Source organism: Urocitellus parryii, chromosome 6, assembly GCF_045843805.1.
Source record: "Urocitellus parryii isolate mUroPar1 chromosome 6, mUroPar1.hap1, whole genome shotgun sequence".
Classification (NCBI taxonomy): domain Eukaryota; kingdom Metazoa; phylum Chordata; class Mammalia; order Rodentia; family Sciuridae; genus Urocitellus; species Urocitellus parryii.
In genome coordinates this window covers 149,032,400-149,093,347 of record NC_135536.1, presented here as the reverse complement: position 1 = coordinate 149,093,347, position 60,948 = coordinate 149,032,400, and the positions used below count along the sequence as shown (strand labels likewise).

General features: G+C 36.3%; 2 protein-coding genes across 2 annotated transcripts; one reads left to right on the top strand and one right to left on the bottom strand.

Annotated features, from left to right (window-relative positions):
* Window positions 1-1,035: 1,035 nt before the first annotated feature.
* Window positions 1,036-16,853, bottom strand: Mphosph10 (M-phase phosphoprotein 10). Its single transcript, XM_026406968.2, has 11 exons — window positions 16,369-16,853; window positions 15,293-15,974; window positions 14,260-14,411; window positions 13,439-13,607; window positions 10,928-11,069; window positions 9,283-9,350; window positions 8,105-8,242; window positions 5,234-5,344; window positions 3,353-3,460; window positions 1,645-1,875; window positions 1,036-1,224 (listed from the first exon to the last, which is right to left on the bottom strand). The coding sequence occupies exons 1-11, from the start codon at window positions 16,455-16,457 to the stop codon at window positions 1,075-1,077; spliced, it is 2,040 nt and encodes a 679-aa protein (XP_026262753.1). The 5' UTR covers window positions 16,458-16,853; the 3' UTR covers window positions 1,036-1,074.
* A 122-nt stretch (window positions 16,854-16,975) lies between these two features.
* Window positions 16,976-37,423, top strand: Mcee (methylmalonyl-CoA epimerase). The gene is made up of 3 exons (XM_026406970.1): window positions 16,976-17,067; window positions 25,795-26,132; window positions 37,038-37,423. The coding sequence occupies exons 1-3, from the start codon at window positions 17,022-17,024 to the stop codon at window positions 37,188-37,190; spliced, it is 537 nt and encodes a 178-aa protein (XP_026262755.1). The 5' UTR covers window positions 16,976-17,021; the 3' UTR covers window positions 37,191-37,423.
* Window positions 37,424-60,948: the final 23,525 nt, after the last annotated feature.

The window sequence follows — 60,948 nt, the reverse complement described above, 5'->3', positions numbered from 1 at the left end:
TCTGACCCCTTTTTTCCTTTTGCCATGTGAGGACACAGGAACAAAGCACCATTTTGAAGCACAGACCCATTACCAGACACTAAACTCGCTTGTCCTTTGACCTTTAACTTTCCAGCCTCCAGAGTTATAAGAAGCTAAATTCTATTGTCTATAAATTACCCAGTCTCAGGAATTGTTATAATAGCACAAAAGGACTGAGAGTTGGTGCTTAATTGAGCTTAGTATAGCCTAGTTCTTTCCAGCTGAAAACAGCTTCTGCATTAATAAACAAACCTCCACAGGATTTTTTATACTGGCCTCTGTAGACACTAAACCAGAGGGCTTTCCCTGTTGCTTTAGGTGAATCCTGTTCTCACTCTCTACTCACATGGGCTTAGGTTTTAATGCATTCCTATGAAATCATAATATGAGATCATACTAGACAAATACATTTTTCCTGAATGGGGAGGTTGAAACAATGAGCAGCTAGTGGTCAGAGCCAGCTCTCTGCAGACTTCTTAGTTCACCTTCCTGGCTGTACTGAACTTCCATCACTTTTAGATTACACCTGTCCTCTCTGTATCTGATTACAGACAGTAATCTGTAGTTTAGTCTAACTCTTTAGTCAGGTGACATGGGATTCTTTTCCAAAGAGAAAAGGTATAAATGAATCAAAATGTAACTGTTCTGTTAAATGATATGACAGTGGGAAAAGAAAGTCAAGACCACAGCATGGACTTCTACTGTGGATAGCTAGGGATGAAGGAGGTGGCTGGCTTTGTACCCTCCTCATCCTGAAGACCAGTTATGATTATTAGCTGGCATGCATGAGCTGGACTATCCAGAGGGACAGAGCTCAGTAGGATCAGCTCAGGCAGCATCAGTATAGGAAAGGCCAGGGAGTTAGGTCCTGCTTCACATCCAGAAAAACCCAGACAGACTTTCCAAACGTGTTAAGAGTTTGTTATTGCACATGGTGGAATTCTCAAATATCCTTCATTAATGCAAAGAAGGATCTCATTAATTTTATTATAAAAAAAAACAATGACTGAATATAAGCTTATACATTAATATATATATTACATTCACAGTATACTATAGCTTCAATTTATGAACAGAAATATCCTGTTTTTTCTTCTTTTTCTTTTCTGTTTTTTTGGCATCATTGATTTGCATTTTTACTTGATCTTGTAATTTAGAAAAGAATGCCTGAGATGACTTTAGGGCCTTGTCTTTTCCTTCATCCTGCAATTAAAAACAATACATGCTCATACTATAAGGTATATGATCACATGGAAAAACAACCCAAAATATAAAAGTATGTTATGATTAAAACAATGTATTAAAATATAAATAGGAAAATAGACTAGAATTACAATATAATACATCAATTAGCATAGAGGTATTCTATACTACTCTAACTTTCTTGCAACTTAAGAGAGAGGAAGAAAAACAGGTAGAAGACCCAGATTACTCTGAGGACTCTATAGGAATAACTCAATAACACTTAAGGCTAATGTTGCAGCTAAGTCAGCAGTGTTCCCCTTAGTACCACAGGTGGGTTGTGTTGCTGGCTCAGACACTCAAGTAAAGGGGACAGCCCAATGCATACCACTCACTTGCTCCCAAAGGTCTCTGCAGTAGTTTCCCTTCCCTTGCCCTTACCTTTAATAAGGAAACTCTGCCAGTTTTGGTCAGTTGTTTCAACTTCTCTGATGCTACTGCTTTCGTGTATTTCCCTGTTTGATCTGGGTTGCTCTTTTCAAGCAATTTTTTCCGTTTTTCCTTCTCCTTTATTTTCAAACGTTTTTGATATTTCTTTTTCCTCCGTTCTCGTTTCTTGTCTGTAGCTGTTTTCTCAGCAGCTGTTTTTAGATCTCCAGCTTTATTTTTCTCCTATTAAAATATAACCACCAATGTATCAATTAATCTAACCTAATATCAACTCAGGGACTCAAAAAGAAAAAGAGGAAACCGCAATAGTAGGTAGCCAAAGTGCTGTATGTCTATGGTACAGCACATGAGGCTAGAGAGCAATCCCTGCCTATGTTTCAGACAGCTCTACTAACTCTAAAACCTAGAGTGTTTTCTTTGACAGAACAAAGTCATAGACTGTTCAGCCTCCAAACTAATTACACAGGCAGCATGGAGAGTTACATACTCAAGTTTACAGACCAGCAAAGCAAATCCTCTGCAGCACTTAGACTTCAGCAAGGGCTTCAGGGAAATGCCTGAGGTTGTCCCAATAAAATGATAATGACAACCTCTGGGCTGAGGTCAAAGGTTCCCAGAGACTGAGGACAGAGAGGGAAGGGAAATCTCACTTTAGTGAGGATCAATTTCCTCTTTTTTCCTTAGGTGCCTTATGTTGTCACCTGCATACAGATGGAAAGAGATTAACATAAGGATGGCTGTAGCTACAGAAAAGAAAATGAGGAGGAAAACAGAAGGCCTGCTGCTAAAAGAGCCAGAAGATGAGGGCCAAAAAAAAAATCATCATTATTACATAAGGCAAGAGCTTCAATGTTCACAAGGCATAGATTTCTTCCAATATCCAAATGCTCTATTCTACTCCAGATTTCATTGCTGATGAGCATTACATGGATAGAACAAGTGGGGAGATGCTGATTAAACTAATGTTATTATATAAACAATCTGTTTGAAACTTAACATCACTGCTGATATTCGAATTTGATTATCACAAATAATTATTCTGATTGGATAATTAAAACTGCTTTTGTAATAATTCTCTTACCTGTCCCTCCTAATAATGAGTGAAGATGGAGACTAGGGTTTAAATATCATAACATAGCATCAGTTTGATGACATTCTCATTCTCCTGTATTTACAAGGGACTGGTTCAAGATCACTGCAGGTACCACAATCCACAGATGCTCAGATTCCTCATATATAAGGGTTAAGCATTTGTATGTAACTTATGTGCATCTTCTCTTAGACTTTGAACCATCTTTAGATGACTTATAATACCTAATACAACATAAATGCTATGCTAATAGCTGCTAAACAGCATTGTTTAGGAACAGTGACAAGGAAAGAGTATGTACACGTTTAGTATAGATTCTTTTATTTATTTTTAAATTTTTTTTGCAGTGTCTCACACATGCTAAACAAATGCTCTATCACCAAGCCAGATGCAATTTTTTTTTTTCCTTGAGTATTTTCAATCTATGGTTGGTTGACTCTATGGAAGCAGAATCCACAGGTATGGAGAACTGACTGTACCAAGAAAGAGCTAACATAAATTAGAACAAAAAATACAAATTCAAGGAAAATGACATTCAACAAAGGGAGATCTGGCAATAATCAATTAACTTCTAATCAGATATTGAATGTTTCAACACTGGCTTCTTACCTTGATTTCCTCTGGGGCCAGGAGGGCTGCATCACTGACTGACACTGGAGCTACTTCTTCCATGGTTATAGCTGGCAGATTTGACACAACCTTAATCTCTGGTACAGGCTTGAAGAGAGATAATACATTTAATGGGAAGTCAGAAATAGCCCTAACATATACACATACACATATATATAATATTTTATAGAAATTATTTAATATGTTAAATATGTTGACAGTCAAGGTCTGAAGTTAACTGGAATTGTAACAGTACTAGTGGGCAGCACAGGATGCCTCTGAAATCCTATGAGAATAAGGTAATTTAGGGTCTTTTGTCACAAAATCATTCCAATAGCATTTATTTCTACAGTTTCACATGACATTTCTGCCATATTCAAACACCAGTTCTTTCATCTGTCAATAAACTAGTCCCATCTGCCACCTATATGGACGTTCTCAAAAAATCCTATCTATGACTTTATAAAAAAGTTGATTTCTGTTAATATTATCTTGCCTTTGGTTATGGAAAAAATGCTGGCACATATACAGAGAAAGATGCAAAGAAAATGCTTGTGGGAACAAGAGTAAAAGTACAGACTATTTTTTCCCAACATTTTTTAATTGGTGCATTTTAGTTGCACATAATGGTGGGAGTACAGACTATTTGATAAATAATTTTTCTCATCTTCCAGCTTCTGAAAATAAATCTTCATAAATATAAATATGAAATGGCATTGGACCGCTGAAAACTAAAGCAGTATGAAAATAAATCAAACATAATAAATATGAAAAGGAGAAAAGAATACAACATTAACTCAAAAGCCATTTACTTTCTGTTTTTTGTCCCCCACCTCCCCTTCTTGTTTTGAAAGTACCAAAGAAACTCAAAAGTTAACATAGGATTTATACCAATCATGCTAATGAAAGATCACTCATGCTGGTGTATCTAATTCTTACTTGTCCCTGTGAGGAACACCAAAGAATGAAGAGCAAGAGAATGACTTCAGACACTTGTATTGCCTCAGTCAGGGAAAGACTGGGGTATGGGAAGGAACAAGACTGAAACTTAGGTGACCAGGCCGCTATTGCAAAGCAGGTTAACAACTCCTCTAACCTCTCATTTTCCTTTTCACAGTCCTGTGCATATTCTAGTTAATTAGGAAGGTATTTGCCCCAGGAAAATTCCCAAGAAAGAATAAGCTAGAAAAACAGCAGGATCCTGGATTCTAAGTAAGAGAGAAATGTCAGAATGTCAGAGAAATCATTTCTTCCACTGGACCATTTTTCAATTATTTACTAGGGATATTGTATTCTATTCTAAAGAAAAATATGAAGCAAAAAGAGACAGTATAAACACAACAAAAAATGATGGCTGATGATTGGTAAATCAAGTCTACAGAGACAGCATGTGAAAAACCAATCTAAATATGAAAAAAGGAATATCAAGGGGGAACCAATACTGGCAATATACATTTCTGGGGAGAAGGAAAAAAAATATATATATATATATATTTTTGTAGTCAAGTAGATACACATTCACTCCTCCTTCAAGTCCCAAGATTTCAAAAAATGCTTGAGGGTTTCCTTGTGTCAGGAACTGGGACAGGGTGAGGAATACAATAATGAAATATCACACACATTTTGTGTCAACCTGAACATAAATAGGGAACAACCAGCCCAATCTTTGCAAGTGTACTATGGAATGAAAAGAGAACTAACAAAGTAATAACAGATAAAGGGAGGAGGAATGGGGACAGAATACAGGTCCTGAATGTAATTTACAGGGAGAAATTTTCAGGTCTAAATTCTGAAACCAAATAAATAGTTTCACAAAAGCTCAGCAAGTTTTATTAAAGTCATGTCTGCTGTATCAACACATTGAACTGTTATCACACTTACTGGTTTAGGAATGAAGTGGAAGTTTGACAGGGCATCCAATTTTAAAAAGAGAGAATCCATCATCTTCTGAATTTCTACATGTTCTGGATTTTCTTCTTCTTCTGTTTTTTGCTTAGGAAATAAGGTCAACAACATCAGAGCAAAAAGATAAAATAAATCATATTTAAAACAATAAAGACCAATGAGGACATTCCCAATTTCTTAGCACCAATCTTTCAGCTATAAAGAAACAGTGCAAAGGTATAATTAAAGTTATCAGTAAGCACTTATCAACAAGGGATGTTTTCCCTTTGGGAGCCATAGAAACCACACTGCTGACATTTAGAACTTACAGTTTAATTTCCTTGGTATTTATTTCTTTCAAAAACTAAGTTACTTTCACTAGGATGGCTATAATTTAGAAAGAAGAGGGGAAAATACCAAGTGGTAACAAGGTGAGGATATGAAAAAATTAGACTTTGTGTATGACTTGTAGAAATGTAAAATGGTATGGCAATAAGTTTGGCACCTCCACTAAAGATTAAACAGAGAACTACCACATGGCCCAGCATTTCCACTCCTAGATATACCTTCAAGATAATTAAAAATATATACTTAAAACAAAAACACTTACACAGCACTATCTGCACTAGCTGCACTAGCTAAAAGGTGGAAACAGACCAAATGACCATTAATGGATGAGTAGACAAGTTGTGGCATACAGATGTGTGTATGTATGTGTGTGTATGCATGTATACACACACACACACACACACACACACACACACACACGAATGAAGACTATTCAGCCATAACAAAGAAGTACTGATACATGCCATGATCTTGAAAACCTGCTAAGTCAGTCACATATCATATGACTCCATTTATACAAAATGTCCAAAATAAAATACTAAATTCACAGGAATAGGATGCAGATTGGTGGTTGTCCGGAGCTAGGGCGAGGGAAGAATGAGGAGCAACTACTTAATAAAGTGAGCTTATGGGGCTGGGGATGTGGCTCAAGCGGTAGCACGCTCGCCTGGCATGCGTGCGGCCCGGGTTTGATCCTCAGCACCACATACCAACAAAGATGCTGTGTCCGCCGAGAACTTAAAAATAAATATTAAAAATTCTCTCTCTCTCTCCTCTCTCACTCTCTCTTTAAAAAAAAAAAAAGTGAGCTTATTCTGAGACAGTAAAATGTTTCTGAAGCACAGACAAGCAGAACTTGCACAACACTATACTAAATGCTCCTGAACTGTTCACTTAATTTTATTTATCATGTCAACAAGGGAAGTTTTAAAAAAAGAACTAAAGTATTAATAATAATTAGATTTTGTAGAATTATCCAAATACCCATTTGGACTATAGGGACTTCTTTCATTTTATTTATATGGAATTTGTTAAAGTTTATTTTGATTAACAACACTGAAAAAATTGACAGCAATTTTAATTCTACTGAGGAGAAAATGTAAATTTCATACATTCTCTTTTGACCCAAATGCTTATTCTAAAAGAATATTTTTTTGGTTTATTTGTTTTTATTAAAACAGGAAGGAAAATGAAAGAACTAGGAAGCATTGGTGCTCTGCCTCCATGACCCTGATGCCAAAGAAGCATCCAGATTATTTCTGAGGTCTGTCATCGGCGCCTGTCCAGGTACTATGCTATACTGCTTCTTTTTTTAAACTTAATTCACTTTTTAAAAATTCTTAAAGACAGGTATAGGTATGGTATGCACCTACAGTTCCAGCTCCTTGGGAGGCTGAGTGAAGAGAATCATTGTGAGCCCAGGAGTTTAAGATCAGCCTGGACCAGCCTGGACAACACAGTGAAACACTGTCTCAAGACAGAAAATTCTATACGTGTCTTTTCACCTCATCCTAGACAATAATATCTGTGAAATCATATATTTAATTTTTATGATCCACATTACATACACAACTATAAGGCTGATCCACATGCTGTCTACTATCACCTTGCTTATTACTTTTAGAATGGATACTGGTCATCATCCTAGACTTCTAATGGAATGGGTCTAGAATTAGCCTGGCTAATTTAATTAATATACAGGAACTCCAAAGTTCATTGTCAAAAAACATAATTGACCACCGACTTCCAAGAGAAAAATAAAACTATCATTTTTACAACTTGCATTAAGTTGTTGCAGCATTTCATTTTATCTTTCATGGTTACCAAATATTTCCTTTATTTATTGAGTCTCTTCAAAGTAGCCAGAAAACTTGATAGCAAGCATTGACTCAAGCTGTATATACACTGTCCTTCAACTACTGCCTTGGGTTGCAAGGCAGCCAGGAAGTGATTTTATTCAAATATTTCTAGTTCTTCCACTTTACAGTGTTTCAGGATACTGGTTTGCTGTTAATGCTTGAGTAGCATTAATTAATAGAATCTGACAGCAACTTTATAAGGCTCTTTGCAGGAAAAAAATACCATTTAAGCATGGTCACATATTGACCATATATTCAACAGACCCAAAGTGAAGACATAATTCAATTACTTAATCTTGGAATTATGATCTTGTCCTGCTGTCTAACCAGAGATTACTTTGGTGAATTCACAATCATATATCAATAACTTCAAAATATCAATAAGAAATCATTTTTTAAAGTAGAGCACTGTATAATAATTGCTAGAAAGTTAGTAACACGACGCAGAAGTATATGGTCATCAATGTCTAATTGTAAAGTAAACCTCCTGATCCTAAGCATTCAGTAGAAATATCATAACCTCAATATTCCAAGCTTGCTTTGTCTCACACGTATATGAGATGACAGAAGGGCCATTTCAAGATTTCAACAATCACAAAATGAACGGTTCTCTTCTTTCGTTCCTTTCATAATAATAGCATTGCCTTGGAGGCCTCCTTACCTGGTTAAGTTTGATGTATTCTTGTTCATATATTTCAGCAAGGCTCAATTTACTCTTCTCATGGTCTAATGTTAAACGCTTTTTATACTCATATGCATCTTCTTTAGGTTTTTCTTTACGTACAACATCATCCCAAGCCTAAAATATACAGGGTAAAGTGCAGCACAAGTTAACACAATAATTCCCAGGCTTACACAAAAATTAGAGCAAAAGAGAGAGTAATTTTCAACTTAAGCAATGTCAAGTCACAAAGGATTATGAAAAACAAAGAGGACATTAACTTAGATATCCTTTTCACCTTTATTTTAAATAAGTCTTCTGGTTACCAACTTTAATTCCACTTTTTCTCGTCACAGTTTGTCAAAGAATCAAGCCTTGTGTTCATTTTCTCATTTCCAATTTTAAGCTACTATGCATATAGTACCCTCTCCCTTCATATCCCTGTATTTTTAGACACAAGTTCAGGTAAACATTGTACGTACATTTTAAAGCCATCTCATACAGTGCATGTCATATACCTTTTATTCGAAGTTTACAAAGTTCAGGTAAACATTGTACATACATTTTGAAGACATCTCATATAGTGCATGTCATATTCCTTTTATTCGAAGTTTACAAAATCAGATCAACTCTTAAAAAATTCTTTCCTAGATTACTAACATTTGAAAAGACATTCTCTTTAATTGTTAGGCTAGATACTATGTCTAGACCAATGGTTCCAAGTGTGACCATGGCAAGTCAAGATACCAGTAACCACTCTCACCACTCAACAGGTCAGCAAAACTTAGAAGGGAAGATGGTGGCAATGACTTGTGATTACCTTCTCCCCTCAGGCACAATGCCTCTCTTTCCCGGGTACTAGTGAAGAGCAGAACCTCACACAACAGAAGCTGAAGACAACCTGAGACTATTCCCCTGCCACAACCCTGTGACCCTGCTTTCTATTGAGATAGGAGTCTGGCTACATTGCCCAAGTAACTCACTATCCTACCTCGGCCTCCCAAATAGCTGGGATTACAGGTACACACCACTGCACCTGGCTCCTAGTCATAAAGCTAAGTAAAGAACATTATTGAGTGGAAATGAAGAAAGCATTATTCCTCCTACTTAAATCCTCTCATATTATTTCTAAAAATTTTAGTGAAGTCTAAATTAAGTTCAATTTCATTCTTACTGACCTGATCTCGTATTCTCTGCTTAATGATATCTTCTAGTTGGAAGGTGGTTTCCTCTGTGATCACAGGTGCTAAATGAAACACAACATTAAAAAAAAAAAAAAATTATTTTTTTATTTAATTCATTTATTTTTATGTGGTACTGAGGATCGAACCCAGTGCCTCATGTATGCTGGGCAAGTGCTCTGTCACTGAGCTATGACTCCAGCCCATACCCACATTTTCTTTTTTTTCTTTTTTTTTTTTTTTAAAGAGAGAGTGAGAGAGGAGAGAGAAAGAGAGAGAGAGAGAATTTTTATTTATTTTTTAGTTCTCGGCGGACACAACATCTTCGTTGGTATGTGGTGCTGAGGATCGAACCCGGGTCGCACGCATGCCAGAGGGGCGCGCTACCGCTTGAGCCACATCCCCAGCCCCCATACCCACATTTTCATTAAGAAGATACATATTAGTGATTTTCAAATTGTGGTCCTTGGACTTACAACATCAGCAACACCTGGGAACTTGCTGGAAATGCAAATTCTTAGGCTGACCCCTTACTTCCTGAATCACAAAGTGAGAAGGAGAACAGCTGTCTATGTTTTAGTTCTGATGTTCCATCAAGCTTGCGAACCACATTAGAATATATGTGGTAATAAGTGCTAATACATCTATCCCATGAAACTGGGGGCTCTTCCCCTGTTTTCCATTCTCTCTTTTGCTGAAATAAAATGGAAAATCATTTGAACTCAATGGGCACAAAAAAGATGAGATGACTAGGGTTTTAGGCTGAAGTTTATAATTCAGTTGGCCATGACAGGTTGCAAGCCTCATAAACAGAGCACTTGAAGAAACCTAATATCTATCTAATGGTTTCATTAGCATAGCAATGTCAAATTTGAGCAGATTAATAGTACTACAGTTATACAGGAGAATGTCCTAGTTCCTGGAAGATACACATAAAAGTATTTAAGAGTGACTTAGGATACTACTTTCAAACAATTCAGCAGGAAAAAAAGCATACACACAATCACAAATACATGTAAGGAGAAAAAAGATAAAAATGGCAGGGCACAGTGGCGTACATCTGTAAGCTAGGGAGACTGAGGTAAGAGGATTGAGTTCAAAGTCAGCCTCAGTAACTTGGTGAGACCCTAAGCAACTCAATGAGAACCTGTCTCTAAGTAAAATATAAAAAAAAACACTGGGATAATCACAAGTCATTGCCACCATCTTCCCTTCTTAGTGGTACCAGGAAAAAAAAAAAAAGATAAAAATGGCAAAACATTAACAACTGGGGCTGGGGATGTGGCTCAAGTGGTAACACACTCGCCTGGCATGCACGGGGCACTGGGTTCGATCCTTAGCACCACATAAAAATAAAATAAAGATGTTGTGTCCACCAAAAGTGAAAAATAAATATTAAAAAAAATTCTCTTTCTCTCTCTCTTTAAAAGAAAAAAAACAAAAACATTAATAACTGGGGAATCCAACTGAATGGCATGGCATATAGATATTTACTAAACTATTTTTTCACCTTTTCTGTATGTTTGCATGTTTTATAAAAGGTTGGGGAAAAAGAAGTGTCTCCCCCAAATTTTCTATGGAAACAGAATAACACAAAAAGCACAGAAACGAAGAGTCTGCAGAAGCCCAGTGGGCACCATACCCATCCGGACAGCATGATCAAAGTGCAGGTTCTCCTCTAGGAGACTGTTCTCTGGTCGCTTTTGTGCTGTCACTTCCCCTTGAAGCTGCCAAGGCTTTTTTTCCAACAACTCTTTTTCTAAAGATGCAATTTTTTCATTCATCTAGGAAAAAGACAAAAGTTTTTACTTAAAAATTAAACTTATACTCATGTAAAAGGGTATAACATTTTAAAAGTGGGAAAGAAATGTATTATTCCTCAGTGTACTTGTTTTATTCTTAAACATTGGAAATTGTTTAGTAAACATTTGATGTATTTCTAGGCTCTATTCTATCCAAATGATCTATCTATTCACAGTCCAGTATCAGTTTTAATTATTAGAGCATTTTAATCTTTTTTTCTTTTTTTGCCAGTGCTGGGGATCAAACCCAGAGCCTTGAATATGCAAATATTCTACCACTGAGCTATATCCCGAGCTCTCTAGGTTTTTATTACTTATTTTATTACTTATAGCTAATGTAGCCTGACTCTTGGGACTATGCACGCCAATTCTCTTAACTTTTAAACGGCAACAATTATGAAGACTTTAGTGTATAAAAAAGCAGCTTGTACAGCTACCTTACAGAATGATCTTAAATTTTCCTAACTATTCTGTTGCTCAACTGCTGATTCTTCTAGTATCTTGTGCCTTCATTTTAATTTTTCCTACCTCTTATTTTCTTCTTTTGTGGCTACACTGGCTAACATTTCTAAAGAAATGGTAACTGTAACAGTGGATATCTTTTCTTATTCCTGATTTTAAAGAAATTTCTAGAATTTTACCATTATGCATGATGGAAGCTTTTGATTTTAAAGAGACATTTCTAGAACTTTACCATTATATATGATGGCTTTTGGACAGATGTATTTGTATCTCATGAGAAGTATAAAAATAACAATGGGTTCAGTTGATAGAGTGCTTGCCTTGCATATAAGGCCCTGGGTTGAATTCCCAGCACCACATACACACACACACACTATATATATCACAAACAATAAAACAGGACACGAATACTGAATTTTGGCAAGTCTTCCTGACACAGACTTTTTCCCTTAACCTCTTAAAACCAAGAATCACATCAGACTTCCTAAAATGATTCAAAAGAATGAGACCCACTTGCTTTTATGGCATTATTTTTTCATCTGGTTATTGGGATTTTTGCATCATTATTCTTAAATGACACTGAGTGTGTGTATATTTTATTTTCATCTTTGTCAGGGTTAACATTCCATTATAACAATTTCCCAAGAAAAAAAGATGTTTTGAAGTTTTACTTTACTCTTCACTTAATGTGGAAATTAATTAAACAGCATTAAATTACCTATTTCTTGAAGGTCTGATATAATTTCACAGTAAAACCAAAGCTTTCATTTTGTCAGAGGAGGGTGGGAGAAATGAGGTGAAGACATTTATTTTCTTTTTTTAATTTTTATTTTTTTAGTTGTAGTTGGACACAATACCTTTATTGTATTTATTTATTTTTATGTGGCACTGAGGGTTGAACCCAGTGCCTCACACATGCTAGGCGAGTACTCTACTGCTGAGCCACAACCCCAGACTAAAATTTGTTTTCTTTTATGGTGCTTTTTTCCTCAGACTTCTTTTGGAGACAATCTGGCAATCGTGAATTTAATTCAGATTCTCAAACTTTTTGTAATTATTTCAGTGTCTTGTTATCTTTGATCTGCCTATTCTCATTTCTAATATAATTTTTTTGCATTACAATTATTTATTTATTTACTTATTGCTTTACGATTCTTAATACACCATTATTCAATAATTTATCATATCTCTGATTATATATAAGGTATGTTGACACCAAATTCACATCTTCATACATGTATTTTGTATAATGATGAGGGTCTCCTTTCACCATCCATGCTTTTCCCCTTCTCCCTCCCTTTCCCTCCTACCCCCTATTCCCTATCTAGAGATCTAATTGTATAATTTTAAGGTGGACAAATAATAAAGCCAAATGACTGGAGCCACACTACCTCTATTAAAATTAAGTGACATGTCATCTACCTGAAATTATGTCATAAGCAAACAATTTCCATCAATTTGGAAGATGTGTTTGAGATGGTTTTAATTACAATACAGGCTATATGTAACACCCACAAAAATAATTTACACAGCACTTTAAAGAGACAGGCAGCATTCTCCAGAGGAGTTTAGTTACACCAAGAGGCTCAGGGGATGGCTAAGCTGGAGAGACATGACATGGGTATATAAAGACATCAGGCATAAAGAAAAGAAACAAACTAAAGAAAAAAAAAAAAGAAAAGGCCCCCAAGGCTAAGAAATGCAGGAACTGACTTTTGCAAATTAGAAGCTTTCAATGTGGCATCTACATACACTGTGTTTAGAGTGGCTGCAAGATTTTCATTCTTAAAGGACAGTCGGTATTTCCCACAGGAAAAATATGATAGATCAGACTGAGTTCCACAGTCATGTAAAGCGCATAAAACATTTCTTAAATTCCTTAAAATTACCTTCTCCTGTCTCTTTTCAAAAGAGGACTTAACTTCATCAGGATCTTTCTTTACATTTAACACATCTGTATCTTCAGTTTCTTTATCATCTGGCAAAGCAAAGGTCACTCTTTTTGAGCCTTTATGCTGTTCACTATCTTCACTTTCTTCAAGGTCATTATCCTCATCCCTGTAATACCAAAATGCTTATCAAAGGAAAAACAACTTTTCACTAGAAAACAAATACAATTTTCCTCTATTGAAGTTCTTTTGTATCTCTAATGTCCCAAATATATTCAGAACTTCCAAAGTCATTAAATTATTTAAAAACAACAGAAGGAATTATTTAGGTAAAATGCTATGTAAGAAATAGAACAAAAGGGCCCAATATGTGCAAATAAATTATTCATCAATCTATAATACAAAGTTCTTATTTCACAGAAAGAACCTGGAGGATTACTAGCACAAAACCCATATCAGGGCTGGGATTGTAGCTCAGTGGTAGAGCACTTGCTCAGCACATGTGAGGCACTGGGTTCAAGCCTCAGAACCACATAAAAAATAAGTAAATAAAATAAAGGTATAAAAACAGATTACCATCTTTAAAAACAAACCAAAACTCAAAAAAAAAAAAAGCTCCTTTCTTGTAACAAAGGTTTGACTGTTACTGCCAGAAATATTTTTCTTCATTAACTCTAATGTTCTTTCAAGCTATATGAGATAATCTGAAGTTAGAGAATCTACTATTTGATTTGAGAATTTAACTGCTTACGACAAACATAGCTGACAATTATGAGCATACATACATTTCTAGTTTATAAAGGATTATTTAAAATACTCACGTTTCAGAAATGCTTTCTTCTGCTTCTTCTTCAGCAATTTCTTCCTCTTCTTTGTTTGAATCCAGCCCATCATCACCACTTACCATGTCTTCATCACTTTCAACTGGATCAAAAAAATCTTTGTATTTCAGATTTCTTGAGCTTTTATCTGACTAAACAAGAAGATTTTAAAAACATTTAATGGAAGATAGAAAAATACATAAAAAATGCATGTGTATATATGTACCACACACACACACACACACAAACACACACACCTTTCCTACTTTAACACTAGTAGCCAAAAATAATTAGGGGAAACTCGTAACTAGTAACACTGTTATAAAACCACAAGAACTGGAATGTAACAAACTACATGGAAGTATAGATCCATTTGTAAATATGTACATAGGCATATATATATATATTGCTTGACTACTTCAACATTACTAGTCAAAAAATAATTACAGGAAACTAGTAACCAATAACACTACCGCAAAATCATTAAGAACTGAGATATTATAAACTGAATCTAAGTACAATATTTATTTATTTATTGGACACAATACTTTTATTTATCTTTATGTGGTTCTGAGGATAGAACCCATTGCCTCACAAGTGCTAGGCAAGCACTCTATCACTGAGCTACACACCCAGCCTGTATAGTCTTATTTATAATTGACAAAACAAGAGCCCACTATTCCTATCTCTAAATCTTTTAACTATAATTATTTCCAAAACACCCCTGCCTACATAAGTATTAAATATTTTCATTCCCAATTATTTTTTATGGTTCTTGAAAATATGTTTGAGGGAAACCTGTGAATACCTCTAATGTGTGATTATGGTTCTTAAGCTATCTATCAAGAGAATTATTTTGTGACAAGGAAATGATAGCTTCAGTTTAATTTCACCAATTTTTTTTCAATTGATCTAATACTTCATATGTGTCCTGATGAATTCTGAAGTGCTTAAAATCTCTCTTAGGAAACAGAACAAAATCTTAATTGAGGAGGAAGAAAGTACTCTCTCTTCTCCTCTTCCATAATTTTACCTTAAGTTTTTGATTTCTAAACAATTCTTCCTCATCTTCTTCGTCAGAATCAATATCTTCAAAAAAGTCAATATCTTCTTTCTCCTCCTCTTCATCTTTTTTTTGTTCTTCTTTTTCTATGTTCTCCAAAAAGGTCTCCATTTCAGATAGTTTAAAGAATTTGTCATCTACTATAGACTTTTCCCTTGACTTCTCTGGCAGTTTATTTTGCACCTTGCTCTGCTGTTCCAATTTGCTAATATCAAAGTCAAGATCAGAATCCTCATCACTGAAAACTGAGCTTTTCCTCTGATCAAATTTGCTTGAGTTTTTAGGTTTTTCACCAGCTTTAGGATCATTATCACCCACATCTGACACTTTCTCCTCCTCTTCCAAATCTTCTATGTTCTCCTGGTTATCAGCCTCCATCTCTGAGCCATTCTCTTCACAATCCTGCTCTTTATTCTTTGGAAGAAGAGTGATGTCTTCATTTTTAATTGTTTCACTAACTGCCTTCTGGAAGTATTGTAAAACTGGTTCATTTTGCAATTCCAGTTGTTGCCAAATTTGCTCATCATCAAAATTGTTTATCACAAGTTTTTGTAAAGGACTTCCAAGAATCCTACCATTCTCTAGTATCTTATTGAAGTCATAAAGAACTTTTGTTAAAGAAGTGAAGTTTGATGCTAATCCATCTTGAATCCTATTGGGGGAGGAGATCAAAAGACATAAAACTTATAGGTAGTAATTTCATAGACCTCTGAATTAAAAGAAAAATAAGATTCAACTCAAGTGCAAAAAAAAATCAAACACAAACTATGAATTTTAAGTATAGATTCTGAGCCAGGCACAGTAGCATATGCCTGTAATCACAGCAGCTCAAGAAGCTGAGGCAGGAGGATCACAAATTCAAAGCCAGTCTCAGCAACATACAGAGGCCCTAAGCAATCTAGGAGTTGTTAGGCCATGGAATCATAAACTGATATATGGGAAGAAATAATCTATACTCCCTTTTCTTCCCATACAGAATTTGCAGGCTGCCGGCAACCCACGCCCACGTGAGAACTGGTCTCCGAGCCCGGGACACGTGGACTTACGTGAGAAAGCGTTCGGGTTGGCTGGTGGCTTTACCGACCTCTCTCAGACACCGCTCCAGGGTCCGCCGACGCCAGACCCGAGGAGCCATCGCCGTCAGCTACTCCAGATACGGCACCTCATGCAAGGGAAGAGAGCCGACCCGGAAGAGAGCTAAAACGGAAATTCCGCGGCAAAAAGGTGCCTAGCGTAACCCGCAAATCATAGCCGAAGGTTCCGTCGAGCATAGGTTCCGGACCCACCTCAATCGGAGCCAATGATAGCGTGAGAACTTTCACTGGGCTTGCGTAGTGGGGCGGGGCAGGAGACAGAAAATAGCTACTGGTCAGTCCAGAAATCGTTGAATTTCCTCCAAACTTTATGTTTGGGTTTCCTAAGGGGCCCACAACTGGTGATGCGTGGTCTTTTACGTTTCTTCTTTGGATACAGTAGGTGGCGAGTTTTAGAGCCCGGTGAGAGTCAAATTATGCAAGGTAACAGGAACGCACTGTTACCAGAAGGGCGGGTCTCTTCCAAACACGCTCGCCACGTCCCCTGGCCGCCTTTCCCCGCCCCTTAGGTCTCCAGCCAGTCACCTCGCCACGTGGCCCCGCCCCTCGCCCTCTTTGCTCGTCGGCCCTGCAGCCAGTCGGGACCTAGCAGGTAGCTTCCCAAGATGGCGCGTGTGTTGACGGCCGTGGCGGGGGCTGCGTGGGCCGTAGGTGAATACCGGGCACCGTTGGGATCACCGTGGGGCGGGGCGGGGCGGTGTGCGCCGAACCGGAGGTCGGGGCGGAGGAGACCACCGGTGGCCAACCACCTGGGTCTAAAGCGTCCTGCCCTACGAAGCCGCCTTTCGCAGCTTCTGTCAGCACCTTAGCCAGCGGTCACTTAAAAGCAGGGGGAGCGGGACGGGGGCGGGGGCGGGTGTCTTAGTGTGCCACCCTGTGAGCTGTGTGTGGGACCTGCAAGGCAGGGACAGATGAAAAGGAAAGAAGTAAATGGAGGAGAATCTGAGTGTTCACCGCATACCATAAGACATTGGGGAAAATATAGAAAAGAGGCCAAGTCCTGTGGACTTAAGCTGAATTCAAGCATGGAACCCCTGCAGGAACAACTGAAAGTCAGTGGGGTAAAGAATACCAAAGAAATATCTTACCCACGTGCCCTAGTGTATTTATCATCTTCTATATAAACAGAGAAGTATTTTGAAACTCCTCAAGGTCGCTGCACCTCCACTTTTTTTTCTTTATGTCTACATGGAATCTGTGATGACTAATGGTCAAGTTTTCTGAGTTTCCCACTTTCTCCTCCCTCTTTTTCTTCTCTTCCTCTCTTTACAAACGCAAGCATTCCCCCCCCCCAATCTGAGATTTCCTATTTGATATAAGTACAACGTGATAATTACCAGACTTACTCCTGAACATAGTGTGGCAAATCCTTCAGCCAGCACCTTCAAAAGTGTTCAAGGAAATAGTGGTTTTGGTTTTGGTTTTTAATTTTTTTAGTTGTAAATGGACACAATCTATTTATTTTTGTGTAGTGCTGAGGATAGAACCCAGTGCCTCAGCTTACAGGCAAGCGCTCCACCACTGAGCTGCAGCCCTAGCCCAGGGAATAAAGTTTTATTAGGTTTCTCTCCTAAAAAGTGTCCTCTGTAGTCAGCCTATTGAAACCTGAAGTCCTAGCCATCCATTGAATTCCATCTCAAACTGGATCAGTTCTTTATTGATCACTCAAGCCTTTCTCATTAGTCACAGAATTTCTTAATTATCTAACATGTCCAAGGTTAAGTGATGATCCATATGCAAAGAAAAAGTGTACTTAGTAGGTTTAGCTGTCTCAACTTAACATCAGTTTTAAAAAGTGAAATATATGTATACACTTGAAAAAATACTGAGCACAGTTAAAATGAATATCTAGTTAACATAATATTCAGATTTTGTTAACAAATTAACACTATTGGCCTTTATATCCTTGGCAAAATACAGGTCAGCATTTTAGCTCACATACCATTGCACATAACTCTTTGTAAAAAACTCATAAAACGAGGGCTGGGGATGTGGCTCAGGCGGTAGCGCGCCCGTCTGGCATGCGTGCGGCCCGGGTTCGATCCTCAGCACCACATACCAACAAAGATGTTGTGTCCGCCGAGAACTAGAAAATAAATATTAAAAATTCTCTCTCTCTCTCTCTCCCCTCTCTCATTCTCTCTTTAAAAAAAAAAAAAACTCATAAAACGAAAAACTTTCTTGTTATTTCTTAGCAAGACATCTCTTAGGTAATTGCATAAGCCAAAGACATTGAAAACTGAGAATTGAAAGAATGGTAAAGAATTTTAGAGGAATGAGAGTTAAACATAATCATTTAATGACATCAACTTCAATGTTTGACAGACCAGGGCTAGTGGCCCCACTTTGCAATTTATTGTGATATTGAGGAAAATCACTTGTGATCCGTTTAGCCTATTTCCTTATTTCTAAAAAGATGAGGAAAATAATATTATCTAATCCATAGAATTTTTGTGAGGATTAAATAAAATAACATTCTCATTTCATTATTCTTTGTGACCATTATTTCAATGGCTACAAACACTAATAGGATGAGTCAGGCTACCACATGGTACACTCCCAAATCAGTATTTGTAATTTCAGTTTGGTTAGGCAGGATTACAGATTTAGACAATACTACATAGGAACATTGATGCATAAATCTTTAACAATGAAATAAGCCCACAGGTCTATACTGGAAAGGTCAGGTAAAATCAGCCAGATTTTACCCCAGGGGATTCTGTACTTCACTATTAATAAATCCCAGCTGTTAACAAAATATAGAAAATACCTAGAGATGATTTGGAACATACTAGCTTTGGGGATAATAGCCAGCTTATAGGTTCTTATAAAGGCATAATGTGTAGTTTCTATTTGTTTATGATATTAAAAGAAGTTTCCAAAAATTACCAGTCATGATCAGTGTATGTTGGAGAGTTATCATTAGCAACTAATTTTAACTCAGCAAAATGGTAAATCTGTATTTCTACACTAAAAATTAAACAGAATACTATGCTTCTAATACCCCCCCACAGCAAAACTACAACATGATATCAATCGCTAAATACTCAATTACTACCAACAATGTTCTCAAATTGTAGCCCACACAATTTTCTAGAGAGAAAGGAGGTGAGTGGTCTCCTTATCATGAAAAATAGTAAACTGCATTAATGAATGAAGCAGTGAATACAAAAGCACTGTGTATACAAGTTATTTTAGCTATTGAATGAGATTGTAGCAGAAGGGCAATACTGTGACTGAGGTGGTACAGAGTTAACTTTCATGGGATCCTGTAAAAGCATAAAGTACATTAGTAGTCAGAGATGCTTACATTTGTAAGCAAGTTGTTGATATAACCTTTCTAAGGGTGCCAGTAATGGTAACTCTTGGTATTTATTATTTACTTTGTGCTGGGCTCTTTTTTCAACTCTTTATATATATTTACCATTTAGTTTTATGACATTCCCTATGAGATAGATACTGTTTTCATTTTATATATGCAGAAATACTTGTATAAAGTGGTAGAGTAACTAGCTCAGTAACACAACTGAATGGTAAGGTCAAGGTTTGAATTAGAACATTCTAGCACTAGAGCCCATATTCCTAACCATAAGGCACACTACTGCCTCTTACATAATAATACTTGAACCTAAAATCTAAATGTGAAAATGAAAATTATGTGAAGGTTGCACAACTTTGCAAATTGCCGGGTTTCTTTTCTCGCGACTAAAAGGCTCAGGGGTCACTCTAGTTAAACTGGGCTAACTGGGCTGCACGAAATAACCACACAAGAGACACAAATACCTTTTTCTTTGGGGTCGCTGTGACGGCTCCTCTGACCTTAAGGGTCTGCAGAAAGAGAGCCAGAGCACAGAGCTGACCCCTTTTATTGAGGAGAAGCTATTCAAATTAGGCAAGGGGTCAGGTTTCAGGGGGCTGAGTCTTTCTTCATGATGTCCACTGTCAGCAGGTTGACTGACACCTGGGTAGGCCACACCCAAGGGCACAGTAAGAGAAGGGGACACACACAAGGCACTTCCATGGAAGATTCTATCCTAAACAGGGCAAGGGGTTATATTAAAAAGCAACAGGTGAGCATAGCTGCACCCATGGGGCTGTAGGAAGATACACCCATTTCTGTGACTGAGGGCCTCAGCACCCAGCTGGGGAGTGTAACTCAGTCACCCATAAGGTTGGCTTCCCACAGCAAATATTCTAAAAACTACTGAATTTACACCTCAAATTGGTGAACTTCATGATATGTAAATTATAAATCTGTTTTCTAAATATAACTGTTGAGATAAAGCTGTTGAAAAACTTATTACAAGGGGCTGGGGATGTGGCTCAAGTGGTAGCGCGCTCGCCTGGCATGTGTGCGGCCCGGGTTCGATCCTCAGAACCACATACAAAAACAAAGATGTTGTGTCCGCCAAGAACTAAAAAAAATAAATAAATAAATATTAAAAAAAGAGAAAAACTTATTACAAGTGATTAGTCACAATTTTATGACACTTTATATACAATGTTAACATCTAATTTGTTCAAATACTAAGTACCCATATGAATTTCAGTATAAACTCTTTTTTTTAAAAAGAGAGAGAGAGAGAGAGAGAGAATTTTTTTAATATTTATTTTTAGTTTTCGGTGGACACAACATCTTTGTTTGTATGTGGTGCTGAGAATCGAACCCGGGCCGCACGCATGCCAGGCGAGCGCGCTACCACTTGAGCCACATCCCCAGCCCCTCAGTATAAACTCTTGAAGGTAAACCTTTATTTATTTAGAAACTGTCTGGAAAACCTAATCTGAAATGCTAAATCTGAACTGAAACAAAGGCATGTTATTTTTAAGTCAAAACAGTAGAAGTTATTAGTAAGAACATGATTAATGAGAACTGATACACAGGAAGTTAAGAATTAAGAGTTAACATACTAGATTTTGTAGTTATATATATTTATATTTATATATATATATATATATATATACACATACACACACACACACACACATAACTCATATACCACATTTCTGATGTGTGTGAAAGTAAGTTGTTTTAAAATGATTATTCATCTTTACACTCTTGGTTTTTAATCCTCCTATTTTCAAGTATTTTACATGTTTATTCACACATAGTTACACTTTGTAGTTTATTTTTATAAAAAAACCCTTATTGCAATAATTACAAATGACCCACTGTGGAGTTCAAAGCAATACAATTGTACTGAACACTTCTGAGCTCAGAGACAGAAATCTAATTCTAGAGTGGAGAGTTCCTACCAGTTGGGTGAAAATATGAAATAATATGTTTTAAAAAAGTTAGTTTGATGGGTTGGGCTATGGCTCAGAGGTAAGTGCTCACCTAGCATGCATGAGGTACTGGGTTCGATCACCAGCACCACATAAAAATAAAATAAAGATATTTTGTCTACCTATAACTAAAAAATAGATATTTAAAAAAAAATGTTTGAGGGGCTGGGATTGTGGCTCACCGGTAGAGTCCTCGCCTAGGATGCGCAAGGCCCTGGGTTTGATCCTCAGCACACGTAAAAATAAAATAAAGATAGTGTCCAACTACAACTAAAAAATAAATATTTGAAAAAAAAATTAGTTTGTGAAAATCATTTCACATTATATACATATTTAAAAACTTTGAGTACATGCAATTTCAGTTTGTCCATCATATCTCAGTAACACTGGAAAAAAATATATATATGTGTGTGTGTGTGTATGTATTGTCACTAATTAATCAATAATCACTAATATATATAATACACACACATATATTATTTAAAAGCCTTTATTCCCTGTTCCTTACCCAGTTTGCTTGGTCTACAGAGTTTTACCACAGATTTTTACTGCTAGGATTGTTATCATTCCTCCTAATTTTCATCTTCCTCTTCCATATCAAGGTAAAGTTCACATAACATAAAATTAACCATTAAAAAATATACAGTTACTAACAAACACAAGACTCTGGGTTAGATCCTTGGCCCTGGGGAGAAATAAAAATGTACAATTTAACAGTATTTATTACACTTGCAATGTTGTGCAGCTGTTACCTTTGTCCAGTTCCAAAACATTTTTGTCACCCCAAAAGTAAACCCATTCATATTAAGCAGTTGTTTCTGTTCCCTCCTCCTTCCAGCCTCTGGCAACCATTGTTTTGCCTTCTGTCACTATAGATTTACCTATTCTAGATATTATATATAATTAGGATCATACAGCATGTGACCTTTTATGCCAGCTTTCTATCACTAATATTAGTTACATATTACATATATATTATACATTCATCCACATTGTAGCATGTATGAGTACTTTACATCCAGATGATACTTCCTTATGTAGATATGAATAATATTTCATTGTTTGTCTATTGGGAATGCTGCTACTGTGATTGTTAGTGTACAAGATTTTAAATTCCTGTTTGTAGCTATTTGGGGTACTTAGGTGTGGAATTCCTGGGTCATATGATAATTTGTTTAATTTTCTAAGGAACTGACAAACCATCCCTTTACAGCTGCACCATTTTACATTTTTATCAACAAAATACAAGGGTTCCAGTTTTTCTACATACTCATCAACACTTGCTTATTTTGTTTTTCTTGGTGGCTGTGAAGTAGTATCTCATCATGGATTTGATTGGCTTTTCTTTAATCACTAATATTATTGAATATCTGATATGTTTGTTGGCCATTTTTATATCCTATCCTTTTTTTTTTTCTTTTTTTGGTACCAGGGATTAAACTCATGGACACTCAACCACTGAGCCACATCCCCAACCCTATTTTGTATTTTATTTAGAGACAAGGTCTCACTGAGTTGCTTAGCACCTCACCCTTGCTGAGGCTGGCTTTGAATTCATGATCCTCCTGCCTCAGCCTCCCGAGCTGCTGGGAGGCATGCACCCCTGTACCTGGCTCTATCCTCTCCTTTTAAAGAAGCTAAATTATTGAATTTTCATTGGTATTGCTGTATTTTTTTCTATCCTAATTCTAGAATGCATGTCTTAGGGGCCAAAGAAACCAACAAAGAATTATATTGTATTCCTGAAACCATTTCCTATCTCTAGAGAAAAGATAAACCTAGGTGGCTTCAAAATCTTGAATTTTTACAATATGAAAAATGCTGTGGTCTCTCTAACATATAAAGTAGATTTTGTTTTCTATTAAAAAAAAAAAACCTGTCCTGGTAAATCAAATGATAAAATAGTTATAGAGGAATTCTACAGTGAGGCTTCAAATAACATGAATTGGCCTTCATTTTCAGTGACAAGAGTTTTTTCAATATTCCTAAAGCAAAGTGGCATAGGGTATAAAACTTTGCTTTCATTTAAATATCCTATAATTTCTTCCTTTAACATGTCTGTATATTCAAATGGTTATGATAGTGTTATATTAATTATATTAAGTATTTTATATTATATTAATTAATTATATTAGTCAAGGATCTCTACCTGCTCCATCTCTTATAGAAGTAATTCTGTTAAGGACAATCCAGATACCAGCACAATATTTGACATACCCTTAAACTTTCAATGACAGTAGTGTGCATACTACCCAAAAGCTCGTTAATCCTTTATACAATTTTTTTATAATATAAATACTTCATTAAACTTCCATTGCAAGTTGCACATACAGTAAACATGAGAAGAAAGAAAGGAGGAGCAGCTTGCAATGATTTTGTTGGTCGTTAGTCTTTGTAAAGTTCATTATCACCACATCTCTGCAGAAAATCCCTTGTGCCACTCAGCTAGAAAAATCATCATTATATATCAGTAACAGTAAGAATGGATGAATTTGTTGTATATCTATGTATGTCTGGTACTGTATTGTTTGGGCAACAACTATCTACACAACAAACAAAGTTACATATTTAGTGGGTAATACTAATTTTTTAAAAATCTGAAATAACAAATGATGGATAAAAAAGCACATCACTTCTAGTAAAGATTGGGTATTCTTTTTTCATTTATTTTTATTTTTTTAAATTTTATGCCATTATATAAGGATTAGGTATTCTTTTTATGTAATTTCATTTCAATTGTACATTTATATGTGTGTGTGTGTGATGCTGAGTTTGTGTGTGTGTGCATATATATATGCTGAGTTGTAATACATTTGGATTTCATAATAGCAGTGAGTCCATAAAACAGAACTATATTGCCCTATTGGTAATGAGAACCTTTAAGTATTTCAGTAACCCATAATATAGACTGGGGCAGGCTAGAAGACCATCTTAGGCTGAATTTTGTGTATCAGGTTAAATAAAACAAAATAGTATCACTTTAATTTTCTTCCTAAAGAAAATTTCAGTTAAGAGGTATTTTATTAGCTATAGCTGTGCTGTACTTGGTACTATGTAAAGTTTTTTTCACTACCCACCTATTGTTTAAAAAAATACTGTATATGATCTTCATCTTGCTATTTCATACCAAGTTATTAAGTGATATAGTTTTACATAATTATATTTAGACTTCATACATTTATGTATTTTTCATTCTGTTTGTGGGAATGGGAAAGTCTTGCAGCCTTCTTCAGTTACTGAATGAAAGGAGGTTTCAACTGAATGAAAGGAGATTAACAAAGTTCTGCCTCTACTCCTTCAATATGACAAAAAGTTTGGTGTCAGAGAAAATTCTCATAAACTAACTATTGCCTTGATCTTTGCTTATCCTCCCAACAATGATATATTTTCCTTGGTTGATAATCATTCAAATAAAATACACATTAAAAAAGTATTGTATAGATACGCATTTCATGACTTTATTACAGATTATAAACAAAAACTTGTGTTTAGGTGGGAAAGTGGCTTGCTTTTATCATTAAGTGTATGTTGTATCACTGTTACATTCAGACTTAACCCCTTCAGAGTTTAACAAGTAATTCTTAATATGCCATTATACTTCAAGTGTTACCAGTAAATATAAATGATTATAAAAAGTGTCATTCTTTGTTCAAAATCCAATTGAAGTTCAGAATTAGCTGTGTGTGTGTGTGTGTAATAGTGGGAATTGAATCCAGAGACCCTCTACCACTGAGCAATACCATAGCCCTTTTTATTTTAAGACAGCCTCTCTAAGTTGCTGAAGTTGATCTTTAACTTGTTCTCTCTTGCTTCAGCCTCCTGAGTTGCTGGGATTACAGGCTTGCACCACTGTGCTTAGCTCAGAATTACTTTTCTTAATTTTGGACAATTAGCTTTTTAATTCTGGGCAGCACAGAGTAATTTTAACATAAGTTTTTCCATTTATTTCCCCTGAGTTAATTTCAATAATTAAAAAGAATAGACATTAAATAATTAATTTTCTTATGTATTATTTGTTTAGTTTTTTTAAATTATAATTTGAAATGCATTAATTCTCAAAAGAAGGATACCAATGACTGTTCAATTTTTCAGGGTGTTTTTCAAAATTCCTAAATCCAGTTCCAGCAGTGAGAAGTTTTTCTGCATCACAGTCCTTGCATCAGGTGGCAGATCCTGTATGGAATCTTAGTCGACTCAATCATGTAGCCATTGCAGTGCCAGATTTGAAAAAGTCCACAGCATTTTATCAGAATATTTTGGGGGCCCAGGTAAGTGAGGTGGTCCCTCTTCCTGAACATGGAGTATCTGTTGTTTTTGTCAACCTGGGAAATACCAAGATGGAATTGCTTCATCCACTGGGAAATGACAGTCCAATTGCAGGATTTCTGCAGAAAAACAAGGCTGGAGGAATGCATCACATCTGCATTGAGGTATTTTTATTATTTTATTGTTCGTATTTTAAATCTCTCATTAACAAAATGTGTTTTACTTTTTAAGACAACATATAGTCACTGTCATCAAAAATTTTATTAAGTTCTTTAAAGGAAATAAAAATCTTCAAAGGTGAATACACACACACGCGCACATACACACACACACGTGTGTGTGTGCGCATGTGTGTGTGCGTGTGTGTGTGTGTGTGTGTATTCTCTTTCCTTCTAGAAAACTGTAAAAATAATGTATTTAATTGAAATCTAGATTCAACCTCCACTGAAAAGGCCACCAAAGTTGGGTAAAACATAATCTTTATTCTAGGTTTTATCTATAGTAAATGTTTTCCCATGTAATAGGAATGTAATTGTTTTCACTATCATAGGCAAATAGGAGAAGCTGGTGAAAGATTTTATAGGGTAAGAATTTCCATACACATGCAAAGTATTCTTTTCTTTTTTCTTTTGGTACAGGGGATTGAACCCAGGGCCTCATACAAGCTAAGCATGCACTCTACTACTGAGCTATACTCCCTGCCTAAAGTATTCTTATAATTATTTTCTGTCCTTAAAATTTTAATAACTTCTTCCTTTTATAAAAGCAGTACATTTTCAGTTACTGACTGTGATTTTTAAGATTTTCTAAATTGCATTTGCTAACAATTTCTGAGAAAACACTAAGAAATGTTAGATGAGAGCATTTTCATTATAGAACATTTATCGGTAGAAATTCATGTTCAGATAACTGCCTTTTAAAATACCGGCAATGCCAATTAGGCTTCAATTTAAACTAATTTAGTAAGACAAGTCTATTGATAATAATAGTGAGATAATTAATATTTAGGTCTCATTCCTAACCCAGAAGAAAGGTGGGTCGATTGTAGAATGAAGTTAAGGATGTATTCAGTTTGTTGTCTCAAACACATATGAGAACCTATAATATAGACTGTTCTGCGTACTTAAGATTTAGCAATGAATGCAACATGGACCATGTTCACAGTTAGAAGGAACAGATATTTAAATAAGCAAGTAAATTATACTGTGATTAGTTTAATATTAATATATGATTTAAGATTAAGATTAACATATGTGTCTTCTCAGTGCCCAAACAAAGGGAAGTATTGATCATTCTTACCAGGCCAAGGAGCTGGGAATGTTCTTATAGAGCATGAGTTACAATGACTGTGAAGGGATTCCCCAGATGAATAAGAGGAAAAAGGTGTTCCAGGCAGAGGGAGTAGCATGTGGAAAGACATAGAGTTATAACAACTAATACATACTGAGTATCTTGCAGTATATGAAGTACTAAACATTCATTATTTTCTTTAATTCTCATAACTAATCCATGAGGGTGCTATTAATCCCATTTAACAAGTAAGAAAACATATTTTGTTAACTTGCCCACAATAGCATTAGTTGTAGGTGGCAAGGCTGGGGTTCAAACCCAAATTTGTTCTGATTCTAGGGTCTGCACTCTCAGTCATGAGGCCATTTGCTTTCATTGTATTACCTGAGCTTAAAATTCGAAGTGGCGGGGGCTAGGGATGTGGCTCAAGTGGTAACGTGCTCGCCTGGCATGCGCGGGGCGCTGAGTTCGATCCTCAGTACCACATGAAAATTTAAAAATAAAGATGTTGTGTCCACCTAAAAAACTGAAAAATAAATATTAAAAAAAAATTCTCTAGGGGCTGGGGTTGTGGCTCAGTGGCAGAGCATTTGCCTCACACACGTGAGGCACTGGGTTCGATCCTCAGCGCCACATAAAAATAAGTAATTATAATAAAAAGATTTAAAAAAATATTCATATTCTCTCTCTGTCTGTCTGTCTGTCTCTCTCTCTCTCTCTCTCGCCCTCTCCCCCCTCCCTCCCTCACTCCCCCTCTCTCTCTTCTCTCTCTCTCTCTCTCTCTCAAAAATTTGAGGTGGGGGAGCTATAAGGTATTAGACCAGGGAACTATACAAAGTCTAATATTTAGTCTCCATTTCATTCTTAGGAGGTTACTTTGGTTGCAGGTTTTATCAGTGGACCTGAGGGTTTGTGTAAGCCCCACAGGATGAGAACAGGACCATCTGCCTTTGAATCTACTCTCCTCTCTCCCACACTGTACTATCTGTGTTCTACATCAAGAGAGCCTATGCCTTCAAAGGAGGCTGACTGTGTAAGTTAGAAGTTCAGTGAAGTAAAGAAAAGTGAAGTTCAGTAAAGTAACAGCAAATTCAAAAGTAGAGATCAAAAGGGAGAAATAATAATGTATATAAGTATAAAATAAAGGTAGGTAATAGGAAAAAATATGCAAAGTGGTTGTTTGCTACTTTAGCCTGACATCCATCTATCATCATTCCACAACATGCACAAAAAATAATGGCTTAACTAGAGATTTTATTTTCTTATTCTCAGTCTAAAAGTGAGCTGTCCCAGTGATGGGGCAACTCTGTCATCTGTAATATATGACTGACAGGATTGTTCCAGGCATCACTATTTACTAGTCAGAGGGAAGAGAAGGCACAGAGAGAATATAGGACAAACAGCTTCAAGATGATCTAAATGCCAGGTATGGCCATGTACCTATAGTCCCAACTATTCAGAAGGATGAGTCAGAAGAATTGCAAGTTCTATGCCAACTTGGGCAACTTAATGAGACCATGCCTAAAAATAAAAAATAAAAAAGGACTGGGGATGTAGCACAGTAGTAAAGCGCCTCTGGGTCCAACCCGTAGCACCAAAAAAAGCAAAAAAAAAACCAAAACAAAACAAAAAAAAAAAAAACAACAACAACAAAAGAAAAAACATAGCAAAATGTAAAGAAATGCTCTTATTTTCCAAGTCGTCACAATATCAATGACTTTTGTGTGTTTTACAAATTTTTTCATTGAGCACGTATGCCAAATGAAAGGAAAATTTTATAACTTTAAAATAAAAGACTAATGAGGTAACTTCTTTTCCGCATGCTGGGATATGGTCTTCATTCAAGAAGACAGAAATTACCCCTTTAAAAAAAAAATCCTTATTTTTATGTGGTGCTGAGGATCAAACCCAGTGCCTCACACATGCTAGACGAGCACTTTACAAAAAAAAAAAAAAAAAAAATACTTTGTAGCCAGGTATGGTGATATGGTGCCTAGAGTCCAAGCTACAGGGCAGTCTGAGGCAGGAGCCCTCTGTTGAGCCAAGGTGTTATAAGCCAGCCTGGGCAACATTGTAAGATCCCATCACACACACACACACACACACACACACACACACACACACAAAGTCTCTTCTCATTTTGGCTTTGGCTTACAATAAACCCCAGGAATAAATACTTCTACTAGTGAACTCTGTATCATAGGTTCCCATGTGTGTGGATTTTATAGTATGACAAAATTTTCAGAGAACACAGCAAAACAAAACAAAATGGGGTGAGATTTTTTAACTTTCTGTGCTACTAAAACCACCATCCAATACTAACACTTTCCAAAAGAAAGGGCATTTTATTAGAGAGAGAGAGAGGGAAAAAAAAGTAATAAAGTGAGAAATCTTTTTGGAATAAAAGAATCCTGTTGTATCAGTCATCTTTCCATCATTGTGACAAAGTACCTAAGAAAATCAACTTACAAGAAGGATTTATTTTATCTCATGGTTTATAGATTTCAGATCATGGTCACTGGGGCCTGTTACTTTGGGCCTGTGGTGGCAATGAACATCATGTTGGGAGCAGATTCCAAAGGAAGCCTGTTCACGTTATGGCAGCCAGGAAGCAAAACATAAGAAAGAGAGGAGAAAAAAATGAGGAAGGGTGGGGTTCCAATATCCCCTTCAAGAATAGGCTCCTAATGACTTAACTTCCTTCCATTAGACCCCACCTCTTAAAGGTTCTACCACCTTCCAGTAGTGACATCACTTGGGGTCCAATCCTTTATACAGGGTCTTGAGGGCCCATTCAAGATACAAACTAAGATACTTATCAATTAAATAAATCTACAGGTTTATTTTTGAGTTTTTCCTTTAAAAAAAAAAAAAACAGTTTTTTTCAACTGGTGAACATTTCAGGGGAGATGAGCATTTGGGAAATACTGTCCGTAACAATCACTAGACTGCATAGAAACCATGCAAACTTAAAGTAACATACACATTCTGAAATAATTCCCAAGAAAACATAAAAACTTCTAAAACTTGCAAAGTAAGAACAGTGTTAGGTTTGTGTAATTCACTTAGTTTTTAGCTTCAGGGGAGAGACAATTGCAACGTAAATATTTAATGCCAACATTTCATTTTAACTTTCATAGATTTAAATGAATTTGAGTATTGGATTCATTCATTATTGACATGAATTTACACCATTATAATTCTGTGTAAAATAATAGCCTGTTTATTAAGTCAATCAAAATTTAAAGCACTATTAAAAGTGGCACTTTATTACTTGTTCATAAAAGTTTACTTGTTCATAAAACTAGAGTTACATAACTTAAGATTAAAAGATGTTATTTACAAAATGACTTGCCTTCCAACAAATAAAATTGCATTGCCATCTTTAGATGGGGCAGCTGAGCACAAAGAAGATATAAGACCAAAGAAGATTCTGAATTCTGATCATAATAATCCAAACATTTTTAATTTGGATTATTGCCACTTAATATACAATGACAAAGAAAATCAGTATAAACTCACACACAAGAATTTGAAGTGAGAATCTACCCACATTTTCATTAATGACTCTTAAGGCTTTAGAGAGTTATCTAATGTACAACTTTGATTGTTTGACAGACTATAAAAGCACTTTTAAAAGACTGAAAACACATTTTTAAGACTTAATTTCTCAAATAAAATTGCTTTGCATTTCTTAAAACTATCGAATATACTTTCAGCTCAGAAAATTAAGACATTTTTCTTCCATTCTTTTTATTACCACCAAACAAAACATTCAGAGTACTCTTAAAGAATTGTAAATTTTATAGCAACACTAAGAGAAGAATTAATACGCGATACAAGATCTTTAAAATCAAAGCTAGTGATAGAAATAGTAACAAATAAAGATGCCAGTCTAATGTTAATTAGGCATGTAAAAAAATGAACCTAATTTAAATCTTAGAGGATACGCCCTGAGCATCAGAATTCTACATATTTATACTTAAGTAGAATGTTCTCTAAGTTGAACATTCATGAAGAAAACAGAAGTTACCAAAAGGGCAATATGAAAAGACTCATGATTATATTATGAAAAATTTCAAACATACAAGAAGTAGAAAAAATAATGTAATGAACCTCCAAACATCCATCATCCGGATTCAACACCCACACCATCTTTCTTTCCCCTTTATTAAAACTTTTAGTAATTTGCAACTTCATTTTGCCCCTATTCAGTTTGTATCTCTAAGAAGTAAATAACCATAATGGCATTATCCTGTTGATCAAAATTAAAGGTAAATCTTTAAAGACATCTATACACAATTTGTAAATCAAATTTTCGAGATTGAGTTACCGGTGTCTTTTTGTAGTTGACTTGTTCTAATCAGTATTCTAATAAGATTCACTCATTACATATAGTGATTAATCTCCGATTCTTTAAAAAATATTAACATCTTAACATTAATATGATGCAGTTGTCACCATTAATGAATAAATAATGATCTATTATAGTACACTAATGTACATTATTCAGACTTCCTTTGTTTTTACCCAGCATCCTTTTTTTTTTTTCTGGTTATACATGACAGTAGAATGCATTTTGACATCATACTTAGATGGAGTATAACTTCTCATTCTTCGGTTGTATAGTTACACCAGCCATGTAATCATATATACACATAGAATTGCATATATGTCTAATTCATTATACTGTCATTCCTAACCCCCATATCCCTCTCCTCCCTCTGTCTAATTCAAATTCTCTCTATTCTTCCCTAGCCACCCCCCATTGTGAACTGTCATCCAAATATCAAAGAAAACATTCAACCTTTGGTTCTTTGAGATTGGCTTGTTTTGCTTAGCATGATATTGTCCAGTTCCATCCATTTTCCAGCAAATGCCACAATTTCATTCTTCTTTCCAGCATCCTTTTTCTGTTCCAGAATCCCCTCCAGGATCACACATCACATAATCATGTCTCCTCTTTCTCAGACTTTCCATGTTTTGATGACCTAGATACTCTTGAGGATTTCTGGCCAGATATTTTGTAAACTATCCCCCACTTGATATTTGTATTTTTTTCTTCTGATTAAATGAGGTTATTCTGGGAAGGAAGACCACAGAGATGAAGTACCATTATCATCACATCCTATCAGGACAAATCCTATCAACATGACTTGTCACTGTTGATATGAACCCTCATCTCCTAATTGAGGCAGTATTGTCAGATGTCTTCACTGTAAAGTTACTTTTTTTTCCTTTCTCTTTCATACTGTACTCTTTGGAAGGAGGTCATTATGGGATGTCCACACTTCAGGAGTAGATAGTTGTATCAATATGTGCTTGTGGATATTTATTTTATACTTTATCCCTCAAATCATTTTAGCTTTGACCATTGAAAAACTCTTTTGTTTGGCACTTGTGTCCCTTTGGCATACCCTATGATTTTTTTTTTTTTTGAGAATTTCCTTATTTCCTGGGACAAGGTTCTCCAAACTCATATTCCTTACCCTAATTCTAGAACCAGTTGTTTCTCTAAGAAGCTTTGGTTCTTATTACTGGAAAATGGTGTTAGAAACCAAGATGGGCTCTCTAGGTGTGCTCATTGCTGCTGGTGTATCTTTGGTCTAGGCCCTTTGAAGTAACACAGAAAGGAAATATGTGTTTATATACTGTACGTTTAAACTTATGTGTAAATATTTCTATATGTAAACCATGTTGGGCTCACAAAATAACATAAGCTCATGAATTTACACTGATGTCTCTAACTCTATCACTTGAATCACTCTGACCTTTCCCTTGCTTCTCTACATAGCTCCGAATCCCAACTTGGGTATGTATATATGAAAAACTTGGCACTCACCATCTGATATTAGTATTATTTTTTTGTTTGTTTGTTTTACTTAGTTATACACGGCAGCAGAATGCATATCAATTCATTGTACACAAATAGAGCACAACATTACAATTCCCTGGTTGTACACAATGTAGAGTCATATTAGTGTCCTTAATTATTCAGTTTCAGTACACATATATAGTTATTGTATGAGTTTCCTGGAGTTCTTTTTTTTTACTTTCTTATTTATATATGACAGCAGAATGCATTACAATTCTTTTTTTGAGAGAGAGAGAATTTTTTAATACTTATTTTATAGTTTTTGGTGGACACAACATCTTTATTTTATTTTTATGTGGTGCTGAGGATCGAACCCAGTGCCCTACACATGCCAGGCAAGTGCGCTACCACTTGAGCCACATCCCCAGCCCAAATTTTTAATATCTTTATTTTATTTGTTTGTTTATTTTTTATGTGGTGCTGAGGATCGAACCCAGGGCCTTGTAAGTGCTAGGCGAGCGCTCTACTGCTGAGCCACAACCCCAGCCCATACAATTCTTATTACACATATAGAGCACAATTTTTCATATCTCTGGTTGTATACACAGTATATTCATACCAATTCATGTCTTCATACCTGTACTTTGGATAATAATGATTATCACATTCCACCATCATTAATAACCCCATGCCATCTCCCTGCCCCTCCAACCCCTCTGCCCTATCTAGAGTTCGTCTCTTGTAAAGAATCACCACAAACTCAGCAGCTTAGCATAACAAAAATTTATCCTCTCATGGTTCTAGCCTATCCTCTAGGCTAGAAGTCCAAAAATCAAGAGGCAAAAAATATGGAGAGGGGTGGGGCAGGGTAAAACACTATGAAAGGAAAAGAAAAGAGAGAGCATAAGAGAGATGAAGAATGTGGTCAAAAGTTCTAGCACAGGGTGGAGTCCTGGAAAGGAAGGCAAGAGAAAAATAAAATAGAAGCAATAATTGAATAGTCAACAAGGACATTACCAATCTGATGTAAGATATCAACCCATACATTCATTAAGCTCAGCAACCCCAAGTAGGACAAATGCAATAAAACAAAAAACTTAAGCATACCATCATCAAGCTGAAAACCAGGATGAAGGTCAAATCATTTAAGCAATCAGAAAAAAGACACAAAAATTATAGAATAACATGTATTAACACTAGTTAAGTAATAACCAAAAATCCCTACAATTTAGAATTCTAATTTCAGCTAAGGTGGAATAACAGAGAGCAGTTTATCCTCCTCCTTGAAACAGTGTAAACAAAGTATACCAAAGAGTGGTTGTCTGGCATTGAATGTCAAGCAGCAAAGAAAGCTAATCCCCTGAGAGAGGGGAAGCAAATAAAAGGACGCTTGCAATTTCTCAACCAGATATGGCTGAAGAGTTTCCAAGTCTTCCTTGCAGTACAGGGGAATCCAGTGGAACTTCACAGTTTTGCCAAACTGAGAACCTAGAAGTTGGGAGTCTGAGGAAGCCTTGGTTCTTCGTGCTTGGTTCTTGGAGTTGATAATGTAATGTGCTAAAAGGAGAGAGCTTCATAGATGCCCCAGAGATATATAGCCTTTCACATTGCCATCTGAGAATCAGGTAGGGATGCATGTTAGGAAGCTACCTGTTGCTGAACGCAGAGCCCTCTGAAAGGATCAGAGGGAACAAACATCACACAGAGGTGAAGTGGTTTGTTCTTGCCAGTCATAGTGGAAAAACCTTGAAATACATGGGGGCAGTGGGTAGAGTATTCAAAAGTGCTTTCAGGAATAAGAGAAATTAGTCTAGACTAGAGACTGTTCCAATTCCATCTAACAATCAGAACAAAGCTCAACAATATTTATAGAAATTTTTAAAAATATGGTAAAGGGCTGAGGTTGTGTCTCAGCCGTTGAGCACTTACCTAACACGTGTGAAGTACTGGGTTCAATCCTGAGCACCTCATGTAAATAAATAAAATAAAGGTGGGACTGGGGTTGTGGCTCGATGGTAGAGTGCTCGTCTCACACGTGTGAGACCCTGGGTTCGATCCTCAGCACCACATAAAAATAAATAAAATAAAGATATTGTGACCGTGTATAACTAAAAAAAAAATTAAAAAAAATAAAACAAAGGTATTTTGTCTACCTATAACTAAAAAACTATTTTAAAAAATAAAATTGACAATGCCTGACTTTGGTGAGAACTAATTTTCCGAAGAATGATTCAGTGGGTGTGGCCACTCACTCAACCAGCTCATGCATGTTCTTTTTAGAAAAAAATGAGAATAGAGCAGCTACCATACAAATTAACATGAAATGAACATAGTCATAATGTAGGCATGACTAGGAGTTTTAAAACATTATAGGAATACAAGTAGAATGTATATCATATGAAGAAGTCATAGTTTATGGTAACATTTAGTATTCTCACTAGTTGTTTGGTCAGTTTTAGAATTCAATATACAACCTTTGGTTCTTTGGAAATAAGATTACATAAATATTAACATGTTAGATCTGTGTGGTGGGAAATCAGTCTTCTATTATCTTCTGCTACCCCTCCATACACCCCCACTTTTGATATTTGGAATGCTATTAAGTCATTGAATTCTAGGGTGAGTTCAGACTGCCTTGGAATGTGGTCATTTAACCCATTTCCAGGTTCCCTGTCTGAGAGGCTGACTTTCCAAGATAGAGGAGGATCATTTCTTTATTATTTCCTAGACTACAAATAAATATGAAGCAAGTAGAAATAATTTAGAAGAGAATTACAAAATTATAAAAAAATTCTCGATTTTTTAGAATAAGAATAACATTTTTATAGCAGTTTTTTTGAGAGAGAGAGAGAGAATTTTTTAATATTTTTTTTTTTAGTTTTCGTCTGACACAACATCTTTGTATGTATGTGGTGCTGAGGATCGAACCCAGGCTGCACGCATGCCAGACGAGGGCGCTACCGCTTGAACCACAACCCCAGCCTATATTTTGATAGCAGTTTAATAATGATTTTTATGTATTTCAAGTTTAAATTTCAGAGTTAATAACCAATTAATTTGGGAAGGGAAAACTCTGTTACCTCATTTTAATCTATAGTCAATTTATATGGTAGGACTATTGTTAGCTTTCCATCACTATATCAAATAAATACCTGAAATAATAATTTTATAAAGAAAAAAGGTTTATTCTGACTCACAGTTTTTGAGGTTTCAGTTCATGGTTGGTTAGCCCCAATGCTTTTGGGCCTGTGGCAAAGCAGCATGTCCTGGCAGGAAACACACGGCAGTGGAAAAACTGCTCACCTCATGGCTAAGGAGCTAAAGAGAGAAAGGAAGAGGAAGGGATTGAGGTCCCACTGTTCTCTTCAAGAGTACATTCCCAATTACCTGAAGATTTCCCACTAATTTCCATCTCCTAAAAGCTCTGCCACCTCACAATAGCACTACCCCAAGATTCAAACTTTTACCATGTGGATCTTTGGAAGATACTTAAGGTCCAAACTACAGCCTCCTCATTTCCTTGGTTTGAGGAACACAAGGTTCTCAGGAAAAAACAATTTGTCCAAAATCACCAATATTACTTCCAGAAGAAACTATGATAAAGAGAAGGACATACTATTTAAGTTATAACGGGTAACATTTACCCACAATGAGTTTTTATGGCATTACAATTGCTCACCTAAGATTTAGTAACTTCATTTAGTTCTCTGTTTGAGTTTATTTTTCATTATTTTTTTCCCATCCTGGGACTTGAACTCAAAAGTCTCATGCATGTTAGACAAGCACTGTGCCACTGAGCTACACCCTAACCCTGCTTTCATTTCATGTGGTGGCTTAAGAATAGTCTTTTCCAAAGATAGAGGAGATAATGCTGTGTAAGTTCTCAAAGTTGTTTCTAAGTCTTTATGATACTATAACTTGCTATATTTATGATCTTATTTATGTTCTTATTTCTTTTTTCAAGGTGGATAATATAAATGCAGTGATGATGGATTTGAAAAAAAAGAAGATCCGTATTCTAAGTGAAGAAGTCAAAATAGGAGCACATGGAAAACCAGTTATTTTTCTCCATCCTAAAGACTGTGGTGGAGTTCTTATAGAACTGGAGCAAGCTTGATTTATATTTGCAAGAAACTTAATTAATTTCCCTAAAAACCCTTTTAAACACTATCAAGATGTATTATGGTACTGCTTCCAAAGTTAAAGACTAAATTACAGAAATATTAAAATTATGTAATATATGTACATACATATGTATAAATTAGATTTGGAAAAAGCCTTGTTTATTAAATGCTTAGGGAAAATTATTAAAATCATATTCATAGAAATAAATTACTCCCATTTAAAATAGTAATTGAGTACAGTATGTTATCTATTTAAAGGGTGTGGATGTGGCTGTGTGAAGCAGATTAGATGTACAAAGGAGTTATGAAAGTATACCTGAGAGTTACATGACATATTTGAGACAAAGCTGTTTTCAAGAATGTTAAAAACTAAGCTTTTAATTTTTAAAACAATTTTCCAAAGTCCACAATTTATTTTTAAATTAAAATTTTTTGCTTTTTATTTTTTCATTTTAACACATTAATTTATTAAATTAATTTTTAACAATTTTTAAAATTAATTGTACATATTAATGGGGTTTGGTGTGATATTTTCATACATGTCCACAGTGTGCATGGGTCAAATCCAATCTTCCTTTTTCTATAATCTTCCCTCTTCGCATTTACCAGACCCTGATAATCATTATTCTACTTTCAGTTGACTTTTTTTAGCTTCCCCATATGAAAGAACATTAAATACAATTATCCCACTTCTGGGTAAATATCCAAAGGAAATGAAAGCATAGCAAAGAGATACCTCTATACCAAGGTATTTCGCAGCACTATTCACAATAGCTAAGATATGGAATCAAGCCTAGGTGCCCATCAATAGATGAATGGGTAAAGAAAGTATCATATATATACAAAATGGAGGATTCTTTCATAAAGAATGAAATCCTGTCACAAAAAGAATGAAATTGGGGGATATTATGTTAAAGGAAAAAAGCCAGACACAGACAAGTACCAAATGTTCTCTCATATGTGAAAAATAACAACAAAAAGAAAGAAAAAACTAGGACTACATGTTTCAGAGGGAACTGTTCAAGTTTATGGAGTTTTATCTCAAAATATTTGTTCTTTGGGAACAATTCATGGCACCTATGGTATTTATTCATTTTCCTGATGACAAGTGATGTGGAGCATCTTTTCTTATGCTTATTTGCCATCTTTATCCATTCAGATCTGTTCAGATCTTTTATCCATTTTTGAATCAGATTGATTGTTTTCTTATTGATGAGTTTTATGTGCTCTCTGTATAATTCAGATAAGTCTTTTATGAAATATGTATTTTGCAAATATTTACTCGAAGTCTCCAGCTTGTCTTCTCAACCTCTTGACAGTGTCTCTCACAGAAATTTTTTAAAAAATTTTGTCCCACTTATCAATTATTTCTTTAGGTTTTGACCTTTTTCTTTCATGAATCATGTCTTTGGTGTTATACATAAAGTAGTCATCACAAAACATAGGATAATCTAGGTTTTCTCCTATTTTCTTCTAGGACTTTCATAGTTTTACATTTAGGTATACAATCAAGCTTGGGTTAATTTTTGTGAAAAGAGCAAAGCCTGTGTCCACATTCATTTTTGGAGCATAGATGTCATTGTTAAAGACTCTTTGCTCAATTGTATTGCTTAAATAAGTTGACTGTATTTATGTAGGCCTATTTCTGGACTTCTTATTTTATTCCATTGACCTACTTATCACTTTGTTCACTGATGTCTTGAAGTCAAGTAGTATTTGCTGTCCAACTTTCTTTTTCTCCTTCAGTGTTGAATTGTCTATTTTTTTGCCTTTTAATATAAACTTTAGAATTGGCTTGTTGATGTTCACAAAATAACAGTGTGATTTTGATTGAGATTGAATTGAATCTATAGCTCAAATTGGGAAGAATTGACATCTTCACAAAATTAAGTCTTCCTATGCTGAGAGCCATAGCCAAGTAGGAATGATGCATGGCAATTTCCTTGTCAGCCTACCCAATGTTGCTTAGAAGGAGGACTCTCCATTGTGGAAATGGGCTTGCCTTGGACCCAGGTCATTTGCAATGACATTGAATGAATGTTTGAGAGTTTTTTTTTTTTTTTTTAGAATTTTTTTTAATATTTATTTTTTTTTTTAGTTATTGGCGGACACAACATCTTTGTTTGTATGTGGTACTGAGGATTGAACCCGGGCCGCACGCATGCCAGGCGAGCGCGCTACTGCTTGAGCCACATCTCCAGCCCCTAGAGTTTTGATTTGAAAGGTGACCTTGCTCAGGGATTATGGCAGATCCGGGTTTAGGGTGGATCTGGGTTTAGGGTGGATCCTGCTGGGAATAGGGCGTATCCTGCTGCCTCAGGCATCCGCTCCTTGAGTTCCCGTTGAGTTCTCCCGGGATTCAGAGGGTATTTGGTATGCAGAGCCTGGTGGAGGGTGTTTTTTCCCCAGAACGTGCGTGTGGAGTGCCGGTGAGAGTTTGGGAATAAAGAGTTGCTGTTGGAATCTACAAGTTTTTGTGGTGGCTGGGTTATTTTGTGCCCAGCCAGACTGCGGCATTCCTATATGAGTATGGAGTATCTATTCACTTATTTAGTTTTATTTTTTTTCACCAGAGTTTTTAAAGTTTTCTCACATAGATTGTAAATTATTTTATTAAACTTATACCTAAGAATTTCACTTTTGGGAGATGTTGATATAAATTGTAACATGGTTTTTTATTTCAAATTCTACTTGTTAATTCCTGTTACAGAGTAAAATCATTGACTTTCATATATTAACTTTGTGTCTGTCAGCCTTACTGTAATCACCCATTAGTTCCAGTAGATTTTTTGTTTTGTTGTCGGTGGTTTGGATTTTCTACATAAATGATCATATTATCTGTTATCTGTGGAAAAGACAATTTTATTTCTTCCTTCCTTATCTGTATAACATTTATTTTTCTTGTTTTGTTGCATTAGCTAGGGCTTCTAATATAATTTTGAGAAGAAGTGGCTCCTGATCTTTGTTCCTGATCTTAGCAGAAAAGCTTCCAGTTTGTAATCATTAAGTATGATGTCAGCTCTAGAGTTTTTGTAAATATTCCTTATTTACAAAAACAAATTCCAATTTGAGAAAGTTCCCTTCTATTATTAGTTTGCTGAGTTTTTTTAAACTTTTATTACTATCAAGAATGAGTATTAGATTTTGTCAAACCCCTTTTCCATGTTTATTGATATTATCATGTTATTTTTCTTCTTTAGCCTGTTGATGTATTGGAATTTACATTGGTTTTTGAATGTTGAATGAGCCTTAAATACCTGGAATAAATCTCATTTGACTATGTTCATATTTACTTTTATAAGTTTTTAAATTTAATTTGCTAGTATTTTGTTGATGATTTCTTAAAAATATTTTTGTTGTTGTTGTTGTTGTTGTTGTTGTTGTAGATGGACATCATATCTTTATTTATTTTTATGTGGTGCTGGGGATTGAACCTTGTGCCTCACATGTGCAAGGCAAGTGCTCTACCACTGAGCTACAGCCCCAGCCCCTTGTTTAGGATTTTTAAATGAGAGAAAATGGTCTGTTGTTTTTTTGTTTTTGTTTTAACTAGGTCTTTTAACCAAATACAGGCCTATTCAGATTGTCTTACTTCTTCTTTTGAGAGTTTTGGCAGATGGTGTATTTAAAATAATTGTTTCATTTCATCTAGGTTATTAAATTTGTGGGCATAGACTTGTATTACAGTATTCTTTTTTAAATATATTTTACTTAGAGATAGGGTCTGCTAAGTTACTTATAGCCTTGCCAAGTTGCTGAGATTGGCTTTGAACTCGGGATCCTCCTGTCTCAGCCTTGGTTCATAGTATTCTTTTACTATTCTTGTTAATGCTGAAAAGATCTGTAGTGATGTCCCTGCTTTCATTTCAAAAGACATCTATAGTTTTCTTTTCTTGATATCTGGTTTTGATATCAGGTGATACTGGTCTCATAGTTTGAATTTGGAAGTGTTCTATACCTTTATATTTCATAAAATAATTTGAGGAGCATTGGCATATAAATAAAGTTTGTCATGTCTAGTTTTTCTTAATTAGCCTTAGTAGAGGCTTACTGATTTTGTTGATCTTTTCAAAGAAGCAGCTTTTAGTTTTATTGATTTCTTTTCGTTTTCTCTATTGAATTCCTGTTTTCAAATTCATTGACTCCTGCTCTATTTTTTTGTTATTTCCTTTCATTGATTACATCGTATTTAATTTACTTTTATTTTTCAAATTTGCTGAGGTGGAAGCATTTATTGAGTTTGGATTTATTCTAATGTATGCATTCAGTGCCATACATTTCCTTCTAATCACTGCTTTTGCTGCATCCTGAGATTCAGTAAATTGAATTTTCATTTAGTTCAGCATATTTTTAATTTTCTCTTGAGATTTCTTCTTTGGCCTAAGTATTACTTAGAAGTTTCTTGTTTAAACTTTGGGTATTTTGTTGTTTACCAACCATCTGTTATGATTTATATATGAAGTGTCTCCACAAGGTCATGTGTGAGATAAAACAAGAATGTTCAGAGGTGAAATGATTATAATATGAGAGTTGTAACCTAATGGTGAATTAATCCATGGATATGAATTAACTGGGTTGTAGCTGTAGGCAGGTAGGGTGTGACTGAAAGACATAGGTCACTGGGGTGTGATTTTGAGGTTTATATTTTGTTCTTGGTGAGAGAAGCACTCTCCCCCTACCCCACCTCCCTGCTTCCTGGTTGTAGTGTTCTGAGTAGCTTTCTCCTCCCATGCCTTTATGTCATGATGTTCTGCATTTCCTTGGGCCCAGAGCTATGGGAGTTGCACAACCATGGATTGAACTCTGAAACTCTGAGCCAAAATGAACTTTTCCTCCTTTAAGTTGTTCCTGTCTAGTCTTTGGTCACAGTGATGAAATAATATAACACCATTTTTCTGTTACTGATTTCTAATGTGATCTGAGAGCATACATTGAATTATTTCTATTTCCTTAAACTTAGTAAATTGTGTTTTGTAGTACAGAATGTGGCCTATTTGGTGTATGTTTGCATGAGCTTGGAAAGAATGTGTATTCTCCTGTTTCTGGATGAAATTGTTAGTAGATGTCAGGTATATCTGGTTGATTGATGGTATTGTTGAGTTCAGCTATGCCTTTGCTGGTTTTCTGCTTTAAATGTCAAGACAGCTATAGACTAATAGTAAAGGAATGTAGAAGATACACATGCTAACACTAATCAAAAGAAAGCTGGAATATCTATATTTCAGGCAGATCAAACTACAGAACAGAAAAATCATCAGGGATAAAGAGGGACTTTACTGAATGATAAAGGGGTCAATTCTCCTAGATACACAACAATCAATGTTTATGTGAGTAACAACAGAGCATCAAAATATGTAAGTCAAAAACTGATAAAATCTCACAGAGAAATAAACAAATACACTATTATTGTTAAAAAATTAAACTCTAGGGGGATCCAAGATGGCGGACTAGAGTGAGGCCTCATTCTGTGACACTCCGTGACTTGAGATTCTAGTGGTGGAAATAGTATTTCTCTTCGAGTTATTAGAGGACCCCCAACAGCTGCTCCCATGCAAGAATCCTGGCTGCTGTGCCTGCACAATTTGCCAGGCCTCAGCATCAGGACAGGACTCCCAGCAGCTCATCCATGCAAGACCTCCAGCCACTGTGCCAGAGCAGAACCACTGGCGTCAGTGCCTGCGCAGGACCCCTGGCCACTCACCCACACAGGACCTCCATGTGGACGGCCATCTATAAATGTGGGGCTCCCCGGTCACCTCCATCTTGGGACACTGCAACCACTGCCACAGTTCACTACATATGGTAGCCTGCACTGGGGGCACAGGACAGGGACTGGAGACAGCCTCCAGCCACAACATTGCATGCCACAGAGCTACAACTGTGAACATGCCACCCAATGTCATGACCTGGCCCCACCCTACCCCATACCCCATCTCTGAAAGTAGCCACCTCCATTTTGGGACACCTTTGTTGTCATCTTTAGTTGGGGCAACTCCCAGCTTGGGACATCGGCTGGGGACCAGGAGCAACATCAAGATACCTATAGTCCCCAAAACCCCCTTCTTCCCTGCAGCCACTAAAGTGGCATAGTGCTTGCGGCTATGTGGCCAGTTCTAGCTTACAAAGCCTAGCCCTGAACTGCCCAATACAAAACAGCTCTCCGTGACAGGTGTGAAGCCCCCAGAGTGCAGCCCAAAAGACCTCCTGAGAGAGATGTTCCTGACTGAGAAGTAGAAAGGGAAGAGGTGAGTGACATATACAGTTCAGAGACTAAATTAAAGACCAGGAATTGTGAGGCCTACAGGCGATATAAGAAGATAAGACCAGGCGCCCACATCACAGGAGTTGGCAGCAAAGGAGATCCTTGGGGTGCAGTCTCTCATCAGGACTAACAAGTGCTACACCCCACCTCCAGGAGCTCCACCCCCAAGACCAACCCTCCCACCCTAATAACCTTCACCATTTTGAGGATGAAGATACCAGCAAACAACAGACAATTCCACCTATTGGATGAAAAGGGAAGCAGGAAAGACCCTGAACTCCAACAAAAACAATCCTAGTATTTTCCTTTGAGATTTTTTTTCTTCTTTTTTCTCTCTTCTCCCACCCTCACATCCCCAAAATTTGTGAAACCAAGTACTTTTCATGAATTAGGCCACTGAGGTCTGGAGTGTCTGACTAGTATATTATAGTTGTGTTGTATATTCTTTTATCTCCTATTTTTACATTTTTATTTTTCTTAATTTGTTTTTTAATTTTTTTAGTTGTTGACAAACCTTTATTTTATTTATTTATATGCGGTACTGAGAATCGAACACAGTGCCCCACACATGTCAGGCAAATGTGCTACCACTGAGCCACAACCCCAGCCCTTATTTTTCTTAATTTTTATGTTTGTTTTTTGTACTCCCTCTATTGTCTTCCCACTTGCTTGTCTCCCCAAAATCACTTTCTCCCTTTTCTCCTGCTACTAGTCAACTTCTTTAGATTCCTCTTTCATACTTCATAAGATCTTGTAACTCTGTATCGTCACCTTCTACCTCCTTAATATCTCATACTACAACCCATCCCCTGTTTTCCACCCCTGGTCCACCATCAGAAACTATAGACCCTTTTGAAACCTACTGTTTATATTGTAGATAATAATTGAACTCACCATTTCTGTATATTGTGACAAAACTGTAAATATCATAGTAGCAGCTATTTGGTTTAAGGCTGTATATTGTTTGAGTTTATGTTAATATTATTCTCCCCCTTAAAGGAGAGGTATTGGAACTCTTCAAGGACATTATAAGCCTATAGGATAAAAAATATAACACCTCGGATCTGCAGTGCTAGAAGGGAAGACACAACAACATGAAAAAACAAGGGAAGAAAGTGCCCCAAACAAATCAAGACACTACATTATTAGAGTACACTATTAGAATCCATGGCCAGCACAACAGAAGACATGACAGAGAAGGAGTTCAGAATATACATAATTAAAATGTTCTATGAATTAAAGGATTATATAAGACAGCAAATAATAGGCAACAAAAAGATCATTTAAATAAAGCGCTACATAAGCAAATACAGGAAACAAAAGATTATTTCAATGAGATAGAAGTTCTAAAGAAAAAAAAGAAATCCTTGAAATGAAGAAAACAATAAACCAAATTAAAAACTCAATAGAAAGTATCACCAACAGATTAGATCACTTGGAAGACAGAACCTCAGACAATGAAGACAAAATATATAATCTTGAAAATAAAGTTGACCACTCAGTGAAGACAGTAAGAAACCATGATCAGAACATTCAAGAATTATGGGATAACATAAATAGACAAATTTAAGAATTATTGCGATAGAGGAAGCCATAGAGTTACAAACCAAAGAAATGAACAATCTATTCAATGAAATAATATCAGAAAATTTTCCAAACATGAAGGAATTGGAAAATTAAATACAAGAGAATTTACAGGACACCAAATGTACAAAATCAAACATATCTACATTAAGCCACATTATAATGAGAATGCCTAGCATACAGAATAAGGAAAGAATTTCAAAGCCACAAGAGCAAGGAATCAGATTACATATAGCGAGAAACCAATTAGGGTATCTGTAGATTTTCAACCCAGACCCTCAAAGCTAGAAGATACTGGTACAACATATACCAGTCTCTGAAAGAAAATGGATGCCAACCAAGAATCATATCCAGCAAAATTACGCTTTAGATTTGATGATGAAATAAAAACCTTCCATGATAAACAAAAGTTAAACGAATTTACAACTAGAAAGCCTGCACTACAGAACATCCTCAGCAAAATATGAGGAAACGAAAAACAACAATGAAAATCAGTAAAGGGAAGTATTACACTAAAGGAAAAACCAATCAAAGGAGAAACCAAGTCAAATTAAATTACCAAAAATGACTGGGAATACAAATCATGTCTCAATAATGACTCTGAATGTTAATGGTCTTAGCTTTCAAAATATTTTCAGCTGGGTATGGTGGCACACACCTGCAATCCCAGCAGCTCAGGAGACTGAAGCAGGAGGATTACAAGTTCAAAAGCAGCCTCAGCAAGTTAGTGAGGCTGTAAGCAACTTAATGAGACTCTGTCTCAAAATTAAAAAGGAAAAGGGCTGGGGATGTGGCTCGTGGTTCTATGCCCAGAATTCTGACCCACAGAAACTGTGAGTTAAGCCACAAGTGTGTGGAGATCCGTTAACATAACCATAGGACATAATACAGCTTTATTGGTATTATGACTGTCTCAAAAAATGATGATTTTTAGTATGGCTTCACATTTTTTTTTAAAAAAATAGAACTGTTAGAAGAGTTATTTGGTGAATTTCTCTTGCCTTTAAAAAACAAACATTTATGTAATACTCAGAAAAACTTATAAATATCATGGAAAAAATGATCCAAACCTTTCCAAGGGGCTGGGTTATGGCTCAGTGTGAGAGTACTCATCTAGCATGTGTGAGACACGGGTTCAATCCTCAGCAAATAAAGGAATTGTGTCCATCTATAACTAAAAATATATTTTAAATTAAAAAAAAACTTTCCAAGGGAAAAATAAAATAAACTCACCAATAAAAAGACATAAACTGGCAGATTGGATTAAAAAAAAAAAAGACCCAACAATATGCTGCCTTCAAAAGACTCATCTCCTAGGAAAAGACATCCACAGATTGAAGAAGATGAAAGATTGGGAAAAAACATACCATTCACATGGACTGCAAAAACAAGCAGAGGTTTCCTTCCTCACATAAAATAAAGTAGACTTCAAGCCAAAGTTAATCAAAAGGGATAAAGAAGGATATTACATACTGCGAAAGGGAAACATACATGAACAAGACATAACAATTATAAATATATATGCCCCAAACAATAGAGCATCTACGTTCATCAAACAAACTCTTCTCAAGTTCAAGAGTCAAATAGACCACAACACAGTAATTCTGGATGACTTTAACACACCTCTTTCACCACTGGATAGATCTTCTAAACAAAAGCTAAACAAAGAAACTGTAGAACTCAATAATACAATCAATAACTTAGACTTAACAAACATATATAGAATATTTCATCCATTAATGACTGAATGCACTTTCTTCTCAGCAGCACATGAATCCTTCTCTAAAATAGACCATATATTATGCCACAAAGCAAAATATTTCATGAGGAGGAAACGAAAAACAACAATGAAAATCAGCAAAGATAAGTATTAAACTAAAGAAAAAAAAACAATCAAAGAGAAACCAAGTCAAATTAAATTACCAAAAATAAACAAAAATGACTCGGAATACAAATCATGTCTCAATAATAACTCTGAATGTTAATGGTCTTAGCTTTCGAAATATTTTCAGCTGGGTGTGGTGGCAAATACAAAGAAGTACCGATAAGACCCTGCATTCTATTAGATCAAAATGGAATGAAATTAGAAATCAATGATAAAGTTTTTTAAAAAGCTACTCCAACACCTGGAGACTAAATAATATGCTATTGAATGAACAATGGATTACAGAAGACATTAAAGAGGAGATTAAAAAATTCTTAGAGGTAAATGAGAACACTGATACAACATATCAGAATCTCTGGGACACTATGAAGGCAGAACTAAGAGGAAAGTTTATTGCATAGAGTTAATTCCTCATTTCCATTTCAGAGGATTTGATTTATGCATGTTAATTTTATATCCTGGCACTTTGCTGAATTCATTTACTAGTTCTAGAAGTTTCTTGGTAGAACCTTTTGAGTCTGCTAGGTATAGGATCATGTCATCAGCAAATAGTGCTAATTTAAGTTCTTTTCCTATCTTTATGCCTTTAATTTCTTTCATCTGTCTAATTGCTCTGGCCATTGTTTTGAGAACTATGTTGAATAGAAGTGGTGAGAGAGGGCATGCCTTCAGTTTTTCTCCGTTTAGAATGATGCTCGCCTGAGGCTTAGCATAAATAGCTTTTACAATGTTGAGGTAAGTTCCTATTATCCCTAGTTTTTCTAGTGTTTTGAACATAAAGGGATGCTGTATTTTGTCGAATGCTTTTTCTGCGTCTATGGAGATGATCATATGGTTCTTATCTTTAAGTCTATTGATGTGGTGAATTACATTTATTGATTTCTGTATATTGAACCAGCCTTGCATCCCAGGGATGAATCCTACTTGATCATGGTGCACGATCTTTTTGATATGTTTTTGTATCGATTTGCCAGAATTTTATTGAGGATTTTTGCATCTAGGTTCATTAGAGATATTGGTCTGTAGTTTTCTTTCTTTGAAGTATCTTTGTCTGGTTTAGGAATCAGGGTGATGTTGGCCTCATAGAATGAATTTGGAAGTACTCCCTCTTTTTCTATTTCCTGAAATAGCTTGAAAAGTATTGGCATTATTTCCTCTTTAAATGTTTTGTAAAACTCTGCTGTATATCCAGCCGGTCCTGGGCTTTTCTTGGTTGGTAGTCTTTTGATGTCTTCTTCTATTTCCTCAATTGATATTGGTCTGTTTAAGTTGTGTAAATCCTCAATCTGGGCAGATCGTATGACTTAAGAAATTTATCGATGCCTTCACTATCTTTTATTTTATTGGAGTATAAAGTTTCAAAATAATTTCTAATTATCTTCTATATTTCTGTAGTGTCTGTTGTGATATTGCCTTTTTCATCCTGTATGCTAGTAATTTGAGTTCTCTCTCTTCTTCTCTTCATTAGCATGGCTAAGGGTCTGTCAATCTTATTTATTTTTTCAAAGAACCAACTTTTAGTTTTGTCAATTTTTTCAATTGTTTCTTTTAGTTCTATTTCGTTGATTTCAGCTTTGATTTTAATTATTTCTTGCCTTCTACTGCATTTGCTGATGTTTTGCTCTTCCTTTTCTAGGGCTTTGAGATAAAGTGTGAGATCATTTATTTGTTGTTTTTTTCTTTTTTTGAGGAATGAACTCCAAGCAATGAATTTTCCTCTTAGTACTGCTTTCATAGTTTCCCATAGATTCCGTTATGTTGTGTCTGTGTTTTCATTTATCTCTAAGAATTTTTTAATTTCCTCCTTGATGTCTTCTGTAACTCATTGTTCATTCAGTAACATATTGTTCATTCTCCAAGTGATGTAGGAGTTTTTCTTCCTTCTTTTATCATTGATTTCCAGTTTCATTCCATTATGATCGGATAAGATGCATGGTATTATCTCTACTCCTTTATAATTGCTAAGAGTTGCCCTATGGCATAATATATGGTCTATTTTTGAGAAGGATCCGTGTGCTTCTGAGAAAAAAGTATATCCATTTGATAATGGTTGATATATTCTATGTATGTCAGTTAAGTCTAGGTTATTAATTGTGCTGTTGAGTTCTATAGTTTCTTTATTCAACTTTTGTTTGGAAGATCTGTCCAGTGGAAAGATAGGTGTATTGTGCCGCAGTCTGGGCACAATTCAGGAGCCACTTGTCAAAAGAAACAAACTTTATTTTTAAAACTACAAACGCCAAACAAAACAGCTCCTCAGGAAAAACCTTCAGAGCCCAACTGCCACCACCGGCTTCCACACGCCTCCCCCACACACCAACCACCATCTCCCACAATCCTCCTGCTCTTGAGGCCGATTGGCTAGGTCGCGTGGGCGGAGCCAAAGAAGTCCCCCAATGAGCAGTTCCGTAGTCTGAAGGGCAGGGAAACAGCCCAATGAACATGACCGCAGAGGAGCCAATCAGCTAGATGTTGCTGGGGCCGCTGTGAGCCAATCATCAGCTGGCAGTCTGAAGGGCAGGGAAACAGCCCAATGAACATGACTGCAGAGGAGCCAATCAGCTAGATGTTGCTGGGGCCACTGTGAGCCAATCATCAGCTGGCAGCTTGAAGTTTGCTGGCAGCTGGAAGTTTGCTGGGGCCCCTTTGGCTGTGGCTCTCAACATCTCCCCCTCTCTGTTTAAACAACAAGCATATGGCTTAGGGACCGTGCCTGCCTTAGGTTGTCCAATACTACATATGGTCCTTACCCGTCTTCGGATGAGCTGACCTCAGGGCGTCAGCCTCCTGTCTTAGGTTGGTACCATTGTAATTGGATCTTACCCGTCATTGACTACCGGTCCAGTACAGCCACACCTGTGGAGAGGTACCAGCGGGGGGGTGAGGTACTTTGCCTCACCTCTGTTGGCCCCCAAATAGCTGAACGATCATTACAAGCAGAAGGGAGGAAGATATACCAAATCAATACTCCAACACTACCACAAGTCGCTGCACCAACAGATAGTTCACAATGCATACAAGTGAGTTTACAATGCATACAAGTGACACATAGTTTAGGCAAGTTCTGTAAGCGGTTCAGTGATGGCTATTGCAGAAACTGTAGATTAGTTTTATCTTTGTCTTCACCGGCACAGGGATGAAGATAGGAATTCTGGCAATAATTGTTTACATATTAAAATAATTCTTAACAGTTATTTACCCAATTTAAATTAAACCATTTAAATCACGTGAATAAAAAAAATTTTTGGATCCATTTTTTTTTTATTTTTTATTTTTTATGAGCGCTCATCATATATGATATATGGACATATGTACATTCAAACATATAACACAAAACACAAGTGTGCACACATAATATAATACATACAACACATAACATAATAGTAAAGGCCTTATAACTTTTTACAGGTGAAATCTCCATTGCAATGTTTAAAAACTCAATAGTCAAAAAAGAAAACAAATAGAACTGATCAGCAAAACATTAACCTAGGTCTGTATGAGCTCAAAAAACAAAATAGAACTTCATGATATGGGAAAGGGCAATAATAAAACAGATATTGAAAAAAGCATCCTGGTTCTGTCGCAGATGTAAGGATAGCCAAATTGGAGTTTTGGATATCAGCTATTATTGATTTGAGCCAAATCATCTTCTTTTTGGTCTGTAGAATTCGCTTTAGTTAATCTCTCTGGAATCCAAATTGGCTGCTGTTCTCCCTGTGGAAACACACAAACACACCCCGACTCCAGACAATCACTGGGTCAGGATTTTAGTTAATCTCTCCGGAATCCAAATCGGATGCTGTTCTTCCTGTGGAAACATATAAACAGGCCCCCGACTCCAGACAATCACTGGGTCAGGACCTTGGTTAATCTCTCTGGAATCCAAATCGGCTGCTGTTCTTCCTGTGGAAACACACAAACAGACCCCCGACTCCAGACAATTACTGGGTCAGGACCTTTCCATTGTCCTGTTAGAATATCTTTCCAAAGTACCTTGGGCTTATGTACATTTTTTGGACACATATGCCTTTCTGCAGCACTAAGTCCTGATGAATCCAAATTTAAAAAGTTTAGAGTAAAAAGGGTTATTTTAAGTTTATCTTTGGGGAATATATACCCCTTCCCAATTCCGTCTTTTTGCTTTAATAAGTACATTTTAATAGTTTGATGAGCTCTTTCAACTATGCCTTGTCCCTGTGGATTGTATGGGATTCCTGTTATATGAGTAATGCCAAATGATGAACAAAATTGTTTAAAAGAAGTAGACGTATAACCAGGGGCATTATCTGTTTTTAACTGTTTTGGAATGCCCACAGTGGCAAAATTTTGTAAGCAATGAGCTATAACATCTTTAGTTTTTTCTCCGGCATGAAGGGAGCCCATCAAAAATCCAGAAGAAGTATCAACTGTAACATGCAAATATTTTAATTTTCCAAATTCTGGCAAGTGTGTGACGTCCATCTGCCAAATATGGTTAGGTATCAATCCTCTAGGATTGACTCCAAGATTAACTTGTGGTAAAAAGGTCACACAATTTTGACATTGTTTTATTATTTGTCTAGCTTGCTCCTTAGTTATTTTAAAACGCTTTTGTAAAGTATTAGCATTGACATGGAACCTTTTATGAAAATTTATAGCTTCTTCTAGTATAGAGAAAATATGTACGTCATGTGTAGTTTTATCTGCTAAATCATTGCCCAAACTAAGGGCTCCAGGCAATCCTGTATGTGCCCTGATATGTCCTATAAAGAATGGATCTTTTCTGTCCCAGATTAAACTTTGTATAGTGGAAAACAAAGAGAAAACAGTAGAAGAAGGGGAAATCCTACCAGCATCTTCAAGGGATACTATAGCATTAACTATATACTGACTATCAGAAAATAAATTAAATACAGAATCTTTAAACATCACAAAAGTTTGTAATACTGCATTAAGCTCTACCTTTTGAGCTGATTGTTTGGGTACTAAAAATGTAAAAGTTCGATCAGGTGTAACTATTGCTGCTGTACCATTATTTGACCCATCAGTGAATATATTTGGAACATTCATGACAGGTGTTTTTCTTGTCATTTTTGGAAAAATTACAGGATGCAATGACCAAAAAGACAATAAAGGATTAGATGGTAAGTGGTTATCAAATGAAACATTAGATTTGCACATGATTATTGCCCAAGTATTTAACTCATTAGCTAATTCATCAATTTGATTCATAGTATATGGAGTAATAATTTTATTAGGAGAAATTCCAAACACTGCCTTTGCTGTTTTTATTCCTTTGAGTATTAATTGTCCTACAGCCTCAGGATACCTAGTAAGAATAGTGTTAGGAGAATAAGATAAATGTATCCATAATAATGGACCTTCTTGCCAAAATACTCCTGTAGGAATATTTTTTGTTGATAGTACAATAAATAATAAAGGCAAACTTATATCAATTCTATCCAAATGCATATTTTCCATATATGTTTCAATGATTTTTAATGCCTTTCTTGCTTCAGGCGTCAACATTCGGGGTGAATTTGGATCTGATGGACCTTTTAGGATATCAAATAAAGGTCCCAATTCTCCTGTTGGAATACCTAGATAAGGCCTTATCCAATTTATGTCTCCTAATAACTTTTGAAAGTCATTAAGTGATTTGAGTTGATCTACTCGTATTTGAATTTTTGGTGGACGGACCATGGTTGAGGATAATAGAACTCCCAAATAATTAATTGGAAAATTTAATTGTACTTTATCTATTGCTATCTCTAGATTATAATTTTTTAATAAGTTTGTAAGTGTGGCATAACATTCTAGCAATGTGTTTTTAGCTTTGTGTGCTAATAATATGTCATCCATATAGTGAAATATTTGTAGCTCAGGATTTTGATTTCTAAGTGGCTGGATTACTTTGTTAACATAAATTTGACACATAGTTGGGCTGTTAGCCATCCCTTGAGGGAGTACTTTCCATTCATATCTCTGATCAGGACCTTCATGATTTAGTGCAGGGATAGTAAATGCAAAACGTGGACTATCCTCAGGATGAATTGGAATTGAAAAAAAACAATCTTTAATATCTATAACTAAAACATACCAAGTTTTTGGCAAAGCAGACAACTGAGGAATCCCCTATTGAGCAGGTCCCATAATGACCATTTCATTATTAATGGCTCTTAAATCTTGCAATAATCTCCATTTACCAGATTTCTTTTTGATGACAAAAATGGGAGTATTATGGGGAGATACAGAAGGTTGTATATGTCCTTCCACTAATTGTTGTTTGACCAGATCATGGGCTACTTGTATCTTTTCTTTAGTCAAGGGCCACTGAGGAACCCATACTGGTCTTTCTGATTTCCAGGTAATTTTTATTGTCTCAGTGGCCCTTTGTGAAAATCCAACCCATGTCTGTCTGTTCCTTGATTTATTTGTATTGGTGCTGCTATACCTTGTTCTTGTTTTTCTAATCTTTTTCCTTTCCTAAAACCTTGTCTAGCCATAATAGTGGGTGCATTTTGATTGATATTATTTGTTAATGTCAAACCTAATTGATCTAAGACATCTCGTCCCCATAAATTTACAGGAAGATGATCCAATACATATGGCTGTATAGTTCCTTCACATCCTTCAGGATCCTTCCAATCTAATACCATTGCACTTTTATCGGGATTATTCGCCACTCCTAGGCCTCGAAGCGTTTGAGTGGCTTGTTTAATGGCCAATGTTTTGGCCATTCTTGACGAGAGATAATGCTAAGGTCTGCACCTGTATCCAGTAACCCATTAAATTCATGTCCTTGAATATTTAGTTTTAGCATGGGGCGAGAATCTAAATTTAAAGAAAGCATAGCCCAATCTACACCTGTGGAGCCTAATCCCTTGGAACCTCTTTCTACAGCATGACTGGAAAATTTATCATGTAGGCTTGGTATTATTAGTAACTGTGCTATTCTATCTCCTGGTGAAATTACTGATATACCCTTTGGAGAACTGGCTATAATTTTTATTTCACCTTCATAATCGGGATCAATTACCCCAGGACTTATCAAAAGTCCTTTTAGAGTAGAAGAGCTGCGTCCCAATAATAAGCCTACTGTTCCTTTGGGAAGAGGTCCTTTCACCCCTGTGGGAATGATTTGAACTCCCATCTCTGGAGTTAGTACTGATTTGGCGGAGGCGCAGATGTCCAACCCTGCGCTCCCTCTAGTCTGTCTGACGAGGGATCTGATGCCCTGGGCACTACCCTGATGGGGTTGCTGGGGTTGCTGGGTTCCTCCAGAGCTCCGTATATTTGTGGTTTGGGGCCCTGGAGCATTGGGGCCCCCTGTCTGTTTTTTGGCAACGGAGCCCGATGCCTTTGTCCACGATATTGTGGATAAAAACCTTGTCCTTGCTCGTTTTTTGATAATGGAGTACCCTCTATGGTGGTTTGAGAACGGCATTCATTAGCCCAATGTCTCCCTCTACGGCATCGTGGGCAAATACCCGGTATTCTATTCCTTTGATACCTAGTATTGTTAAACCCTCCTCCTATGGGGCAATTCCTTTTAAAATGTCCTGCTTGTTGACAATTGTAGCATGTTCTTGGCCTGGCATCTAAAGCCTGTTTTACTGCAGCTGCCACAATTTGCCCTTGTTCATTAATGTCTCTGGCATCTAAAGCCTGTTTTACTGCAGCTGCCACAATTTGCCCTTGTTCATTAATGTCTCTGGCATCTAAAGCCTGTTTTACTGCAGCTGCCATGACTTGCTCTTGTTCATTAATGTCTCTACACCATTTAATATATTTGTTTAAATCTTCCTGTTTCCATGGTCTAATGATATCTCTGCACCAACGATTCGCTTGGTCATAAGCCAGTTGTTTTATTAATGGCATTGCTTGTTCTGTATTCCCAAAAACTCTGGTAGCTGTTTGAATAAGCCTATCTACAAATTCAGCATAAGGTTCATTAGCTCCTTGTATTATCTTAGATAATTGACCTTGTAAACCTCCATGTCCTTGTAAAGTCTTCCTTGCCTTAAGTGCATCTACAGCAATTTGTGTGTATACACCAGGATCATATGCAAGTTGTTGCTGCCGATCCTCATAAGGTCCCTTTCCTAACAACATATCTAGATTTCTCTGAGGATAACCAGCTGCTGCATTTCCCATAGCCGTCTCCTTGCAAAATTCCTCATTAGCAACCTTCCATAACAGGTATTGTCCTCCAGTTAGCACAGCTTTACACATATTAGCCCAATCTGCTGGCGTCATGTTTAAGTTGGTAATGGATTCGATCAAGCTTACAGTGAAGGGTGCTTGAGGACCATAGGTTGTTACAGCCTCTTTTAGCTCCTTCACTGTTTTGTAAAATAAACCCTGGTGAATTCGCTGCCCTCCTACCTCAAATACAGGGCATACTTGAGATCCTGTCTCAGGATCCCAACTATCAACTGCGGGGGTTGGGAGCCTCCTAGCATATGGAGGTGGTGCTGTTGATTGGACACTTATGCCCTCTGGTGATAGAATGCTGTTAGTAGCAGTCTCCTGTAGAGGTGGTGCTGTTGGTTGGAGACTTTCACTCTCTAATAGAAAGATGTTATTAACAGTCTCCTGTTGTAACTTTTCCCCTGATGGCTTTTGCTGCTCTAAACTTCCTTCCTCTACCTTTGTCTGAACTGAAGGCTTTCGACTAAGCAAGCCAGATACGAGCGTCCACATTGGCAATGTGCCAACTGGCAGAGTCCCTGGGCTTTTCTTTTCTATTCTTTTTAAATCCTCACCATGATGGTTCCATTGTGATATATCTAACAACTCCTCCTTAAAAAGCCATGGGCTATATTTTTGTATTATATCAACGTATGCCCTGACTGCTCTTGATTTTACTGGGAAGCTTCCTTGCTCTAACAATTTACTTAACACTCTTTCGGTTTGTTTTTTACTAATTGCTGATCCCGTATTTCTATAATACAACCCAGCAAGATAACACCAAACCAAACCGAGACAGAATCCAATAAAAATGGAACAACAAAATTTCATTATAGCCTTTCTATCCTCCTGAAATGTCCATCCTTCCTTTCTCCCTATCTGTTCCTCAGACGCGAATAGTTTTTCCTCAGATGTGAGCAGTTTTTCTTCCGTCTCACTCATCTCCAGGGACAGGCAACTTAAAACAAAAATGAAGCAAAACAAAAGAGTAAACTTAGAATGGCTACCCATCCTCTCGCCCTGCCCTCAGGGGCGAGCAGTTTACTTACCCTCAGTCGCTCCCCGTGCGAGCCACCAAATGCCACAGTCTGGCTGGGCACAATTCAGGAGCCACTTGTCAAAAGAAACAAACTTTATTTTTAAAACTACAAACGCCAAACAAAACAGCTCCTCAGGAAAAACCTTCAGAGCCCAACTGCCACCACCGGCTTCCACACGCCTCCCCCACACACCAACCACCACCTCCCACAATCCTCCTGCTCTTGAGGCCGATTGGCTAGGTCGCGTGGGCGGAGCCAAAGAAGTCCCCCAATGAGCAGTTCCGTAGTCTGAAGGGCAGGGAAACAGCCCAATGAACATGACCGCAGAGGAGCCAATCAGCTAGATGTTGCTGGGGCCGTTGTGAGCCAATCATCAGCTGGCAGTCTGAAGGGCAGGGAAACAGCCCAATGAACATGACTGCAGAGGAGCCAATCAGCTAGATGTTGCTGGGGCCACTGTGAGCCAATCATCAGCTGGCAGCTTGAAGTTTGCTGGCAGCTGGAAGTTTGCTGGGGCCCCTTTGGCTATGGCTCTCAACATTTATTCAACTTTTGTTTGGAAGATCTGTCCAGTGGAAAGATAGGTGTATTAAAGTCTCCCATAATTATTGTGTTGTGGTCTATTTGTCTCTTGAACTTGAAGAGAGTTTGTTTTATGAACATAGCAGCACCATTGTTTGGGGCATATATATTGATGATTGTTATGTCTTGATGATGAATGGTTCCCTTTAACAGTATATAGTGTCCTTCTTTATCCCTTTTGATTAACTTAAGCTTGAAGTCAATTTTATTTGATATGAGTATGGCCACCCCTGCTTGCTTCTGAGGTCCATGTGAGTAGTATGATTTTCCCCAACCTTTCACCTTCAGCCTGTGTATGTCTTTTCCTATCGTAGAGTTAATTCCTTAAAAGAAGAAAAAGTCAACAAATATTGACCAAACATTAAATCTCAAAGCCATAGAAAAAGAAGAATAAATCAACAACAAAAGCAGAAGACAGGAAATAATTAAAATCAGAGCTGAAATCAATTAAATTGTAACAAAAGAAACAATTGAAAAAATTAATAAAACAAAAAGTTGGTTCTTTGAAAAAAAAATGATAGAATTGATAAATCCTTAGCCATGCTAATGAAGAGAAAGAGGGAAAATTCAAATTCTAACATCCATGATGAAAAAGGAAATATCATGATAGGCACTACAGAAATACAGAAGATAATTAGAAACTATTTTGAAAATGTGTACTCCAATTCAATAGAAAATATCGAAGGCATCAACAGATTTCTTGAGTCATATGATTTGCCCAAACTGAATCAGGATGATATACACAGTTAAACAGATTAATTTCAAGCAGTGAAATAGAAGACACCATCAGAAGCCTACCAACCAAGAAAAGCCTAGGAACAGATGGATACCCAGATGAGTTCCACAAGATCTTCAAAGAAGGATTAATACCAATACTCCTCAAATTATTCCATGAAATAGAAAAAGGAGGAACACTTCTAAACTCATTCTATGAGGCCAACATTGCTCTGATTCCAAAACCAAAGACACATCAAAGAAAGAAAACTTCAGACCAATATCTCTAATAAACATAGATGCAAAAATTCTCAATAAAATTCTGGCAAATCAAATACAAAAAACATATCAAAAAGATAGGGAGCATGGGAGGAATAGACGAATTCTAGATAAGGCAGAGGGGTGGGAGGGAAAGTGAGGGGGCAGGGGATTAGCAAGGATGGTGGAATGTGATAGACATCATTATCCAAAGTACATGTATAGAGTCATGAATTGGTGTCAACATACTTTATATACAACCAGAGATATGAAGAATTGTGCTGTATATGTGTAATAAGAATTATAATGCATTCTGCTGTTATTAATTTAAAAAATTTTTTTAAAAGATAGTGCATCATGATCAAGTGGGGTTCATCTCAGGGATGGAAGATTGGTTCAACATACAGAAATCAATAAATGTAATTCATCACTTAAAGATAAGAATCCTATGATTCTCTCAATAGATGAAGAAAAAGCATTTGACAAAATACACCACCACTTCATGTTCAAAACACTAGAAAAACTAGGGATAACAGGAACATATCTCGACATTGTAAAAGCTATCTATGCTAAACCTCAGGCCAACATCATTCTAAATGGAGAAAAATTAAAAGTATGTCCCTCTAAAAACTGGAATAAGACAGGGATGCCCTCTTTCACCACTTCTCTTTAGCATGGTTCTTGAAACTCTAGCCAGAGCAATTAGACAGAAGAAAGAAATTAAAGGGATAAGGATAGGAAAGAAGAACTTACACTATCACTATTTGCCAATGACATGATTCTATACCTAGAGGATCCAAAAAATTCCACCAGAAAACTTCTATAACTAACAAATGAATTCAACAAATTAGCAGGATATAAAATCAACACCTATAAATAAATGATATTGTACATCAGTGACAAATCCTCTGAAAGAGAAACTAGGAAAACTACCCCATTTACAATAGCCTCAAAAAAAAAAATACTTGGGGATCAACGAAGGAGGTGAAAGACCTCTACAATGAAAATTACAAAACACTAAAGAAATAAGTTAAAGAAAACCTTAGAAGATGGAAAGATCTACCTTGTTCTTGAATAGGCAGAATTAACATTGTCAAAATGACCATACTACCAAAAGCACTATACAGATTTAGTGCAATTCTAATCAAAATCCCAATGACATCCCTCATAGAAATAGAAAAAGCAATCATGAAATTCATCTGGAAAAATAAGAGACCCAGAATTGCCAAAGCAATTCTTAGCAAGAGGAGTGAAGCAGGTGTCATCACTCTACCAGACTTCAAACTATGCTACAGAGAAACAGTAACAAAAATGGCATGGTATTGGCACCAAAATAGACTTGTAGACCAATGGTACATAATAGAGGACACAGAGACAAACCCACAGTTATCTCATTCTAGACAAAGATGCCAAAAACATATATTAGATAAAAGATAGCCTCTTCAACAAAGGGTGCTGGAAAAACTGGAAATCCATATGCAGCAAAATGAAAGTAAGCCCCTATCTCTCACCATGCACAAAACTCAACTCAAACTGGATCAAGAACCTAGGAATTAGACCAGAGACCCTGTGCCTGATAGAAAAAAAGTAGGCCCTAATCTTCATGTAGGATTAGGCCCCAACTTCCTTAACAAGACTCCTATAGCATAAGAAATAAAATCAATAATCAATAAATGGGATAGATTCAAACTGAAAAGCTTCTTCTCAGCAAAAGAAACAATCAGTGAGATGATGAGAGAGCCTATAGCAAGGGAGCAAACTTTTACTACATGAACATCAAATAGAGCACTAATATGTAGGATATATAAAGACTCAAAAATCTAAACTCCAAAAAAACAAATAACCCAATCGACAAATGGGCCAAGGAACTGAACAGACACTTCTCAGAAGATAATATACAATCAATATATGAAAAAGTCAATCAAATATATGAAAAAAGTTCAACATCTCTAGCAATTAGAGAAATGCAATTAAAACTACTCAAATGCAAGTCAAAACTACAAAAAAAGATTTCATCTCACTCCAGTCAGAATGGCAGCTACTAAGAATACAAACAATAATAAGTGTTGGCAAGGATGTGAGGGAAAATGTGGACTCATATGTTGTTGGTAGGTGCAATCACCCTGGAAAGCAATATGGAGATTTCTTGGAAAACTTGGAATGGAACCACCATTTGACCCAGGTATCCCACTTCTCAGATTATACTGAAAGGACTTAAAAACAGTGACACAGCCACATCAATGTTTATCGAAGCACAATTCACAACAGCTAAATTGTGGAACCAACCTAGATGCCCTTTGGTATATGAATGGATAAAGAATATGTGGTATATACACACAATGGAATATTACTCAGTATTAAAAGAGAATAAAATCATGGCATTTTCAGGGAATGGATGGAGTGGAGAATAATATGCTAAATGAAGTAAGCCAATTCCAAAACATACAAATGCTGAATGATTTCTCTGATATGTGGATGCTGATCTATAATGGGAATGGGGAGAGAGCACAGGAGGAATGGAGGAACTTTAGGTAGCATTTGGCCTACGGAAACCTTTGCCCTAGAACAGGGTTTGTTAAGATGGCAGGGCCCAGCAATTGTGTAAGACTTAAAATTTTATAATCAGAGGTTCAACTCCTCTTCTTAACACATATATTTTTAATAAACCTACTCCTATTAATTGTCCCACTCCCAGTAGCCATAGCTTTCTTAACTTTAGCTGAACAAAAAAACACTAGGCTACAACTTCCAAAAGGCCCAAACATTGTAGTACCCTACGTTTTACTTCAACCATTCACTGATGCAATAAAATTATTTATTAAAGAGCCACTCAAGCCCCTAAAGTCATCTATTGTTCTATTTATTAATTATTGTACCATCTCTAGCCCTCACCCTAGCATTTACTATGTGAATTCCCTTACCCATACTGCAATCTCTCATTAATATAAATATGGGGCTACTCTTTATCCTGCCACCTCAAGTCTAGCCACATATGCAATTTTATGATCAGGATGAGCTTCCCATTTCAAATATGTTCTAATTGCAAAATTTCAAGCTGCAGCACAGACAATCTCCTATGAAGTAACCCTAGCTTCATTTTATTATCTGTCTTACTTATAAATGGTTCCTTTACCCTTTCTACCCTAATCACAACTCAACAATTTATATGACTACTACTAACAACATGACCCATATCAATGATATGATTTATTTCAATTTTAGAAACAAACCCGGCTCCCTTTGACTTGACAAAA

Coding starts and splice junctions, on each gene's coding strand:
- Mphosph10 (XM_026406968.2), bottom strand. CDS start 16,457: ATGGCTCCTCGGGTCTGGCGTCGGCGGACCCTGGAGCGGTGTCTGAGA. Junction 13,608..14,259: donor GAAGAAAGCATTTCTGAAAC/GTGAGTATTTTA, acceptor TTGGTATTACAG/GGATGAGGATAATGACCTTG. Junction 3,461..5,233: donor TCCACTTCATTCCTAAACCA/GTAAGTGTGATA, acceptor TCTCTCTTCAAG/CCTGTACCAGAGATTAAGGT.
- Mcee (XM_026406970.1), top strand. CDS start 17,022: ATGGCGCGTGTGTTGACGGCCGTGGCGGGGGCTGCGTGGGCCGTAG. Junction 17,068..25,794: donor GGGGGCTGCGTGGGCCGTAG/GTGAATACCGGG, acceptor TCAATTTTTCAG/GGTGTTTTTCAAAATTCCTA. Junction 26,133..37,037: donor TGCATCACATCTGCATTGAG/GTATTTTTATTA, acceptor TCTTTTTTCAAG/GTGGATAATATAAATGCAGT.